This window comes from Gouania willdenowi, chromosome 17, assembly GCF_900634775.1.
Source record: "Gouania willdenowi chromosome 17, fGouWil2.1, whole genome shotgun sequence".
Classification (NCBI taxonomy): Eukaryota; Metazoa; Chordata; class Actinopteri; order Blenniiformes; family Gobiesocidae; genus Gouania; species Gouania willdenowi.
In genome coordinates, this window is record NC_041060.1 from 35,283,319 (window position 1) to 35,346,039 (window position 62,721).

General features: G+C 39.8%; 1 protein-coding gene and 1 pseudogene across 1 annotated transcript; both read right to left on the bottom strand.

The window, feature by feature from the left end:
- Positions 1-8,910: 8,910 nt before the first annotated feature.
- On the bottom strand, positions 8,911-42,433 carry LOC114478825 (zinc finger protein OZF-like; annotated as a pseudogene).
- A 537-nt stretch (positions 42,434-42,970) lies between these two features.
- Positions 42,971-59,410, bottom strand: LOC114479338 (zinc finger protein 501-like; the record flags this gene model as incomplete). Its single annotated transcript, XM_028472991.1, has 3 exons — positions 59,192-59,410; positions 43,939-44,347; positions 42,971-43,770 (listed from the first exon to the last, which is right to left on the bottom strand). Coding segments are annotated over exons 1-3 (1,278 nt in total), but the record flags the coding sequence as incomplete, so codon positions are not given.
- Positions 59,411-62,721: the final 3,311 nt, after the last annotated feature.

A 62,721-nucleotide genomic window follows, 5' to 3' on the forward strand; every position in this document is an offset into this window, starting at 1 on the left:
TAACTGTGAGCAGACGTGGCTCAGCGTGCTCTGATGGGACGTGGTCAGAGTCTCCTTCACCGTCTCCCATTCTGCTTCCGTCTGAGCCACAGAGTCCTTATTGTAGCGCTCCTTCAGCAACAGTTCACGCTCCATGTGCTGCCAGTCAGCGTTCATCTTATGGTACGCTTTCTTTAACGCCACCACATCCTCGTCGTTTCTCCTCCATCAGCCTCTGGTTCTCTTCCTCCAGGTTCTTCATCTTCTCAGACAATGCAGACTTTTGGTTTTCCTCCTCAGCCTTAAACATGTCTATGTATTGAAGGATTAAATCTCTCAAAGAGTTGATCCTGTTCTCAATGCTGTCGTAACTTCCCACAGACACAACATATAGGGTAACTAGCACAACACTGGTGGCAACACACTCAACCTCTCCCACAGCGGCAATAAGAGGCAATCAGAGCAGCAATTTCAACTTTTCACATCTTGTTTATTTCAAACGAATGGTTTTCAGTTTATTTGATAATAAAACTGTGGTTTCCAACAGCTTTGATTGTGTTTAAAGTGTTTTTAGTTCCACTTCCTGTGCTTGTGCTAGTGTCATTATAACGTTTCTACCTCCACACAATCATTTTCATTTACATTTCAATTCACTTCATCACTGTAAAGGCTGATGTTCCTTTGATGTTTGTCACCAGCCAATCAGGAGCCAGTAGAGGGAAATACTCACCTTTGATAAATGTAACCATCAGTTACTTAGTTATAGTTATTTAGCTACTTTGTTACAGTTTGTTAGATACAGTTACTTAATTATACAGAATAGTTATAGTTACCGCTATCTATTTACATAATTACTTAGTTGTATTTGCCCTGCGATGGACTGGCACCCTGCCACATTCTAACAGCTAACATTGTGTTTCATACTTTTATAGATAACAACATTGCTCGTGATTTGTTCTTTTTTCTTTGTCTTAGTTTTAGTTCTCTCTAGTTTGTGGAGCAGCTTCTTCTTAGAAATGAAACAGCTCAAAAACAAACAGAAAGAAAGAATCCATGGAAATGATCAGCTCCATCACTCCTGTTAAAAAAGACAATATCCTGATTAATAAAGGATTCCTGCACAGTTTCACTGTTTAAACTACTTCTAATAACACTGTTCATTACTCCCCATAAACTTTTAATATTAGTTTGATTATCCATTGTGTTCCTTTAATAATCTATCTTGCTTGTTCTTGTTGGGCTCTATTCTCCCATGTGCGTAAGTCAAAAAAGCTGCTCAGTGGCGCTGTTTGTGGCTGTGTGCTATTCTCCTCCTGTACTTAAGTCAGTCAGCCATCCCAGTCACGCAATGTGGGTGGAGCCTCCCTGAAATATGGGCGTTCCCATTCAAATCTGGCCTTCCACACATTCTCCCGTCTGCTTAAGTTATCTTCTTCTTATGTTCTTCTAACCCTGGAATAAGTGCAGCGCCCCCATAAGGGCAAACATTATATTACACTAGAAATATGGACTTAGTTACAGTTGAAGCCACAAAAACTCATCATGTTGCAGAAGAAACTCCCAGAAAGAATTGATCCACATGAACTCTGTCCAGAGGTGGTGTCTGTCTCCTCTGGATTATAACAGGATTATTTCCTCAAACCTGCAGATCATCACACATGGTCACGCTTTAGTGCAGGTACCGTATTGATGATGATGATGATGCTCTGATTATTTCTGAATGCAGGAATGGAAGATGTTAATGTTATGGCAATTATTATATTCATAATCATATCATCAAATGTGAGTTTATGTGTACAATTTGTCATGTATTAAGGCAAGGCAAGGCAAGGCAAGGCAAGGCAAGGCAAATTTATTTATATAGTGCATTTCATACTCAAGGCAACTCAATGTGCTTTACATGATAAAACATTCAATTGTTTAAAATCAATAAGAACATTTAAAATCATCAGTAAAATCAATTAAAATCATCATTACATCAACAACATGACAAAAAGTCTCTCTCTCAATCATATGCAGTAGAGAACTTCTTTGCAGCATAACAACTAAAAGCAGCATCACCATGTTTACTGTGAACTCTGGGCTCCACTATCTGATCTGTGTCCATAGATCTGAGAGACCTGCTGGGTTCATACCTGACTAACATGTCACTGATGTATTCTGGACCAAACCCATTCACAGATTTATACACCAGCAGCAGAACTTTAAAGTCTATTCTGAGGCTGACTGGGAGCCAATGTAAAGACTTTAAAACTGGAGTAATGTGCTCTGACCTCTTTGTTCTGGTTAAGATCCGAGCTGCAGCGTTCTGAACCAGCTGTAGCTGTTTGATGCTCTTTTGGGGGATTCCTGTCAGAAGACCATTACAATAGTCCAGTCTGCTGGAGATAAAAGCATGGACCAGTTTCTCCTGATCTTTCTGAGCCATTAAACCTTTCACTCTGGAGATGTTCTTTAGGTGGTAGAAGATGTTTTTGTGATAGATTTGATCTGACTGCTGAATGTAAGATCTGAGTCAATCAGAACACCAAGGTTTTTGACTTGGTCTTTATCTTTTAAAGATCGAGACTCAAGATAATTGCTGACAGCAGTCCTCTTTTCCTTGTTACCAAAGACAATCACCTCCGTCTTGTCATGGTTTAGTTGAAGGAAGTTTTCACTCATCCAGCAGTTTACTTTTTCTAAACAGTCACACAACACCTCAATGGGACCATAGTCATCTGGGTTCAGTGATAGATATAGTTGTGTGTCATCTGCATAGCTCTGATAATCAACCTTACAGTTCTGTAAAATTTGTCCTAAAGGAAGCATGTAAAGGCTAAACAGAAGGGGTCCAAGAACAGATCCCTGAGGAACCCCACAGGACATTGGTAATCTGTCAGATTCAAAGTTTCCAATGCTTACAAAATAGCTTCGCTCCTCCAAGTATGACTTAAACCATTGCATTACTTTTCCATTTAGTCCAACCCATGTTTGCAATCTGTGCAACAAATTGTATGATCTACAGTGTCAAATGCAGCACTTAGATCCAACAGAATGAGAACAGATACTTTTCCTGAATCAGTGTTCAACCTTATGTCATTGATCACTTTGATCAGATCAGTTTCAGTGCTGTGATGAGAACGAAAACCTGACTGAAATTTATCAAATATTTTGTTGAATGTTAAGAATTGACTCAGTTGGTTGAAGACCACCTTCTCAATGATCTTGGCCATGAATGGAAGGTTGCTGATTGGTCTATAGTTAGCCAGTATAGAGGCATCCAGTGTTCTCTTTTTTAACAGCGGTTTCACAGCAGCTACTTTCAGGGATTTTGGTACGGTGCCTGACTGGAATGAGCAGTTAATTATCTGACACAAATCAGTGACAATTGACTTTACAACAGTTTTAAAGAAGTTTGAGGGTATTGTGTCAAGGCAACACGTTGATGGATTCAGCTGCTGAACAGTCTCCTCTATTGTTTTTGGGTTCACTGTAATAAACTCTAACATTGTAGTTGACTCATCCCTCAGTGGTTGAAGCTGTTCAAGCTTTTTGTGATTTTGCTGGTTTGTTCTGATGTTTGACCTTATTGATTGTATTTTTTCATTGAAATATACAGCAAATTCATTGCATTTTCCAGCTGACAGTAATTCAGGGGCTATCTGATCTGGGGGGGTTGTGAGCTTTTCAATTACAGAAAACAACGTGCGAGATTAATACACAATGACTGCATTATATCATTGTGCTTTTGAACAGAGACATTGCTTCTTTGCTGAGTCATGTTAGATTAGCAGTACAGACAGATTGTATTGTATCCACAGTCTCTGCTGAAGGCCTCATACCAAAAACTCACATTCTTTCACATACACACAAAGCTACATCTGAACCGGCCAAGGCCAAACTCAAACTCACATGCAGATACACACTCACACACACTGTCAAGACAGATATCAGTGGCGCCAGCCTTCCTCAATACATCCACCTCTTCATCATTCTCCAACGTCTCCACTGACCCCCTCCTTTTCTTCACTTTGTCTCTATCTGTATAAAGCTTAAGCTGTGGAACTTTCCCGGGGAGTAGCTGGCTGCTTGCCCTCCCTACAGAATGCAAGCTTTTTTGTACTCTTTTTCATTTAGTTTATAATAAATCCTTTTTTATAAAATCATCATGCTTTGACTGGACATCATCATTCAACAAGAGCATAAATCATGTCTCCAAATGAGGTCAACTGCAAATTTGCCATGACATTAATAAAATCAGGCTTTCTACACAAACAAACGTTAATCTGAGGAAAAAAGGAGAGATTTTAACTGACTCAGACAGAAGAATCCTCTCACACTGCAATAATCTGATCAATAATCTGATCAAATCAACATGTTACATTGTAAATCAATGAAGGCGTGTCAAATTAAAAGTGAACTTTATCATTTTCACGGATTTTAATGACATTTCCAATCATTGGGAAAACTCCGTGTTCCGTGATTTCTAGACAGTCCTAAAATAATGACATCATCACCCAGTCCGCCTCCTTTGCTTCAGACCGCCTTCATTCACTGACTACACGCTTTTGAGCTACTTATGCGCGGTGGGCGTGTCAGGAACCTGGACCGGAGAATAGCAGGAGAGAAGAAGAACGTAACTGAAAGTCCAGATGTGAGAATAGACCCAATACTTACACAATGACTCAGTTTCCAGAGGAACCTTCACTTCCTGTTCTTAGATCCATCCAGTGGATATTCTTCTCATGGGAGCCATGTGTGTTTGATGGAGGATTATCCAATGAAAGTCTCTCCCTCTCTGACATGTTTCTCTGTTCAAAGAAATCCAACACAGACATTAACACGTCTTTATTTAAAGGAACAAAGCTTCACTGGACATTTGATATCATACATTTACATTGATTTAAACATTACATCAGAAGGAACCAAAGGAGATTTAAGAAGAACTTAGGATTTATCATGGTTACATAGAACTTGTAAGTTCTAAAGAAAGGCTGGACAGGCTAAAGAACAGATTAAAGAACATTTCAGAGTTAGAATAAATCTATGAGCTGTAATCACAGAGTTGATAGAAATGTAAATATGGTGATAAAATGGGAGTGTTTGGACACTTTGGGCTCCCTTCCCCTGATATTCATTCAGCACACTGCATGATCCATTCACAGGCTTTAGGCAGGGTTTCCCTGTCAGGAACATTTCATCACATTCACTTCACTGTAGAAAAACATACTTTATATAAAACACATCACATCTAAAATCAAGAAAATACTATTATGTGATGTTTTAGATACTCATTTAAAACTCATTACAAATATTATTTTCTTTACAAACACAGAGAAACGAAACAGAATCAAAGGGACATGATGAAGATGGTCTGCATTAACACAACGTTCTGATTATTACATCTATTGGAATGTTACTAGTTTTATAGACTGTGGAGAAGGTGAGTAATGATTATTATTGTAGGAGGATGAGCTTGGACAAGGAGTGATAAGATTTATAATATTAATTATTATTAATGTTACAGTAATCTGCCAAGAGGTGCCATCTGAAATCGAGTTAAAGTGTTTCAGATCACTTAATTCGTAATTAATACCTTGTCATCCAGGGTTGTGAACTCTTGTCAAGACTGTCTACTCTCCATATAACAAACCTTATGATTGTAATATTTTCATAAACCACAGACAACTTCTCAAAGTATAAACATTTATTAATCAAAACAAGTTAAAACCTACTAACACAATAAAGCTAAAAGAGCGCTACGCTCACTAAACTAAGGGTAAATGTATTTACACTTTTTTTTTTTTCCAGAACTTTATTTTTCTCTTTTTAATAGTAAACATGAGAAATGACGTTACAGAACGTTCCTCGACAGCAAGACAGAGTATGCACAACAATGTAAGAAAAAATTAAAAATTTGAATAGTACATTATAGTAAAATAAAATAAGGAAAAAACATGTTGGATCCCAGAAAACCGAACAAAGCTGACATGATACAAATACACAAATCAATTGATGGCAAATCAAAACATTACAAAAAAGTGTAGACCCCTCAGTTACCCAGGTATTTCTCTATGGGTAACCATCTCTATACACCTCTCTCACTCTTTGCTTCCATTGTACAACGGTTGGTGGCTGTGGATTCCTCCACTTTGTTACCATCTTCCTAGCAGTCATCAGGAGCACATGTAACAGGTGCCTTTGATCTTTTGTATACATGTTTTCAGGAGTCAAATCAAGAAGAAACTGGCTCGGTGTGTACAGTAAATCAACTTCTAGAATCTTATCTATCTCCATTTTTACACCCCTCCAGAAAGGAGTCAAGATTGGGCAGTCCCAGAATATATGAGAATGGTCACCAACCATTCCACATCATCTCCAACATTTTCTTGCATCTGGGTGGTCAACAAATTTAGAAACCACCAAAGGTGTGTTAAAGAACCTTATCTTTGTCTTCCAATCAAACTCCTTCCACATGTTAATATTAATTCCTTTATGGCAACCACTACAAATTGTTTCCTATTATCCATCCTCTATTATAATATTCAACTCCAGCTCCCATTTATTTTTAATATAGTGAATATTATCTGATATGTCCAGTAGGACATATCAGATAATATTTTTTTTTTTTTTACTTGTCTGCACATGCTGTCAAAGGTCAACACCACAGGAAGTGCAATCATTATGAGACAGCAATGCATATTTTGTTATTGCAATAAAATGCATTGATTTATTTTATTGCTTAATTGTGACCATCACCAGCCCTCCCTAAGGAAGGGTAAGAAATCTTTTATTATAGGGAGGATATAAAAAGGGAGAGCAGTGTTACACCTAAGTGGAGGGGAAAGAGAGCAGGGAGAAGAGACTCAAGGCAGGAAATAGAAAATGTGGGGAAGAATAGACTGTTTTGCAGTGAGGGTGAGATGTGAGGTTGTAGAATATATTGTGCTTATTATGTTGTGTAATCCAGCCACTATAGTGACAAGTGTGAAGCTTAGCTATAATGGTGGTGGCTGTGGACAGGGGGAATGAGTGAATGGTAGTACCTAAAGCAGGTATTTGGGATTAACGTGTCTAAGGTTAAGCCCAGTATGAGTTTTATCCCACATCCCAAGGCGTGCCAGTGCATTGTATACCAGAAAAAAAAAAAAACGCTACTGCAAGCCCAGGAACTGCCCTGGGCCCGCAGATGCAGCCAGGCCAGCAGAATTAGCGGAGGCCAGGGAGCCCCAGGCAACCCCCCAGATGCCCCCAAAATCCCAGGCCGAGAGGCAGCCACCGCCCCCCAAACACACATCCGAGGAAGCCCCAAGCAGCCGAGCACCCAGCGCATCCCCCCACCGACCCCAACCCCCAACCCCAAGGCCCCCCGCCAGCATCCAGCCCCCCCCACCCACCCACACCCAAGCACCCAACCCCCCGAGGGAAGGGCCCAGAGAGCCCCCCGCCCGAGACCCCAGCAGAGGAGCCAAGGCCCCCACCCAGCAGACGGCCAGAGCCGCGCAGAATGGGCAGCCGGCGGGCGCCCGCCGGTGGGCCCAGAGCCAGCAGGGTCCGGACCCCAGGCCAAAAGGACCCGGAACGGAAGCAGCACCGAGAGCAGCGCCCCCAGGGACGACAACCATGCCCATAGTTGCCGAGGGCACCAAGGGGATGCTGCAAGCCACCCTGCCGGCCCCCAGGCGCACCGACCAGGCACCCCAGAGCGCGCCAGATCGCCCCCCCCCCCCCCCCCCAGGGGCCCAGCCACACCGCAGAGCCCGGCTCACAGGGCGCCGCCCAAGCCGGGGCCACCCTGGTAGGGTGCGGCCCGTACCACCTGCCCCGGCAGACCCCCGCCAGGACCGGCCCAGCCAGCCGGCCAGACCCGCCGGACCCAAAGGGCACCACCGCAGGACAGGGAACCCCCAAGGGCGAGCCCCCGGGCCAGACCTCCGTGGGGAGCACCCCACCACCCCCCAGCCCAGGAACAGGCCACAACCCAGCAAGACCGCGCAGCCCCAGACGGCACAAAGACAGCCGCCCAGGTCCCGCCCCCCACCGGACAGCGCAGGCCACGGGCAATGCCCCCCCCGGCGCAAAGCGACGGCGGCCGCCACCACAGGAGAGAGGGACCCCAACGGCACACAACCGATGCGGAGCAGCAGACCCCAGCCAAAGGTGCAGAACCCACCCACCCGCCAGCCCAGATAGCAGGACAGACCTACCAAGTGGCCGATACCGACCTCAACCCCCGGAACAGCTAGAGCCGCCCCCCAGCAAAGAGCACCACCCCGGAGCGCCAAGCAACCCCGCCCCAACCCCGGCGCAGACGCCGGTACCCCCCCAGCGTGCCCACCCCCCACAGCGGCGCGGCACGCCGCCCCGGACCCACGCGCCCGAGGCACGCCCCCAAGGCAACCAGGAAACAAGACAAGCGCCAAGCCCCACCCGCAGGGAAGGGCACCCCCACGCCCCACCAGGCCAGCACCGCCCGGAGAGACCCCGCAAAGGGAGCCCCCAGCAACACCCCTCCACACCCCCCAGAGACCCACCGCCCCGCCACGCCCGACCGCACCCCCCGATCCCCACACGGAAGCCCAGCCATCAACGGACGGGCCGGGCCCCCACCCGACAGGCCCAGATGTGTGAATTTACCCACCACCCTGTTATGGTGCCTCTCCATTCCCCATGGAGCACTTCCCTATCCCCTGAGTGAGTGTATGTGCTTAGTGAATGCATGAAGTGCTATTAAAAAAGGGTGGATGGAGGGGAGCGGTGCATGAGACACCCCCGACGCCAGCACAGCCCGGAGGACAGCAGGCCCCAGCCAACAGCCCCACCCCGCCCAAGGCAGAAACATGTTTTTTGTTGGGTAGATGATGTTTTATTATATTAATCAGGTAAGTTTCAATATTTGATGGATTAGTTTTAACTGTATTCCAATTTTTATGGTTTGTGATATAGTGTCTAATCTGAAAGTAACGAAACATATCACTTTGAGGTAAAGAGAACTTGTCTTGAAGATATGAGAATGGCTGTAGCACGTCATCACAGAACAGCTGATCAATAACCTTTAGGCCTCTGCCTTCCCATCTCTTAAAGGTTGTGTCCACTGTGGAGGGGGGGAAATCTGGATTTCCGATAATCCGTATTGCCCGTGAAAGACCGGCTGTCCCTTTAATTCCCTTCTGGACCGTTGACCACATTTTTAAAGTGTGTTTTATCCAGATATTTTTTATTTCCAGTTTCTTCTGTGACTGCTTATCCAGAAACACTAGGGTGGACAGCGGTGAAGCAGTGAGTTTTGCTCAATCAGAAATTTGTGCCCGCTTTTGGAATATTTCATTGTTAATTCTTGGAGAACAGTATAGCACAAAGCAAAGATTCTGCCATGTCATCACAGCAGGGGAAGGACAAACAGTCGTAAATTCCTGTTCTCAGCTCTTTGTCTCTGTTTGTAAGGGGAAAGAGTGGGAAACTCTTCCTGACCAAATGGTCAAGAAGTGTGCTGTGGTATCTGTCAGACATGACCTCCTACATAATGTACAGTATACAAACACATGATGGACATCAGACTGTCTTCCATATAGAATACATGTCAAACTCAGGGCTCAGGTCCCAAATCCGACCATTTAGAGCATCAATTTCAGTCTGCAGGAGAAAGTCAAAATGCCAGAAAACATGAATTATTGTGTAAATTATAAACTAATTCAGTTGTAGATATCACAACCCCTCTAAAAACAAATCATTTTAATTAAACTTCACAATATTTGCAGAGCTCACAGTTTTGCCATGGTGACATCATATCATGGCAATCATTTTAAACTCAAATTTTGCAAGAACTCTCAACTTTTGAAAGTTATGCAATTTTTCCTGAATTATTCCACAACATTTTAGAAAATTAAAAAAAAGTTGCTGATAAACAAAGGCTGGTTTTTCTATTATCTGCAGCCCTTTGGACCCCAAACTGGTCCGTATTTGAACCCACAACTAAAATGAGTTTGTCAGGCGTATAGTCATTAGTGTATAATAATAATAATAATAATAATAATAATGTTATTCATTCTTCATATACATCATGTATGAATACAGAAGCTATAGAATGTATATCCTGTATAGAAGTGAACGAAGAAAAACTTCTTCCTGCTTCCTTTCCAACTGATCATTGTATTGATCTTTTCTTTCAGACCACACCTTCAAAGATCAACAACTTCCTGAACTGTTGGTGTTCATTTTCCAGCTGACAGCAGGTTTAAGTTGGAATCCTGTGCAGCCTGATCACTGGGTTCTTCAGTCTAACACTGGAACCAGAAGGTGTCGTCACCATCCGTGTGTCACTGGCATCTGAAGATGATTCCTGCTCCATGTCTCCATCCACACAGAGATGTGATTGGAGAACAGATGAAGTGCTGAAGGTCTTCCCACACTCGTCACATTTGAAAACATTCTTCTCATGAACACATTGGTGGAGACGAAAGCCTAATTTGCTCTTGAAAGATTTTCCACACGTGTCACATTTATGAGGTCTTTCTGATGAGTGGCTGGTTTGATGATGTTTTAACTGATGATATGTTGTAAAAACTTTGTCACACTGGTCACAGGGACACACTTCATGTCCAGTGTGAGATCTCAGGTGGATGATGAGGTAATGTTTCTGTTTATATATTTTCCCACAGTGGTCACAGCGATACAACTCTGATCTGGAGTGAGTCTGCATGTGACTCGTTAAATGTGATCTTGTGTAAAAGTCTTTCCACACTGTTCACATCTGTGAGCTTTGATTCCACGATGAATGAGGACATGTGCACTGAGGTGTCCAGATAGACTAAAACTCTTTCCACATTCCTCACATCTGTATGGTTTGTATTCTCTGTGGATATGTTGATGCACTAATAAGCTACTCTTCAGCCTAAAGGCATTCCCACATTCATCACATGTGTGTGGTTTTTCTCCACTGTGAACAAGCTGATGGGTTTTCAGGTTGTGCTTTAAAGCAAAAGCTTTTCCACACTCGTCACATTTAAACTTTCTAACTCCAGTATGAACAGCTTTGTGTGTCATTAAGTTAGAACTCTGGTTAAAAGCCTTTCCACACTGGTCACAGGTGAATGGTTTAGATCCAGAATGGATTCTTTGATGTGCGGTGAGGAGTGATTTACTGGTAAACGCCTTTTTACACTGGTCACAGCTGAATGGCTTAGCTCCAGAATGGATTTTTTGATGTACGGTGAGGAGTGATTTCCTGGTATACGCCTTTTCACACTGGTCACAGCTGAATGGCTTAGCTCCAGAATGGACTCGTTGATGTATAGTGAGTTGTGATTTACAGGTAAAGGCCTTCTCACACAGGTCACATTTCAACTTTTTTCTCCAGTATGAATGACTTTGTGACTTATTAAGTTACCCCTCTGGTTGAAAGCCCTTCCACACTGGTCACAGCTGAACGGTTTTACTCCAGAATGGATTCGTTGATGTACAGTGAGGGTTGATTTGCTGATAAAGGCCTTTTCACACTGGTCACAGCTGAATGGTTTTTCTCCAGAATGGATTCGTTGATGTACAGTGAGGCTTGATTTGCTGATAAAGACCTTTTCACACTGGTCACAGCTGAATGGTTTTTCTCCAGAATGGATTCGTTGATGTTCAGTGAGGTTTGATTTCTTGGTAAAGGCCTTTCCACACTGGTCACATGTATGTGCTTTGGCTTTCACTCTAGGCTGGAGCTGCTGTTTTTGTTTTGGCTGAGCTTTGATGTCCTGAGAGCGTTGAGGTGTCACTTTGTTCTGTCTTCCAGAGTCCTGTAGAACAGATAGAGATTAAACACAGAGAAGGAACCAAACAAACATTTGTTTCTAAATGTGTTCCTGGAAAGAACAGTGACTGATAAAGATGAATCTGACATTCACATGGACGTCAGGAACCAAAGTTTACCATCAGAACAATGACCAGTGTTTTTCAACCTTTTTTGAGCCACAGTACATTTTTTACATAGAAAAATCCAATGGCACACCACCAACCAAAAACATTATAAAATGACAGTTTTTAGCCTAATAATGACAATATGACTTGTAGGGGACATATAAAAAAATCCCCTTTTGCAGTGTTTTTGAACATAACTTGGGAGTCCACCGGCACACAAAATGTGAAATACACCCATCCAGTTCTTTGTTTGTGGTTTGTGTTAGTCTTGAAGCAAAACAACTTGATTGACACATTTGTGCAGAAAGCCGGCATACCTGTGACAATGCAAGCCTCAAAGACACAGACCAGTGTGATCAGCTGAGGGAAGAAAACATCAAAGGTCTTATCAGCATAGACAAGACCTTGCTTCCTGGCAAGTTGAAACTGTGGTGCCTGCAGTTTGGATTGCTCCCCTGCCTGATATGTCCCCTAACGGTCTACGAGATCCCCATGAACAAAGTTAAGAAGCTGGAGAGGACAGTCAGTTCATACATCAAGAAGTGGCTTGGCCTCCCATGTTGCCTTGTTTTATTATTCTATTGTGTTGCACTTGTACTTTTACCACAACTCTGTACAGCACTTTGTGATTTTATCTGCAAAAAGCGCTTTATAAATAAACTACTTACTTACTTACTTACTTGTATGGACTCAGTGTCCTGGAATTGCCTGTCTCTTGCCTCACAGAGGAGTTTAAATGCACCAAAGTGAGGCTGAACATGACCCTGACCGAGTCCCAAGATGACATGATCTGAGTGGCTGCTCTCAGAATGGTAACTGGGAGGAAATGGATCCCATCTGAGGCCATACAGCAAGCAAAATCTGCTCTCATGCAAGGAGACATTGTGGGATAGGTGCAGCATGGAAGAGGTGGGTTCGGACTTGGGACAAGTAGACCCACATGGAACAAGGCAACATCAACCCAGAGGAGAAAGATTCTTGAGAAAGTTGTGGCGGCTCAGCTCTGTGAATTTCTTCAAAACAACAGCCTTTTTCGAGGACTTCCAGTCAGGTTTTAGAGCTCAACACAGCACAGAGACTGCTTTAGTTAAAGTAACTAATGATCTACTCTGGGCTTCAGATGGACGACTCTCAGTGCTGGTTTTATTAGATCTTAGTGCAGCTTTTGACACTATAGATCACTATATTCTACTAGAGAGATTAGAGAAATTACTTGGAATCACAGGGACTGCCCTAAACTGGTTTAAGTCCTACCTACCAGTTTGTACACGTGAATAATAGGTCTTCTACAACTATGTTGTTTGTTCTTTGAACAAATGGAGATGGGTGAAAAATAGCATAATATGAGACCTTTATCTTAGTTACATTCACTCAGTGTGAAACATGGGCCTGTTGAGTTGAACACAAAGCTGATATCCTGGGAGGAATTGAAGACAGACACACACAAAACTTTTCCTCAACAGCTCTCAGTCTCTCTTCGTTTTTAGTTTTTATAACAGTCAGGGTTGAAACGCTCAACTCACACAGCGATGTCATGGAAAATGGGAGTCATTTTGAAATAGCTTTGTTTGACAGAATGGGGAACTCCTTTGCAGCTGTCAGCCAAAAACTGGTAGGTCAGTAAAGCTTAGCTTTAAACTATGATCTTATCTCAGTTCAGTTAGTTCCTCTTGCTCTTGTAAAGACATGTCCTTCCCAACAACTGATGCTGAGCTATATGGGTCCCTAATCTAGTCAAGGGACTCTGCGAAGACTGAAGAGAAATATAACGAAAGCTTTTCCTCAAGAGTTTTCAAATGTTTACCCATTATCTCACACAGAGCAACGGTGTTGACGTCTTTCCATGTCGTGGTGAGCAGAAAAATGTCAAGGTTGGCACACTCCACATGCTGTTGCCAGAGCTTCACTTTCGAACTGAATCCATTTATTTTATCTGTGCTTGTAAACAGGTTTTCATTTCGGCTTTGTATTTGTGTGTTCAGTTCATTCATGATGAAATGAATATTCCAGGTATGTCAGCTTCACAGACCACTCATCACTTGCAAGTACTTTGATTAATCAGTCCTCAAACACTTTAAATTCCTCACCCAGCTCATACACACTGGGTCGGTCAGACCACAACCTCATTCACCTCAGCCCCTGTTATCTGCCCCAGGTGAAACGCCAGCCAACGACCACAAGGACAGTGAGGAGATGGTCGGAGGAGATGTTTGAGGCACTGAGAAGATGTTTTGAGGCTACAAACTGGGATGCACGCTGTGAATCACATGGACAAGATATTGATAACCTCACAGAATGCATCACAAATGATATGAACTTCTGTGTGGACACCACTGTCTCAGCTAAGACTGTGAAATGCTACCCTAACAACAAGCCCTGGGCAACAAAGGACATCAAAGCCATCCTGCACAATAAGAAAAGGGCTTTCAGAGATGGTAATAGGGAGGAGGGGAGAAAAATACAGGGGGGGCTTAAAGGGACAATCAGAGAGGCTGAGGTGGAATATGGCAGAAAGCTGGAGAAGAAGCTCCAGCAAAACAACACCAGAGAGGTCTGGAAAGGGATGAGGACCATCACTGCTTTAAGTCAGCAACAGAGGGTTGGAAGGTAGTGAGGACCAGGTCAATGAACTAAATCTGTTTTTTAACAGATTTGATACTGTGGCTACTTGACCCCCTGCTGTCACCCCTAGTCACACCACTGCTGGCTGCACTGAAACACAATCATCCCCTCCTCCCCTTAACCTTTCACACCCATGCAGAGGGTCCCTGTGGTGTGGAAGTACATCCTGTCTGGTTCCTGTTCCAAAGACACCATGTCCCAGCAGCTCCTAGGATTACAGACCGGTTGCATTAACCTCCAACATCATGAAGACCCTGGAGATACTTATCCTGGTGTAGCTCCGACCATTTCTCAAACCACAACTGTACCCGCTACAGTTTACCTACCAGCCCAAGGTTGGAGTTGGACTCACCTGGATAAGTCGGCGAGCACTGAGTCATGTTCTTTGACTTTTCCTGTGCTTTTAACACCATCCGTTCAGCTCTACTGGGTGAGAAGCTGACAGAGATGCAGATTGACTCCTCCATTATTTCCTGAATTGTGGTCTACTGAGGGCCCCTCTAGGGACTGTACCCTCTCCCTTCCTCCACACCACCTACACCACGGACTTCATCTACTGCACTGAGACCTGTCATCTCTAGAAGTTCTCGGACGATTCAGCAGTGGTTGGATGTATCAGGGAGGGGGACGAGGTGAAGTACAGAGCTGCTGTAGACAGCTTTGTCACATGGAGTGAGCAGAACCATCTACAGCTCAATGTGACAAAGACTAAGGAGCTGATAGTGGACCTGAGGTCAGCCCTGTCTCCATCCAGGAGGTCAGTGTGGACATTGTGATCCTCTACGCTGTTGTTTGCTGGGGGAGCAGATTGAGGGTCGCAGACGCAAACAGACACAGACAGGAAATCATTCCTGTCTGTGGAGATCAAACTGTAGAATTCATCACTGTAACCTCACAGATTTTATTATTGTAAATATCTGTATCATATTGTATATTTGTGTTATATTAACATCTATCTTTTTTTTTACTATTGTAATGTGTGTGTATCTAATCCTTATTTTTACAGGCTTTACTTAATTATACACTTAACATATATTCTTTCTTGCTTTACGTTTATTCTTTTTATTTGTCATATTTTCTTGAGCGGCTGCAACAAAAGTAATTTCCCCCTCGGATAAATAAAGGAATTCTGATTCTGATTATATAATTAGTTTCATATTACAGAGATGTCCAGAAAAAAAAGTGCTCGGCTTTAAAAAAGCCTAGCACTCTTGCCGAGAGCTCAGCGATGTCGATGCCGCTCACACACGCAAAGTGAACCAGTCTAAGTTCCTCCGTCAGATCCATCCAAAGTTCCCACAAACACGGTGACTGTGCTCTATTAACTAAGCTAAGCTAACCCACCGACACATAAGACTGGGCTAAGTGCTAATGCTAACCACTTCATGAAACGACTAGTAAAAAGATCTTACTGTCATTAAAACACAAAGAGCCACAGATTTATTAATGGTCAGATTTAATACTTTGAAGGAAGGATAAAAGCTAAACATGTCACATGTTGTGTGAAATAAATTTTGGCATAAAACTATCGTCACTATTCATTCGTCCCAACTTGTGAAACACAATATTTTTAATTATATTTCACGTGTTCACAGATAAAGCTGGTCCCATTAGACAGTAATAAATATTGTGATTATTACACCAGAATTTCCCATTAGTAATACTCAGTATATTAATGATTACATCATCAGCTTGATCTGGTTTCATTATAGTAAATCAGAGAGATATTTATCAACCATAACTTTATGTAACTCATTATCAGATATTAATAAACTACATTCAGCAGCAATAAAAACACTATTGGAGTTATTTTTGTTTTTCACGTGCTTTTATTTTATTTTATTTTTTGAATGAATTGCATATAATAACACTAATGCAGTGACCCATAAAATATCAGCTCATTAACTCTATGAGTCAGCAGATATTGTAGCTTTTTTTAATGTGTTAATGTTATTACTGAAGCACATTCTAGTGTGATTTATTCAATTTAATTTGTGTTTGTAAGGAACCTGTTTACACTTTAATTTGGGAATTGTTTTATTTATTTATTTATTGTTTTTATTTGTTGTAATTTGCCCCAAGTTAAATTTTAAAGTTTGTAGCAACAAAAAGCAAATAAATAATTTGTCATCCGATTAGTCGGGTATTGTTTCAATAATCAATGACTAGTCGACTATTAAAATAGTAGTTATTTTCAGCCCTAGACGCTACACCATGGCACTAAGCAAAAGTAAAGTAACCAATAAATAATGTAAATACAGTACACTGACTAAAATGAAATATCTATTATAAAACTAATATCTTTCATGTTTTTCATGTTGTAGGCTGTCAATCACTGAAGCCTCTGCGTTCCCTAGTTTTACCCCTTGGCCATGTTTGCACTTTTTTATTTATGTTTATTTATTTTACTTTTAATGTGACCAGCAATGGCTTGTTTTAAGATTCACTAGGATTTAACTTAAGTGAAAACAATTGATATTATTTATTTTAATTGTATTTTTTGTGTGTTTGTTAAAACCGTATTTCAAGATTGTGACTTTTTGTAAGACTTTATATTTAAGTATCGTTAATAAATGGCTTATAATAACACATCATAGTCATCATTTCAAAATTCCTCTCAACTTATAACATGTTTTTTTTACAAAAACACGGTTGGCCGCTGGTGCGTGAGAAACCCTGCTATGTTTTCTCTAATGGCATCTCCGCCCACAAAACTTACATTGACTAAGAGTTGAGCGTGTTCGCTTATGTCGTGGACTCATCAGGTTAAAAAGCTAATTTTCTACTAATGCAAATCTTTTCCAAAACAACATTTTCAATGTCTGCAGACATGTCATCAATTTGTCTGGCAATTGTGTTATCTGAGAGACGGACTTTGGCTATTTCTTTACCGCCGCATCGGAGCCGAGCGTCTCCTTCACAATGGCTTTGCAGGGAGATAATATTAATGACTCTGCCACAGTGTGCAACTTTTTTGATTTAGCAACAAGTTCAGCAACGTGGTAGCTAGGTTTGAGGGCTCACTCATTCAACTTTGTGGTTCTTCTCATAAAAATGACCTGCTTTTCTGTGTTTTCATGCAGGTGAACAAAATAGTCCACGTGTTTGTTTTGAAGTGTCAGGTGTTTGGTTTGGAGATGGTATCTAAGCTTACTTAGGACCATAGCACTGTTGGACAGCTTTTCATCACCCACAGAGCACAATGGATCAGTGTCGTCACATCCCCAGTGAAAGTAAATCCAAATGAAAATATATTTTCTGTACGAACTCAAGTTCACTGTCATGCTTTATTTTGATTCCCTCCCATACGAGAGCTTTCATCAGGGTCTGAATTTTGTCCCAGGCTCTGCTCAGAGAGTTTTCAAAAACTTCTCCATCACTGTCTATCACGTGTTTCATGCATCACTAAAACTGCATCATGTCTCCAAGGCAAATAGCTCAGTGCTGCCCCCTACTGAAGCAGAGGAGAATTACTTTTAAAGCACAGTCACTTTACAATGGCATGATATTAACATTTTGGACAATTAAGGAAACTGGATAATTTTCCACGGCCCACGTTACAATATCTCACGGCACACTGGTGTGACGCAGCACACAGGTTGAAAAACACTGGACCAAAGCATCACTGCCTCCACAGCTCAGTAGCAGAGATGGACATTAGCATTAGCATTGTCTCTGATCAAATGAAGGCATTTGAAGCTTATTTACATCTTATTAAATAATGTAGAGAAAATATGAGGAGAAGCTCAGATTGGTTTATTGAAAAGGATCAAAATAACAAGTTGTGCTTTGAATGGTAACCTGTCTAACTGATGACCTCCTAATGATTGTGTTGCTATAGTTGCTGTTTGTAACTGTAGCTGTTCCTTTGATGTCTAAATAAACTCTGCACTATGAGCTCAGAAACAAGTCTTTTCACAATAAGAGTCAGACTAGTGTTGTGTATGAGATAAGCTCAGTTAAAGGCAGTAACAGAGGCTAACGCTGCTAAAAAGTCAGATCAGTGATGTCACACACAGTAGAACAAGTTGATCTGAACTGGTTCTAGAGCCACAAATGGAAACAATAAAGTCTAACAACAACATGTGATTCTTGGAGGATCTTCTTATTCACACACTGCATTATTAAAGATATGTGTAAAAGCTGACATTTCTTATCAGGGCTCATCATGTTATGGCTGATCTGTTGTTGTACTTCCTGTCTGTGTCATTGAGCAGTTGGAGGTCACATGTCCACCAGAAGTCCAGCTGATGTTCAGCTTTAAAGGTGTCCTTCACTGGTTCCACATTCACTGGTTTTGTTCCACGTTTGCTGAAAAACTTCAATCCACTCATTTCTCACCTTTTCTGAGGAGTCCATGTTTGCTATCACGGCTGAGTGGTTCCACAATCCTCCTTCAGACGCCTCCATTCACCTATAACATCAGCATGGAATCAGCTCCACCTGAAGGATGGAAGAGAGAGAATGAACGTGAAGGATCTAGAAATACTTTGCACTGTTATCACTTTGAAATGGACTAAAAGGATCAGTTTGTTCAGAGATCACATGATGTGGAGGAAATACTTTGATTTTGAGGCTGAAGAATTTAAATTCCCATGGATTAGTTCATCTTCATGGAAACACTTTGACTTTGTTCTGTAGGAACAATGAACCTGATTGGCTAATGACCTGATAGCTCCTCCCTCCTCTATTCTTTTTAAACTAGGGCTGTCCCAGTACAACTTTATCACTTCAGATATGATTCTGATATTCCAACCTTGGGTATTGGTCGATCTGATATCAGTGCAAATCATACATATATTTATGACTTGTTTTTTTATTTTATTTTTATTTATTCAGTTTATTTCCGACATGGTTACATTCACTTTTTTTTTTTTTTACATGCCGAAAAAGGAGACGAGAGAAGCAGTTTGCTTATCTGGGTCCCGTCCCCTGTTTTACCATCGCAAATTTACATGGGTTTACATGTCTCTCTGGTCAAACATTCTTGAGTTGTTCTGAACAGTCCTTTCTTGTGTATTTTCATCTGTAGTCAGTGTTGTCTTGTTTTTATTCCTCCTCCTCTCTATCGTTGTTCGTGTTGGCCTTGTTCCCTGCCAGACGTTGTTAGCATTCCTCCAGTTCAAGAATAGTTCCTCTTTCGAAGGTGTTTGGAAGGTTTTTCCCTTTTCATCCATAATGTCACCACTCGGGAATGTCTCTTTTGGACACACAAGTTTGCAGCTTGTTTTGTCTCTACTTCAAGGTTAATCCAGCTGTTGTTAGTTCTATTGGCAGTGTTGTATTTTCCACTGTTAGATTTAACTTGTATTTAACTTGTATAAACACATTATTATATCTTAGTTCATAAGCAAGGTAGTAATTTCATTGTATTATATCTTAGTTCATAAGCAAGGTAGTAATTTCATTGTACAGGAAAACGTGTTTCTAACTGCACATATGACAATAAACACTTTGAATTTAAATTTAATGTAATCCTTGATCACCCCACCACCTAGAAATTGAAATGAATAAATGACAGACCTTTTTTACTCTTGGTTTCCACATTTAATTCAGTCTCCGTAAAATAATCACAGTGAGTTTTGTTTCCAGTGTTTATATAGATCTGGGTCCATATCCATAATTACCATCAGTAATGTTGTTGTTTAGGTGGATCCTTCGTATTTTCCCAAGTCTTCCATCGTTTTGATGAGGATTGGTTTTCCGTTCTCTTCTCCCAGTGGTGTGATATAAATCCTGCAATTTCTTGTCCACGTCTTTAGAATCTTTCCTCCTTTTTTTATTTGGCGTGCCTTCCATGCGATGCTTGCATTTTGTTTCGTCAGGTTTTCATTGATGTACACCTTCGTTCCCTTCAGTTTATTTCCTTGCTTCAGTAGTTCTCCTTTGAATTTCATATTCGTGAAGGTTATTTTTACAGCTCTGTTATCATTTTTCTTTGGCAGGAGATGGCAGGAGTTGATGTTGTCAGGGTTCAGGACAATGTCCTTCGACTCCAGATAGTCAATGACCTGTTGTTCAATCGATTTTGTTTCTTCGTCACTCGCGTAACTCCTGGGTTTTATCTTTAGGCCTGTGATGATGACATCTTTCTCTCTTTCCTTTTGTTCCAGCTGTTCAACCCTGGCGTTCAACAATTTTATCTCTTCAGCATTTCTTTCATTCTTTTCTTTCAGTACCTTTGCTTCGCTTTGTAGGTTTTCCAGTGAGTTTTCCAGCGTCTTTTCCAACGACTTTATCTCGGCAGATAGGTTTCGTAGACCCTCGCGTATCATCTCCTTGGACCGCTTCCAAACCCGAATTGAGTTCCTGAAGGGCATCCCTGCGGTTTTTTCACCATTTTCCTCAGTCTTGGGGCCCCATTTTTCAGGCTGTTCAGCTGTAGCCAGCTGTAGCCAAGGTTCGTGTTATCGGAGCGAATGAAAACACGTCTGCCTCTCCAAAGACCAGAGACGAGACCAATACTGTATTGTGTAATTTGTATTGTAGAATGTTATAATATGACCTTAGCTGATAGTTAACAGAGAACAATAATCAGCAACAGAAGGGATGAGAAAAAATGACTTATTTATAGAAGAGCTGGAGCGGAGGTATGAATGGACTGATTGGATCAGAGTGGTTATAGCAACGATTTATATAATGTGATACTAGTTTTTTGCTGATATTGGACTGTTATAAGATATCCTATATCAGAATGAAACATCCCTACTTTAAACTATTGGTAGATGAAAGCTCAGTGGTTCTGTGCACCCTCTATCACTGTCTGGTTTGGATCTACAACCAAATTAACAGAACCAGACTGGAACAGATAATCAGGTCTACAGAAAAGATCATCGGTGTGGAACTGCCCCCCATCCAAGACTTATCCAGGGTCAGGAAACGGGAAGGTAACATCACTGCAGACACCCATTACACACACAGTCACAGCACGGAACCAAATACAACAGAAGCAGTACGTTGTCATGTGGGACAATGTGTCATTCCACCGTGCTGCTCTGGTCCAGACTGGTTCAAACGCTATCCACAGTTCACAGTCCTATATTTTTCACCATACTCTCCTTTTCTTAACCCAATCAAAGAGTTTTCTCTGCGTGGCGGTGGAAGGTTTACCATCTGCGGGCCCAGGCTCAGGTACCCCTCATTCAGCTCATGGATGACGCCTGTGACCAAGTCAGCGCCGTAGCTGTTCAAGGGTGGATTAGACATTCAAGGTGGTCTTCAAACGTTGTCTGGCCAATGAAGATATTGCCTGTGATGATGATGACATTCTCTGGCCAGATCCAGCTCCACAAAGAGACAATGTCTAGTATTTTTTGTTTTATTTATCAGATTGTTTTATTTTATTTATTATCTGTCATTTTTTACCACCAGGGGGCGCAATTTAACTTCTTGCCAAAAACAAACCACATATTCTGACTCAGGGGAATAAAACGCATTCGCTGGTGCCACATTTTCTATTAAATGAGCACTTTTTTGCACTGCGATTGTGTATTTTGGCCTCTAGTGGGCGCAGTTCTGACTCTACCCAGGAGAGATGCACATATTCAGACTCGGGCAGAGCAAATCTTTCCGCTGACACTTCGTTTTGCCCGATCCGAGAACTTTTAGAAAACCAATGGGAGAAGCACTATCGACGTTGGAGCCGTTTTCACACTGCTCTCTCCCATAGACACAGTACACGGAGCCGGCTCTAACTGACACGCCCCCAGGGTCTCAGAGCAGAAAGAAGTGCTTGTTTTTCTATGATTTTGAGACCTCATTTTATAATAATAACAATTTTCTTTAAAAGCACTTTTCAGGACACCCAAGGACACTTTACAGGAAATACAGGATAATAAAACAGAATAATAAAAACAGTGCAGTACATTAAAAACAGTATATTACAAAGAAGACAAAAGAAATGTAATGTAGGTGAAATAGGGATGAGAATTTACAGAGAGTGAGCTGATTGGAAGAGAGGTTTAGAGTCTGGATTTGAAGAGGAGTAAGCTGTTGATGTTTCTGATGTCCAGGGGGAGGAGTTCCAGAGTTTGGGAGCAGAGTGACTGAAAGCTCTGCTTCCCATGGTACTGGGGGGGGGGGGGGGGGGGGGGGGGGGGGGGGGAGGTCAGACAGGAAGTCAGGGGGGGGGGGGGGGTTGTGGATGGCCATGAAATGGAGTATTTTTAAATGTATTCTGAATTTGATGGGGAGCCAGTGGAGCTGCTGAAGGACAGGGGAGATGTGGTCAGAGGGGGTTACGGTGATGATATGGGCTGCAGAGTTCTGGACCAGTTGGAGCTTATGGAGGGATTTGTGATGAAGTGACGAGGCTGTGAACCAGGATGGCAGTGGAGTGAGGAGTGAGAGAGGGGCGGAGGGCGGTTGATGTTGCGTAGGTGGGAGTATGCAGGCCGGGTAATGTTATTGATGTGTGAGTTGAAATGATAGGGAGCTGTAGAGGATGACACCCAGACACTCCATCCTCAGATTGAAAAAGATCCATAAAAAAACCTATTTAAAATACGTAAACAAGTGACGCTTAGCCTGACGGGGGGCGATGGGGGCTCGTCAGGTCTATAAAGCACTGGAGGAAACTCATAACTTTTTATTTCTCTTTTACTTGGACTTTTTGAACTTTTTTTTTGCACCACTTTAAGTGAAGACAGTCAAGGATGTTCTTTAGTTCTAATAACTGCCATTGGTCAATAAGGGTGCAACGATTAGTCGACAAAAAACTAGAACAGAATTAGTTACCGACATATGTAAATGTTGGTTACGTCATGATATGGCAAAATTAATGTATCATTTTCATGATTAATATATCATATTAAAAATTAATGTTCCTACTTATAATAACGTGATTCTTCTTTTGTGTTTTTCCTTCTTCCACACACACACACACACACACACACACACACACACACACACACACACACACACACACACACACACACACACACACACACACACACACTTTAAGTTGGTAATTGTTTTATTCATTTATTTATTGTTTTATTTGTCATAATTTTTATCATAACTGTGATAAATACAGAAATGATCAGGATATATTTTAGTTTATATCGTCCATCCCTAGTCTGGGAACATTTCACCTTTGACACAATAAAAAACTTACCTGCCCCAAACCAAATTTAAAAGATTATAACAACATAGAGCAAATAATTGTACGATTTATCGTCCGATTAGTCAATTAATCGTTACAATAATCGATGACTAGACGACTATTAAAAGTCGTTAGTTGCAGACCTATTGGTCACTGACTTCATAGAACGTACATGAATGTTTATGGTTAATAAATACGTTTGAAATCAATTGTTGACTTTAGTTTTTATTCTTACATTAGAGTAAAATCATTTAATATTTTATTGGTATAATATATATTTATGTAATATTTGTACAGGTTACTGTACATTGTGAATATTTCACTGAAACTTGATTTGAAGAAAACGTGTGAATGAAATGAAAAGCACATTTAGATGTTTTCCTAAAATGGTTGATCCTTACTGTGGTCCATGGAGGTGAAACGCTGCTTTTTGAACCCAGATTAGATCCTCCAGAACGACCAGAATCATCAACTGTTCTGGTTACCAACTGTGTCACTACAGCCAGCCAATAAACACTGACTTAAATAATGAATTACATTAAATTCATTATTCGTACCACTAGATAGAGCCCACGTACCACTGAGAATCAGTGCAACTATTGAACCCTGAGGGACATTAATGCTGCTGTCATACATCTTCATATGACATACATTAAAAAGGAGCTATCACAATAATCCATGTCACTACAGATATATATATATATGTGTGTGTGTGTGTAGTGACATGGATTTTCTGAAGAAATTGATAATATTTCTAAAGAAATAAATGTATTTAGAAAACACAAAATCTAGAAAATAAAAAAAATAAAAGGATTTTTAAAAGGTCACTAACCGACCTGGAACTCCTTTGCTAAATTGCTTATACATAAATAAAAATAAAAAATAAAAAGTAACCTGATTTAAATGATATTCAGATTAGGGCTAGGATTTGAAATATGTAAATTGTTGTTTTTTTACAGGTAAATAATTGTATATTCTGAATTTTTTTCTAAAAAAAGTGATGAAATCATGATCTTACAAAATTAATTCCATTGATTTATAGTAACTGGAAATTAATTTATGCAAAAATAATTGTTAGAATTGTAAAGTTATAATGTATTTCTCTGACAATAATCGTAATAATAAAATGTGTAATGATGACATCACTGAACAAACTAAACCTAGTCCTTTTATCTTTGTCTGACTTTACACACAGATGTTTGAGATTTAATCATCTCATTTATTCTATGTATAAAATGTGTGATTTAACAGTGAGTGTGTGTTTCTGTGTTAACATACAACTAAACTAACAGCTGGTTTAACATTAGTCTAACTAAACACGCTAACGGGTGCTAACCAGTTAAACAGGGTCACTATTCAATCTATAACACTAGCTAGCTAGCGGGCTAAAGGCTAACCACGTGGCAGCTGTTTCTAACACATATTAAACAGTGAATAATAAGATGTGTATGATAAACTACAGGAACATTAGCAATGACGGTATCTTTATATTCACAGAGTGTAAACAATACATGATGAACACAGACAGGACGCTAACGTTAGCATCAGAAAAACATTGCTCTGAAACCTCCACATCAGCCTCAATGTGTCCTAAACCATCAGAACCTTCCAGTAAAACCATTAAAGGATGTTTTTATCTTCCAGTTCTAAAGGATGGTGAACTTTGACCATTAAACAAGGTGGGGGGGGGCGTGGTCCAGGACAGACCAGCCCACTTAATGAAGGTGGGGGGGAGGAGCCAGCCCACAACATAACTCATGTCCCTTTATGAAAAGAAGTGCAATTGACTGTTGCTTTGGACCAAAATTAATATATGAATCATTGAGTTGAACCTTAAGTAACTACAGTAATATAATTACAGCAGTAAAGTGATTTTACAGCATGTTAGTGATATTAATGTAAACAGGTCATTAATATAATAAATGACAGACACACTGAGCCACTTGTCAACCACTTACTAAATATATTTATGTGATTAGAATCTGATAGGCTGACCTTTGTTGACATTGAAATGCTGTGAACATTCCTGAACAATCTGTCTCACTGTCACCAGGAGGGAAGGCAACGATTTATCAAGTCATCATCTAGTATCCATAGAAACGCCTCGTAACTGATCAGCTTTATTGATCTATTTGTTAAGACAAATAAAGGTGTATTGGTGCATGTACGGAGTGTCTATTTCCCTGTTTATTATATTTAGCTGTAGTTTCTTCTTCTGCGTTTTTGGAGGTGGTTTGGTTGGTAAACAACTAAAAACATGTGTTTTATTAATAAGTTATATGATGTAGTTATATAACATATATGACTTATAAGTTACAGTTTTATATATATATATAAATATAAAAGTGTATTATGAAGTTTGCCTCATAACTGCTGGTTTCTAGCGGTATTACACAAGTTTTAAAAAGTTACAGATCGTATTCATCAAATGTGTTCCAAAAGTCACATGTACAGAGACAGCCAATAGAATGACCCGGTGTTTGATGATACACACATATGGATGTTAATACAGACACACAGAATGAATTACACACCACATAGTTTAGTTACAATAAAGGCCTCAGAAATACATTAACATAAAAACATTAAATATAAAACACTAAATATAAAAACATTAAATATAAAAACACTAAATATAAAAACACTAAATATAAAAACATTAAATATAAAAACACTAAATATAAAAACATTAAATATAAAAACATTAAATATAAAAACATAAATATAAAAACATTAAATATAAAAACATTAAATATAAAAAAACTAAACATAAAAACATTAAATTTCATTAAGAAGTAAAAAGTCCAAGTGATGTGCCAAAATAATATCATGAATTAACAGTGATTGTTAACAAGAGATCTAACGTTAAGAAGAGCTAACTTTAAGACTTTACTGGAGACACTTGTGGACTCTTTGGATGACGTGTTCTAGTAATCACATGATTATCTCTATGAAGCTTTAGTTTGTCTTTAATGTAACAATGTTACCTGCAGTAGCTGTGTCCACAGGGAACGGTCACCGGCTCCTTCAGGAGCTCCAGACACACGGAGCAGGAGAGGCTTTCTGTCTGAATCTGAGCCATTTCACTAGTCACACACACACACACACACACACACACACACAACACACACACACACACACACACACACACACACACCACACACACCTGTGGCCTAATTCCAAAGTCCACTCACACACTCACTGCCTACACTAAATACATTTTCATGTTAATGGATTAATTTAACATCTCATTCTTACAGGATTTTAAATTAGCTGGAATTTCCCAAACTGCATTTTAGTCAAAATGTAAAAAAACTAAAAATAGATCGACAGCAGCAGGAAACCATGTCTTTCCTCAACAAAGGAAAACCAGGAAAGAAGGAGAGAGAGAGAAGGTGAAATGAGGGAAATCAACTGCTTCCTCAATGTCTCACATCAATGACTGGGCTCAGTAAATCTACTCTGATACTCAACACTAACAAAACTGTGTGTATGATGTTCAGTAAAAAAATGATTAAAACATCACTATTTTAAAAGGAGAAGAGCTGCAGTTGGCCACAGAATTGAAATAACCTTTAGACCATCCCTGACTACTGGTACTGGTGCTGCTAGAATGTTCCTACAATGCTCTGATTTGATCTCATATTGATTATTGCTTCACAAACTGGTCAATCACAGGAGTAACTGCACTCAAACCCAGTGGTGGTTTTTGATATGGCAACATGAGCAGCCACCCAGGGTGGTAATCTCTAGGAGGTGCACCAGAAAAAAAACAACAAAAAAACTTTTATATAGCGCTGCTGAGCTGAGGCTGGGATGTGTCCATCCTCTTGAATGATGAGGATGTTGAGATGTGTTTGTGTGTGACATTCACTGCCACGTCACCTAAAGGTGTCCAAACACCTGGAGACGTCAGCGTGTACGGACAGACTGGACACCTTTGTTTACAGCCAGAGTTCCTTCAGAAAAGAGCAGATTTAAGGTTATTCGCTTACAACGTGCACCAGTGCACCGTGTGTGTGACTTAAAACGCTTCTCAGTGATCCTCCACTCCAAGTGAAGAAGTCGCCCCAATAGTGACTTTTATACATGTGCTTTCCTCTCAATTCTCTATTTCTTATACTTGCTTCACTCTATAAATATACAATTACCTTTTTATTTTAGACTTTAGGGTGTGTTTTTAGGTTGATTTCTAGTTGGTGTGTTGTTTTTTTGTTTATTGTTGTATTCTTACCCTTTAATAGTTTTATTCCCATAATAATGAGTTTACAAGCTTTAAATTGCACTACTTTGTAAAATACACACACACCTACACACACACACACACACACCACACACTACACACCACCACACACCTACACACCTACACCACACACACCTACACACACACACACACACCACCAACACACACACACACACACACAACAGTGAAGGGAGGAAGTGTACTTCTTTCACTGACACACTGTGGCCCATTCCAAAGTCCACACACACCACACACACAACACACACAACACCACCCACACACACACAACACACACACACACACACACACCTACACACACACGTATATACCTGGTTCTTTCCACCTTTGGACTTTCTCATTGTGCCATGGCACCAGACTGGGCTGCAGAAATAAATTAAAGGGAGGTCATTATGTTTTTTGGGGTCAAACCTTTCCACCTCATGATATTTGCTTCAGATTAAACAGGGTTGCAGACACTATTACGTGGTGAGAAATCATTCTTCCCTCCTTTAAAAAATAATGGTGTGTGTGTGGTGTGTGTGTGTGTGTGTGTGGTTGGTTTTTCTACCCTGGTGGGGTCCACCTCCAGAAATATCACTCACAGGTTTGAACTTTTTCAGTGAGTGTTAGATGTTTCAAGTGATTTGTGTGTTCCCTTAAATTTTTCATGATTTTAGAAGTTAAAATCAGATCTGTATGACCTTCAGAAAGGGTGGATCCCATAAGACACCATTCTGTCATTGGTCCCATAACGTACATAAATCATACTGAATTATAGAGCTGGGTATCACCAGGTACCTCACCATGCAATATATCGTAATATTTTTGTCCGTGATGATATTATCGCAATAATCAATATATTGCAGGAAAATGATTCCACGATACAAACACAATATCTGTGACTAATTTATTTACTGCAACTGAATCTATTTCACAGGAATTACAAAACATTATCAGTGGAATTTCACATGAAATGACAGTAAATCACAGTGTGTACTACACAGTGACTCACACACACTGACCACAACTAGTCACATGACCTTGTGTTATGTTTAAGTCTTTAAGAAACACTGATTCTATAAATAATGCTTCACCAAAATATTGTTCATGTTTGTGAAATATTAACTTTAAATCATTAAAAACAAAATGAATGCAGTAAATATTAATTTCAGTGTTAATATTATTAACTTCTCTGTAACATGGACACATATCAGTGCTGCTTAACAAACACAATTATTATATCATCTTCATTTTTGTGACATTCACAAAGTATCTTCATCATGTTTTCTTTGATAGACATTGATTTATAGACACAGAAGTGAATAGACAGTGAACCTCCTAGACAATAACTAAACACTGTTAATATTTACTGTAGTGGAGACTAACATCTACACAGATAAACAGCTTCTGTTTATGAAAATAAACAGGATTATTATCACATCATCAGCATTAAAGAACCATTCTGTAACATTGAACAAAGTGTAAGACTTGGAATTATGTGAGTGATAAAAGTGTCAAAGTTTTATTTCAATTATTACAGTGTAATATGTTTTATTTTAACAAAAATATGGCTTTAAATCAGTTGTTTTTACTGTAACAAACTGTAATCAGATGGTGAAAAGTGTCACTGACATGTTATTATTAGTAAGATTATTATTATTTTAACATTAATAAGTTAATGATGCCACACTGTGATATAACTAAGTATATAAACTTATTTTAAGGACATATGATGAATTTGTGTAAAACAAAAGAACCACATGGTTTATTTGTTATTATGATTTGTTTTTAAAACAGAATAAACAAAGAATGAAGGGTACACAGATTATAATACTACATATATGGTTTTGATACAATTCTTTCTTATTTAATATTAAATAAATGGTAAATGGACTTGATTTTATATAGAGCTTTATCACCACTGAAACAGTCTCAAAGCGCTTTACATATCAGCTCATTCACCCAATCACTCTCACATTCACACACCAGTGGGACAGGACTGACATGCAAGGCACTAGTCGACCACTGGGAGCAACTTAGGGTTCAGTGTCTTGCCCAAGGACACTTCGACACATAGTCAGGTACAGGGATCGAACCCCCAACCTCTCGATCAGAAGACGACCCACTGTCGCCCTAAAATCTCTATAATAAAGTCAACTTTCAGACATTTGTTATTCAGTAGATCTGTTTATTTACATGATCAAACACTGTTGTTGTGGTGAGTTTCATATAATATTAATAAATACATTTACAAACACAGACCACCTAAACTTCTTTAATCTAAACCAATCTACGATATCAAAAATCAATAATCGAGCAGTATTTCAGTGAGCTGTGCAGGTGACCATAGAAAGATTCTAGTCAATGTACAAACAATGACATCACATCTCATATTCATGTTTAGTCAGAATGTACATGTTATTCACTCCACAGTGACAGTTAACAGTTATTATTTTTTATACACTATGTAGGAGAATTTTATCACACTTTTATGACTCAAAACAGACCAAGGAAAAATGTCTTCAATCCCGACATTGTTGATCCTAGACTGTAGACCCCCTGCTGACACTCCATCATCCTCCCCAAAGAACAGACACATTCCACAGAGATACAGATGTAGCATGACAACCTACATCAGAGACATCTTTGTCAACATGAAGATTGGAAAGAAAGAATAAAAATAAAAGCTACAACACCATCCGATGCTTTAAAGGCAGAACTACGCGTCTTATCCATTTTAAGACATTGACCCAACTTTTAAACTTTCCAGGACAAACAACTCTTTATATGTGTCTTTATTTAATTCATCTGTTAATCACTAACTTAAGACTTTTCCAGTGAAGGTGTGTCTGAAAATTATTATTGATTGATCAAGTGCCTCCATGTCTTTTTGGGTCATGCTTAAAGCTAGAAATAATTCATATCAGTCATTTATGAGATAATCAATAGAAAATCATCTTTCAAGGGAAATGTTTTAGAAACTATTCAATATTCCTATGATTATTGATCAAGTGTTTCTGCTTTTGTCTTTTGAGTAAAGTTTAAAAATACATTTAGACAGATTAAGAGTAACATTAGGATAATTACTTTGAAAGGTGACTCAGCACAATATGACTCATTATAATAATGTTTTCATAATGTTTACAACAAGTTTTATTTAACAAGACGCTTAAGAAATTTTAGACCTAACATGAAAACACCCTGTATGATCTAGTTTTTATAAACTCTTGTTTAAAAGCACATGTGGGGATAGACCACCATCTGGTCTGTACGGGAAAGTTAAGAATCCCACTTACTTCTGCTACCCAATCCGAACTACACCTCAAATGTGTTTAAAACCAATCAGATCACAGCTTGATATGTTTATAAAAGGCCTCAATCCCTCCTATCTCTCTCCCTCCTATATCACTATCACTCCCCCTATCGCTCTCCCTCCTATCTCTCTCCCTCCTATATCACTCCTCTCTCTCTCTCCCCCCATCTCTCTCCCCTATCTCTCTCCCTCCTATCTCTCACCCCCATCTCTCTCCCCCCTATCCTCTCTCCCCCTATCTCTCTCCCTCATATCTCTCTCCCCCATCTCTCTCCCCCCTATCTCGCTCCCCTCCTATCTCTCCCCCCATCTCTCTCCCCCCCAACTCTCTCCCCCCTATCTCTCTCCCCCCTATCTCTCTCCCTCTATCTCTCTCCCCCTATCTCTCTCCCTCTATCTCTCTCCCCCTATCTCTCTCCCCCTAATCTCTCCCCTCCTATCTCTTTTACCGTAGAGTTAAAGTGAACATCACTTCCTTATGATGAAAACTAACAGAAAAATAGATCAAAACCAAAATAATGTCTGTGTTTTATTAAGAATTGTGGAGTTGTATCAAACCTGGTCTAAACCAGGTCAGTCATAGTCTGAATGTGCTGCTGCTGCTGGTTTTCACACTTTATTATTGAAATGTTTGTTCTTTGTTTGGCCCAAAAAAGTTGATTATAAGCTAAAGTGAAAATATTATTGATTTTTGATACATTTATTTGTGTTGTGTTGTTCACTTTTTGCAGCTTTGTTTTTATTATATTTTATTTATTGGATATGTTCAGTTTTATATATTACAGTAAGAGTTTAAATATTTTACTCACTGTTAATTTACCTGTTTGTTAAAAACAAGCAGGGGCGTGTCTAGACCCCCTGGGGGCCCGAGGCAAGAAGGACTATGAGGCCTCCCCAGACCCCAGAATGATGGTGACTGAAGTCCAGGACGACGGATCAGTAAAGAAATACTTCATTAAATAATTAACATAATAAATAACATAACTATCTAAACTAAATGCAGACTTTAAACACAATATATACAGTAAATGCCAGAAAAACAAACACAACTAAAATGTGCTAAATGTTAAATTGATAAAAATGCAACCAAGCAACAAAACAACAAAAAACAAGGAAATGAAGTAGAAAGTAAAAGTACACTAACCATAAACATTGTCATTTTGTCATTTTCTTTGGTGAATCTCTGAGGTGGGTTTTCTGAACATTGAGGAAGTCCATGTTTGTTATTTGGTTATTTCCTCACAATTTGACACAGATCATTGTCATTGATAGCTTTAGCCACAGCACAGGATCATCTGATATTATATGATTTATTATTATTTGAGGACCTTCTGTTCTGGTGATGTGGTGTCATGGGGGTGGTGAGGAGGTGGTGATGGAATGCTGTGCTGCCATGCTGCTGCTGCATGAAGGTACCATCATGTCCTACTCTTCTTCTTCAAGGACCCCCCTCATATGGAATCAGAACAGTATCATAATGAATGAACTCTTTGGACGAGAGTAGACGTGTTTTAATTCGCTCCGATAACACGACCTTGGCTACAGCTGAACAGCCTGAAAATTGGGCCCAAGACTGAAGGAAAATGGTGAAAAAACCGCAGGGAGGCCCTTCAGAACCCAATTCGGGTTTGGAAGAGGTCAAGGAGATGATACGCGAGGGTCTACGAAACTATCTGCCGAGATAAAGTCGTTGGAAAAGACGCTGGAAAACTCACTGGAAAACCTACAAAGCGAAGCAAAGGTACTGAAAGAAAAGAATGAAAGAAATGCTGAAGAGATAAAATTGTTGAACGCCAAGGGTTGAACAGCTGGAACAAAAGGAAAGAGAGAAAGATGTTCATCATCACAGGCCTAAAGATAAAACCCAGGAGTTACGCGAGTGACGAAGAAACAAAATCGATTGAACAACAGGTCATTGACTACCTGGAGTCGAAGGACATTGTCCTGAACCCTGACAACATCAACTCCTGCCATCTCCTGCCAAAGAAAAATGATAACAGAGCTGTAAAAATAACCTTCACTTATATGAATTCAAAGGACAACTACTGAAGCAAGGAAATAAACTCAAGGGAACGAAGGTGTACATCAATGAAAACCTGACGAAACAAAATGCAAGCATTGTATGGAAGGCACGCCAAACAAAAAAGGAGGAAAAATTGTGAAGACTTGGACAAGAAACTGCAGGATTTACATCATACCACTGGGCGAAGAAGACGGAAAATCAATCCTCATCAAACGATGGAAGGACTTGGGAAAATACGAAGGATCCACCTAAACAACAACATTACTGATGGTAATCATGGATATGGACCCAGATCTATATAAACACTGGAAACAAACTCACTGTGATTATTTTACGGGAGACTGAATTAATGTGGAAACCAAGAGTAAAAAAGGTCTGTCATTTATTCATTTAATTGCTAGGTGGTGGGGTGATTAAGGATTACATTAAATTTAAATTCAAAGTGTTTATTGTCATATGTGCAGTTAGAAACACGGTTTCTTGTACAATGAAATTACTACCTTGCTTATGAACTAAGATATAATACAATGAAATTACTACCTTGCTTATGAACTAAGAATATAATACAATGAATTACTACCTTGCTTATGAACTAAGATATAATACAATGAAATTACTACCTTGCTTATGAACTAAGATATAATAATGTGTTTATAAAGTTAAATCTAACAGTGGGAAAATACAACACTGCCAATAGAACTAACAACAGCTGGATTAACCTTCATGTAGAGACAAAACAAGCTGCAAACTTGTGGTGTCCAAAAGAGACATTCCTGAGTGGTGACATTATGGATGAAAAGGGAAAAAAAAAAAAACAACTTCCAAACAACTTTGAAAGAGGAACTATTCTTGAACTGGAGGAATGCTAACAACGTCTGGCAGGGAACAAGGCCAACACGAACAACGATAGAGAGGAGGAGGAATAAAAACAAGACAACACTGACTACAGATGAGAATACACAAGAAGGACTGTTCAGAACAACTCAAGAATGTTTGACCAGAGAGACATGTAAACCCATGTAAATTTGCGATGGTAAAACAAAAAAAAAAAAAAAAAGTGAATGTAACCATGTCGGAAATAAACTGAATAAATAAAAAATAAATAAAAATAAATAAACTCATGCAGAGTTTTTCACTAATGCACATGCTTTGTTTCTTAGTTGTATTCAGATTCACAAATGCACACAATCTGTTTCGCAAATATATATTTGATGTAAATTGAAATATAAATTCTGAAATGCACACGTTCTACTTCACAAATATTATTTTGAGACACACATGTAATATAATCCACAGATTATGCAAATTGCTGAATGTGCATTTACAAAACTGCTTCTGTGCAGTGAAACATCTGTGTATTTGTGAGAGAAATGTGTGTCACCAATGGCTGATAAAAGTGATTGACAGATTCATCCAACCAATCAGGTGTGTTTGCTTCTTACATTTTATCCACACTTTTAAACCAATTGCAGAGCTACTGATATGTGCGTGTGCACGCCCAGTGTTTAAACAAGAACAAGACACACTAGACTACAATGGTGAACAGAAGAGACAGCATGGAGAGACTTAAAGGCTGATTTAAGGTCTCTGTAAAATCCCCCTCCGTAGGCGCAGACCCCTCCCCCCATAACCTTACGTGCGCCTCTCAAGAATCCTGACTAGTCAGGATTGGGCTGTGATTGGTCAGCTCCAAACCTCAGCCCTGGTCTCTGCCTTTTCTAGTCACACCGCCATGTTTCAACTTTTAGCGTAGCGATACGAGACGAGAGTTGTTTCTACAGTGGATTGAGTCACAGAGAGAGTTTTGTTATTTCCTTTCATCAATCAATCAATCAATCTTTATTTGTATAGCGCCAAATCATAACCAATGGTATCTCAAGGCACTTTACAGTAGAGCAGTCTTAAGGACGGACTCTTCATTTTATGGATACACACATATGCATATATACGTATATACACATACATATGTATCCCACACCCAACATGAATTCATCATGGCGGCAAGGAAAGCCTTCTGTTAAGCAGCAGGAACCTTGTGTGGATCCCATTCCTATGATGAACAGCCATCCACGTTATGCTGTGTTGGGTGTGTGCAGAGGAGAGGGTGGAGACAGAGCCGCTGAGACTCTGTAACTTCACACTAAGGATCCCACGGACCTACAAGACAAAAGCCAGAAGGAGTACAGGAGCAAACACACAAGGGAAGAAGCAGACATAGAGGGAGTGCTTGAGAGAGGAATGGGACCCTCTCCGGTCCCTCTCTAACCTAAATGACCTCTCTCTTAACGCCCTCTCCAACCTCTCTCCAACCGAGCATGCCAGACCCCCCCCCCCCGGCAGTCTATGCCTATTGCATCCTAATTATGAGCTATGAGCTGGTTCCTAACTAAAAGCTTTACCAAAGAGGAATGTTTCGAGCCTAACCTTAAAGGTAGAGAGGGTGTCTGCCCCCTGAACCGTGGTTGGTAGATGGTTCCAGAGAAGTGGGGCCTGATAACTGAAAGCTCTTCCTCCTATACTACTTCTAGAGACAAATGGAACAACGAGTAGTCCAGCATTTTGAGAGCGTAGTGTTCTGGGGGATTGTATGGCACTACAAGCTCCTTGAGATAGACTGGTGCCTGTCCATTTAGGGCTTTATAAGTGAGAAGAAGAATCTTGAATTCTATTCTATATTTTATGGGAAGCCAATGCAGAAAGGCTAATACAGGAGTAATGTGATCTCTTCTCCTAGTTTTAGTCAGTACACGTGCTGCAGCATTTTGAACCAGCTGAAGTGTCTTAAGCGACTTGCTCGGGCAGCCTGCTAAAAGAGAATTACAATAATCCAGTCGAGAGGTAACAAAAGCATGGACTAGTTTTTCGGCGTCGCCCTGACACAGGATAGATCTGATTTTAGCAATGTTACGGAGATGAAAGAAGGCAGTTCTTGAAGTTTGTTTTATGTGAGAGTTGAAGGATAAGTCCTGATCAAATAGAACCCCAAGGTTTCTAACAGTTGTGCTTCGTGCCAGAGTAATGCCATCTAGGGCAGTTAGGCTCAGTCTTGTCTGAGTTGAGAAGAAGAAAATTTTGGTCCATCCAGGCCCTAATGTCCTTTAGACAGGCCTCAAGTTTAGATAGCTGATTTGTCTCACCTGGCTTCATTGATACATACAGTTGGGTATCATCAGCATAGCAATGAAAGTTAACAGAGTATTTTCTCATAACATTACCAAGGGGGAGCATATAGATACAGAATAGGATTGGACCTAGCACAGAGCCCTGAGGAACCCCGTAGCTTACTTTAGTGTACACAGAAGACTTATTATTCACGTGTACAAACTGGTACCTATCAGATAGGTAGGACTTAAACCAGTTTAGGGCAGTCCCTGTGATTCCAAGTAATTCCTCTAATCTCTCTAGTAGAATATAGTGATCTATAGTGTCAAAAGCTGCACTAAGATCTAATAAAACCAGCACTGAGAGTCGTCCTTCATCTGAAGCCCAGAGTAGATCATTAGTTACTTTAACTAAAGCAGTCTCTGTGCTGTGTTGAGCTCTAAAACCTGACTGGAAGTCCTCGAACAAGCTGTTGTTTTGAAGAAATTCACAGAGCTGAGCCGCCACAACTTTCTCAAGAATCTTTGAAATAAAAGGAAGATTAGATATAGGCCTGTAGTTTGCTAAAGTGCTGGAATCAAGAGTAGGTTTTTTGAGAAGGGGTTTGATTACAGCTACTTTAAAGGACTGTGGCACGTAGCCTATTGATAGGGATATATTTATTGTCTCCAACAAAGATGGGCAGACCAGGGGAACAACTTCTTTAAACAGCTTAGTTGGGATCGGATCTGAAAGGCAGGTCGATGGTTTGGAGGATGAAATAATAGAGTTAAGTTCCTGAAGTCCTATATGTGTGAAACAGTTTAGGTTAGGCCTATTTACATTTAATGGTACAGCAGGCCCAGGTGAAGGCAGGGAGTGGCTAGTTTTATCTCTAAACTTATGAATTTTATGGTTAAAAAATGTCATAAGTCCTCACAGCTGAGGGCTAGAGGAATCATGGGCTCAATAGAGCTCTGACTTTGTGTTAGCCTGGCTACAGTGCTGAAAAGGTACCTCGGATTTTTTTATTTTCTTCAATTAGTGAGGAGTAGTATGTAGATCGACTATGTCGTAAGGCTGTCATGTATTTACTATGGCTTTCTTGCCAGAGTATTCGTGACTCCTCTGTTTTATTGGAGCGCCACATTCTCTCTAATTTACGGGTTGTTTGTTTGAGTGTGTGAGTTTCAGAGCTAAACCACGGAGCTTTCATGGCTGCAGCACGTGAACCATCGCCAAACGGAGTCGATCACAGACAAAAGGTGTGTGTTTACTGTTATTATTACTACTAGTGCCTCTTCTCTGTACCTACAGTGTGTGTGTGTGTGTGTTTCATTAACAGTAAACAATGACCAACATGCTATGGAGGATGACAGAGGAGCAGACATGACGTTATGTTTAAAGACATCTTTACAGCGCTGTCCCGCTCCAAGTCCCCGCTTCCCAGCGCTGTGGACCAGGTGACCTCGCTGCTCTCTCTCCGCTCTACGGTGGAGTTGGGGTCTCCTCACCCCCGGCATGACTGTTGACCGGAGCAGTTGACAGTCTGCTCGATACACTTTTATACTTTGTTTACGAGTTAGCTATGTTTATATTCAGTAATAAAGTTCATGTTTTGAAACAGTAGTTTTAATGTTTGTGTCCAACAAAACACACATGGTTAGGTACAATAAGTCAGTAATAATCCAGAAATAAATTACATTTTAAGATGCTTAAAAAACATTTTTCTGTGACCGGAAGATAAACAAGGGTTTTTTAATGCTCATTTGTAACAGGACACAGCCACACCCCCTAGCAGCAGAGCAGCCAATCGCATAGCGAGGTGTTCCCTCCACACTGAAGTAAAAGGGCCAACCTCTGCGTTATGTTGACGACATGCCCCCGGCGTAGATCCTGACGCTGAACCTTAAGCCTGGTTTAAAGTTCAGCGTCAGGACTTACGCCGGGGGCGTAACGTGATGCAAGTCTCTCCATGCTGTCTCTTCTGTCCACCATTGTAGTCTAGCACGTCTTGTTCTTGTTTGAACACTGTGCATGTGCACATATCAGTAGCTCAGTAGTGTGGAGAAAATGTAAGAAGCCATATGATTGGCTGAAAGCAAACACACCTGATTGGCTGATGAATCTGTCAATCAGTTTTATTGACCCGCAACAGCACAGAAGCAGTTTGTAAATGCACATTCAGCAATTTGCATTATCTGTGGATTTATATTACATGTGTGTCTCAAATTAATATTTATGAAGTAGAACGTGTGCATTTCAGAATTTATATTACAAGTTTACCTAAAATATATATTTGTGAAACAGATTGTGTGCATTTGTGAATCTGAAATACAACTAAGAAACAAAGCATGTGCATTAGTGAAAAACCCTGCATGAGTTCATTCATTATGATACTGTTCTGATTCCATAAAAAACAATCAGACAATCAAACACAGCATAGACACTGTATAAGAGCTATAAAGGCCTCAGCATGTTGGAGCAGAGTTGAAGGTGATAGAGTTCAGCATTCATCCCTACAAAGTAGTGAGTGAATGGAAGCTACACTAGTTTCTCTGCTTCTGTGAGACACACTGATCTAATCTAATCTGAGAAGAATCCATGGAAATGATCAGCTCCATCTCTCCTGTTAAAAAAGACAATATTACTCCCTATATTCCTTTAATATTAGTTTGAATTTTATTTAATATCTTCCTCTAATAATCTGTTTTGCTTGTTCTTGTTGAGCTCTATTCTTCCATAAATCAAAAAAGTCGTGCAGCGGCGCTCTTTTAGGCTGTGTGCTATTCTCCTCCTATACGTAACTGTCAACCATCCCAGTAACGCCCTGTGGGTGGAGCCTCCCTGAATATGGGCGTTCCCATTCAAATCTGGCCTTCCGCTCATGCTCTCATCTTCTAACCATGGAATAAGTGCAGCGCCCCCATAAGGTAAAACATTATATTACACTAGAAATATGGACTTAGTTACAGTTGAAGCCACACAAACTCATCATGTTGCAGAAGAAACTCCCAGAAAGAATTGATCCACATGAACTCTGTCCAGAGGTGGTGTCTGTCTCCTCTGGATTATAACAGGATTATTTCCTCAAACCTGCAGATCATCACACATGGTCACGCTTTAGTGCAGGTACCGTATTGATGATGATGATGATGCTCTGATTATTTCTGAATGCAGGAATGGAAGATGTTAATAAAATCAGGCTTTCTACACAAACAAACGTTAATCTGAGGGAAAAAAGGAGAGATTTTAATGAGGACTCAGACAGAAGAATCCTCTCACACTGCAATAATCTGATCAATAATCTGATCAAATCAACATGTTACATTGTAAATCAATGAAGGCGTTTCAAATTAAAAGTGAACTTTATCATTTTCATGGATTTTAATGACATTTACAATCGTTGGGAAAAACTCCGTGTTCCGTGATTTCTAGACAGTCCTAAAATAATGACATCATCACCCAGTCCGCCTCCTTTGCTTCAGACCGCCTTCATTCACTGACTACACGCTTTTGAGCTACTTATGCGCGGTGGGCGTGTCAGGAACCTGGACCGGAGAATACGAGCAGGAGAGAAGAAGAACGTAACTGAAAGTCCAGATGTGAGAATAGACCCAATACTTACACAATGACTCAGTTTCCAGAGGAACCTTCACTTCCTGTTCTTAGATCCATCCAGTGGATATTCTTCTCATGGGAACCATGTATGTTTGATGGAGGATTATCCAATGAAAGTCTCTCCCTCTCTCTGACATGTTTCTCTGTTCAAAGAAATCCAACACAGACATTAACACGTCTTTATTTAAAGGAACAAAGCTTCACTGGACATTTGATATCATTACATTTACATTGATTTAAACATTACATCAGAAGGAACCAAAGGAGATTTAAGAAGAACTTTAGGATTTATCATGGTTACATAGAACATTGTAAGTTCTAAAGAAAGGCTGGACAGGCTAAAGAACAGATTAAAGAACATTTCAGAGTTAGAATAAATCTATGAGCTGTAATCACAGAGTTGATAGAAATGTAAATATGGTGATAAAATGGGAGTGTTTGGACACTTTGGGCTCCCCTTCCCCTGATATTCATTCAGCACACTGCATGATCCATTCACAGGCTTTAGGCAGGGTTTCCCTGTCAGGAACCATTTCATCACATTCACTTCAACTGTAGAAAAACATACTTTATATAAAACACATCACATCTAAAATCAAGAAAATACTATTATGTGATGTTTTAGATACTCATTTAAAACTCATTACAAATATTATTTTCTTTACAAACACAGAGAAACGAAACAGAATCAAAGGTACATGATGAAGATGGTCTGCATTAACACAACGTTCTGATTATTACATCTATTGGAATGTTACTAGTTTTATAGACTGTAGAGAAGGTGAGTAATGTACAGTATTATGTAAAGTATACAAACACATGATAGACATCAGACTGTCTTTCATATAGAACATGTCAAACTCAGGGCTCAGGTCCCTAATCCGGCCCTTTAGATCATCTATTTCAGTCTGCAGGAGAAAGTGAATTATTGTGTAAATTATAAATGAATTCAGTTGTAGATATCACAACTCCTCTAAAAACTAATCATTTGAATTAAACTTCACAATATTTACAGAGCTCACAGTTTTCTCATGGTGACATCACATCATGTGAATCATTTTAAACTCAAATTTTGCAAGAACTCTCAACTTTTGAAAGTTATGCATTTTTTCCTAAATTATTCCACAACATTTCAGAAAATTAAAGCAAAGTTGCTCATAAACAAAGGCTGGTTTTCCTATAATCTGCAGTCCTTTGGACCCCAAACTGGTCCGTATTTGAACCATCAACTAAAATGAGTGTGACAGCCATATAGTTAACATTAGTGTATAACTAGTACAGTGCCCGTCGGAAGTATGCATTCATGTGGGAGCCTAAGTACAGTTGTCAAATATGGCCAAATGAGAATATGTTTGAAGGTTGGATGTACAAAGAGGTGTACATACTCTGTACTCTGTGGTGTTAAAAAGGGGTTTATTTGCGGGTGCAAAGTAAAATAGTGTTGCGATTTCCATGGTTGATTTTATGGGACATGTGCATGATAATTGTTTGTTGTTTTTTATACTCATTTTTATCATATCTTGTTTGATATATTTTTTTTGAATGTTTTTGGAGTCATTGTGTATCTTTCTGTTGTCTTTTCGTGCATTTTTTATATATTTATTCTCTTTTTTTGTCATTGTAGTGATTCTGGAATCTTTTTTTTTGTAGTTTTGTGCATTTCTGTTGTCATTTTAGTGTATTATGAGTCATTTTCATGTTTTTGTTGTCATTTGGTGTATTTTTCTGTAATGGAGTAATTGTGTGTGTTTTTGGAGCCTTTTTGTATATTTTTGGGCATTTCTGTTGTTATTTTGTGTACTTTATGTATAAATATTGTTTAGTTTTTTTTTTTATTTTTCTCTTTTTGTATATTTTTATTATAAATACTGTGTGTGTGTGTGTGTGTGTGTGTGTGTGTGTGTGTGTGTGTGTGTGTGTGTGTGTGTTTCTTACACAGGCATCATGCACATAATGTGTGTGTCTACCTCTATCTCCTCCGTGCGTTAGCTCCCTCACACGTGCGCGCGCGTCATGCCCCTAATCGTCAGGTTGTTGAGAGATTAAAAAAAAAAAAAAAGAGAGAGAGACCCGAAAGTACCACGAAAAATAAACATTTGTTGCAACTCTCTCTAAACGGCTCTGTGTGCGTTCACCATGTACATCCTGGTGTAGTGCACGCGTGCATCAGCCGTGTGTGAGTGTGTGTTTACATTGTAGCTGCTAGCATCTTTCTTAACACATAGAATAATAGAAGAAACATCACCCTTACACAGAACAAAAAATAATCATAGTAGAGCTGTGTTGTGGACCCATCCACTCACTAAAACGATACATTCCTCTGTTTGGAGAACCAGAATGTTTGTGATATCGTCGGCTAATGACCGTCAGCACAGCCACCGCCCACAGTCATGAGACGAAGGAGGAAGTGAAGTCAGCGACCGGAGATTTAAAGGAAATTTGCAATCACGGGAATAATATTAAATAACCAGGAAATGTTAATTAAATGACTTTTAGCGGTACAAAAACATTTTTAATATTGACTTTTTTTTTTTTTTAACCCAAACAAACTGCGACACGGTGACGTCATGAACCCGGAACCGGAAGTAGCGAGCTCAATACCGCGCTCTTACCGAGGGAGCCGTAATATTAAAATTAACGTTTTGACCGTTTTGCTTCACCAAATTACTCCAAAATAACAGATGCACACACTTGGGGTATTTGGAACCCACTGACTAAGTTTCAGGTCGAACTCATACCGCGTCGGGGAGATATTTGCTCCTCACACACACGCGCACACAGACCTTTCTGTCATTATAGCATAGATAAAAATAATAATGTGAATCATTCTTCATATACATCATGTATGAATACAGAAGCTATAGAATGTATATACTGTATAGAAAGTGAACAAAGGGAAACTTCTTCCTGCTTCCTTTTCAACTGATCATTGTATTGATCTTTTCTTTCAGACCACACCTTCAAAGATTAACAACTTCCTGAACTGTTGGTGTTCATTTTCCAGCTGACAGCAGGTTTATGTTGGAATCCTGTGCAGCCTGATCACTGGGTTCTCAGTCTAACACTGGAACCAGAAGGTGTCGTCACCATCCGTGTGTCACTGGCATCTGAAGATGATTCCTGCTCCATGTCTCCATCCACACAGAGATGTGATTGGAGAACAGATGAAGTGCTGAAGGTCTTCCCACACTCGTCACATTTGAAAACATTCTTCTCATGAACACATTGGTGGAGACAAAAGCCTAATTTGCTCTTGAAAGATTTTCCACACGTGTCACATTTATGAGGTCTTTCTGATGAGTGGCTGGTTTGATGATGTTTTAACTGATGATATGTTGTAAAAACTTTGTCACACTGGTCACAGGGACACACTTCATGTCCAGTGTGAGATCTCAGGTGGATGATGAGGGAATGTTTCTGTTTATATATGTTCCCACAGTGGTCACAGTGATACAACTCTGATCTGGAGTGAGTCTTCATGTGCTTCGTTAAATCTGATCTGTGTGTAAAAGTCTTTCCACACTGTTCACATCTGTGAGCTTTGATTCCACGGTGAATGAGGACATGTGCACTGAGGTGTCCAGATCGACTAAAACGCTTTCCACATTCCTCACATCTGTATGGTTTATATTCTCTGTGGACATTCTGATGTTGTAGTAAGTCACCCTTCTTCGTAAAAGTCTTCCCACATTCATCACACGTGTGTGGTTTCTCTCCACTGTGAACAAGCTGATGGTCTTTCAGGTACTGCTTAAGAGCAAAAGCTTTTTCACATTCGTTACATTTAAACTCTTTATCTCCAGTGTGAACGACCCTGTGTTTTATTAAGTTAGAACTGTTGGTAAAAGCCTTTTCACACTGGTCACAGCTGAACGGTTTTTCTCCAGAATGGATCCTTTGATGTACAATGAGGTGTGATTTTAAGGTAAATGCCTTTTTACACTGGTCACAGCTGAATGGCTTAGCTCCAGAATGGATTTTTTGATGTACGGTGAGGTGTGATTTACTGGTAAATGCCTTTTCACACTGGTCACAGCTGAATGGCTTAGCTCCAGAATGGACTCGTTGATGTATAGTGAGTTGTGATTTACAGGTAAAGGCCTTCTCACACAGGTCACATTTCAACTTTTTATCTCCAGTATGAATGACTTTGTGACTTATTAAGTGAGCCCTCTGGTTGAAAGCCCTTCCACACTGGTCACAGATGAACGGTTTTACTCCAGAATGGATTCGTTGATGTACAGTGAGGGTTGATTTGCTGATAAAGGCCTTTGCACACTGGTCACAGCTGAATGGTTTTTCTCCAGAATGGATTCTTTGATGTTCAGTGAGGCTTGATTTCTTGGTAAAGGCCTTTCCACATTGGTCACATGTATGTGCTTTGGCTTTCACTCTAGGCTGGAGCTGCTGTTTTTGTTTTGGCTGAGCTTTGTTGTCCTGAGAGCGTTGAGGTGTCACTTTGTTCTGTCTTCCAGAGTCCTGTAGAACAGATAGAGATTAAACACAGAGAAGGAACCAAACAAACATTTGTTTCTAAATGTGTTCCCTAGAAAGAACAGTGACTGATAAAGATGGATCAGACCTAGCATTAGGCTTCAGTAGAAGCTCAACTTCAATAGAACATCCACTTGGACGTCAGGAACCAAAGCTTACCATCAGAACATTGACCAGTGTTTTTCAACCTTTTTTGAGCCACAGTGCATTTTTTACATAGAAAAATCCTATGGCACACCACCAACCAAAAACATTATAAAATGACAGTTTTTAGCCTAATAATGACAATTTGACTTAAAGGGACTTATGAAAAATCTCCTTTTGCAGTGTTTTTGAACACATATGAGGTAACTTTGGTGTCCACCGGCACAAAAAATGTGAAATAAACCCATCCAGTCCTTTGTGTGGTCTCTGTAAGTCTGATAACACAGAGAAAAGTGCTTTGTTTCAAAATTTCTCAGTTTCTGACTTCTCAAAAGTTCATTCAGATGATAAAATATATATTCCAGGTATGCCAGCTTCACAGACTCATCACTTGCAAGTACTTTGTGTAATTGGTCTTATCATTTGTTAGAAACACTTTCAGTTCCTCAAGCAGCTCCCACACGGGTCAGCACCGTGTCAAGCGACAACCATCGGACCTCCGTATGGAGCAATAAGGTTTTATGATCCGCTCCCATTTCTTCACACAAAGATGAAAATGTGTGACTTTTCATAGGCCGTGTCTTTACAAAGTTTACCATCTCAAAAAATGAGAATATCATGAAAATGTTCAATATTTTTTTTTCACTCATTTCAAAAAGTCAACCCCATATATGGTATAGGCTCATGACACAGTGAAACATTTCTAGCCTTGAGTTCCTGAAATTTTGATTATTATGGCTTAGAAATAATGAAAACCCAGAATTCAGTGTCTCAGACAATTTGAATATTATGAAAAAGTTCAGTTTTGGAAAGTCATGGTGTCACACCTTAATCAGCTAATTAACTCCTGAGCCTTTAAATACTCAGTCTGGGTCAGTAGGCTACACAATTACGGGGAGGACTGCTGACTTGACAGATGTCTAGAAGCCAGTCATTAACACCCTGCACAAGGGGGGTAAGCCACAAAAGGTCATTGCTAAAGAAGCTGGTGGCTCACAGAGTGCTGTATCCAAGCATATTCATAGAAAGTTAAGTGGAAGGAAAAAGTCTGGTAGGAAAAGTTGCACCAGTAAAAGGGATGACCACAGCCTTGAGAAGATTGTCAAGCAAAATGCATTCAAGAATATGGGGGAGGGACTATACTATCTCCTTTCCTCTTCACCACCTACACTACGGACTTCAGCTACTGCACTGAGACCTGTCATCTCCAGAAGTTCTCTGATGACTCAGCAGTGGTTGGATGTATCAGGGAGGTTGAGGGGGGGTGGAGTACAGGGCTGCTGTAGACAGCTTTGTCACATGGAGTGAGCTGAACATCCACAGCTCAATGTGACAAAGACTAAGGAGCTAATTGTGGACCTGAGGTCAGACCTGTCTCCATCCAGGGGGTCAGTGTGGACATTGTGGAGGAGAACAAATACCTGGGAGTGGTGACTGACAATAAACTGGACTGGGGGAGGAACACTGACTCCCTCTACAGGAAGGACCAAAGCCTCCTCTATTTTCTGAGATGACTGAGGTCCTTTAACATCTGCAGAAAAATGCTGAGGATGGTTTATGAGTCTGTGGTGGCGAGTGCAATCCTCTCCGCCAGTGTTTCCCAACCAGGGGTACGCGCACCCCTAGGGGTACGTGAGCACATTGCAGGGGGTACGTGGAAAAATTAGGAATTTATTTATTTATTTATTTATTTTAAAAAGCATTTATTTCCAAGATAAATAAATGCTAAAAAATATCATGTCATTTAATAAGTCCGTCAATAAAATGATACGTGTGTGCTATGACTTGTTTCCCTGAGGCTTTTGGTGCATTATATTAGTGTAATTGTGGCATTTTTTCTCTATTCTTTTTTTAGCATGATGTAATTTCTCACCTTGTTTTTGTTTGCATGATGCATTTACAAGTTGAAATCTGGTATCCATGGTAATGATGACAAATAATTGAGCATCATTATCAGTTTACATCATTCCAGTGTAAAATGTACCAACTTTATAGTATAGCAGTAGTATAGGTGCTTGGTCTGTTAGTAGTCCTCTGTAGAATGATGTCTGGTACTGGAACATATCTGTATGATTTACATCATTTACGTGTGGTTGATTGTAGTTGGTTTTGGTAATATACTTTGGTAAATATTCAATTACATAGATAAGAATTAAAAACACCTTCAAAATCTAGTTTTTTTCAAATTTGGTCTGTGAATTATTTGTACCAGTGACTCTTTTCTTTGTTTAATCTTCTTAAAGATAATGTTTATTTAATTCAGATGAATTCAGTAATGTTGTGAATTTTAAAATGTATTATATTATTGGGAAAATGTTTAGAGAGAATGATTGTTTTCCTTCAGTTGCAGCCGCCAGATATTAGTTTGGACCAGCAGAGGGCGCTGGTAACCCAGTGTTCGGTTGGGATGCAGTTATTTTGCGCAGTGAGGGAGAGATGCTATGCTACCAGACAGAGCTAATAGAAAAACCTGACTTTTAAAGATATTCACGCAGAGCTGCCAAGCATCACCCTTTGAGTGTGACAGTCATCAATTTCACCCATTCTCACACCACACGCCACACTTGACATTTCTCATGCTTTTATTTCCCCATTCAATACTCTGTTTATTTTTTCATGATAATGAACTTTGGTCCTCGCGGTACTCATGGTAATACCCATTGACATAATCAACCTAATACTACACAAAAATACTTGAGAGAAATTAGGCTTCCTATGTACATTTCTCAAAGGTGACTGGTATGAGCAGATTTGGCAGACTGTCTCGTATTGCCAAGTTGGTCAAATAAACAAATAAATGTATTTTGTCAAAATTCTTGTTACAGTTTTCATTTCTAATTTCTGGTTGATTAAAATTAGCATTAGGAGGCCACAGTGCAGGGAGAGCCCCTGGCATGGAGGTGAGAACATCAGTCCTATTGTAGAAATCAACGGAAAAACAAGCCAAAGCCATGTTAAAAAAGGACACTTTTTTTTCGCCGGAACGCATCAGGTCACTAAAGTCTCACTCCTGTCATTTTCTGAAACTTGGCCACCCCTTCACGTAACATAACAGACATTCACATAACATTACAGATATTCTTTCCATGTGAAAAGAGTAAAGAAGCATTCATGAACATGTTTAAGAGTAAAAAAGGCGGCCAGAAAGAGAGTAATAGGTGATTCCGCCCACTGCCTAAGCTTCTGGAAATTCCTGTATTAATAGAAGATGATTACTTTTTCTGGATTTCTTTAAAGCTTTTGATAAACTTGAACACCAATTTCCTCGGGAAAACTGTTGCTGGAACCCATGCAGACCTTGTAGAGAAGGTACAAAAGACTGCACACAAAGCAGGCTCTCACTTTGCTCTGTCATGTATGAAGAGCTAATTGAAGCAGAGACCAAGAGCACTGTTGCTGGTAGAGAGTTCCTGGAGTGGTGGCAATGGGACAGCATTGGTGCACCATGTGAACCAAAATACGGAAAGTGTCGATGTGGGAAATGTCAGGCTGGAGGCAAAGAAATGACACTGGTGGAAGAGAGAGAGCCGGAAATCATAATGCAAGGTCTCGCTTATGTAAATGCAGACGCACACTGTGATACTCCTCATTGGGATACAAAATTGAAGATCCAGCCTGTCTTCCCATCAACAAAACAGCAGTGAAATATACATTTCTGAGGACAGAAAGGCAGCTGAGAAGGGACCCAGAATGGCAAAAAGCATATAAGGAACAAGTGCATGAGATGCTAAAGAGGGATGCAGCGAGAAAACTCTAAAAGAAGACACTGCTTGAATGGACAGGACCAGTGTGGTATGTGAGCCACTTGGTTGCACCAAACCCCCACTCTATGACAACACCCATTTGTCTGGTGTGGAATAGCAGCCAAAAGGACAAAGGTTTCAGCATGAACTATCTACTACTGAAGGGATCTGATGTTCTAAATCCAATCAGAGCAGTTCTGATCAGGTTCAGAAGAGGAGTGTACCTAGTGGAGGGGGACAGACTTCATGTGATGACTGCAATCAATTTCTCAAAAAGGAGGAAAAAGATGAGAGAATGAAAATCTTTTGAAAGAAAAAGTAAGAAGGAGGACAACTGATCCCTTAACAAGAAGATAATTATTAAGTCAAGCGGCTAGCCTCTACAACCTTATTGACCTTGTCTCACCAGTGAAACAAAGAGGAGCCATACTTGTTCAGAAGGCATTCCAGGAAACGGGTACTAGAAACTTGACTTGGGATACTTGGGACACACCACTCTCACCAAACCTAAGAGAAGAAGCAATCAGGGTGTTTGAAGAACATGTACAACTAAATCAAATCACCTTTCACAGAAGCCTCACACCAGCAACTGGCTTGGAAAGCCTTGTGGGGTAACAGTCTCAGATGGAAGTGATAAAGAGTTTTGGTGCTGTGGTGTACTTCAGGTGAGAAACAACAACAGTTGTGCAAGTCAGACTTATTAAATCAAAATCAAAGCTTACATCACTTGAGCAAAAGGGAGAAGCAGTTAGAGTGGAAATTTGTGGTGCAGTTTTTGCAGCAAGGTTAAGAAGATACGTTGAAAAGCACAGCCGGATGGAGATTGGCAAATGGTTCCACCTACTCGACAGTCAAACTGTGTTAGGAGCAATTCAGAACAACAGTTACGGCTATCAGACCTTCTTTGCAAACAGAGTTGGAGAAATACAAGAGTCTGGGTCTGTTGGAGACTGGTGGTGGATACCAGGCCAATTAAACATTGCTGACATTCTGACCAGGGGAGCATCTCCAGAAGATCTCAAGGAAGGGTCTGACTGGGAAGAAGGACCTTCATTTCTCAAGAAGCCCATAGGAGCTTGGCCAAAAAAGTCAGCAAAAGAAATGTGCTGCTTCAGCCAGAGAAAGTATTGAGAAACTGGAGCGAAAGACTTTCTCAGCAGTAATGACCAGAAATCATGGGGAAGCTAAGTTGGAGGATTCAGGTGACTCGGTGATAAATCTACTGCTTGTGCGAAAATTCAGCAGTCTAAGTAAACTTGTCAGAATTATCGCCTGGGTGGCAAGGGCCGCCATGAAGGAATAACTTCAAAGTATCAGACTTGACCCCAAGGAAAGCTGAGTGGGAGGCAGCTCCTTCAAGAGAAGAAACTAATGAAATAGCAAAAAACGCTATACTCTCTGTTATAAAATGTGATTATGCACAGAGGAGTCTCTTCCTTGCAACCCAGAATGAAGGTACCTTTGATGGCACTACAATCAGTAGGCTGACTGTGTACAGGGACCCAGAGTCAGGGCTGCTAGTCTGTGGAGGAAGAATCTAACTTTTAAATGAAGACAAAGTTGCTGCCTCTGCTACCATTTACAGCTTGGATATCCACCCTCATCGCCAGAGAATCTCACCAAGCAAATCATGAAGAAATAGCTGGAACGCTCTTGAGAATGAGAATGAAAGCTTGGATCATCAAAGGTTGAATACTGGCTAAAAAAGTTGTGAATAGGTGTGTGCTGTGCAGAAAGGCCAGGGCGAAAAGATGTAAACAGATCATGAGTGAACTCCCTCAAGAACGCTCCTCCCCATCAAGACCATTTGAATTTACCACAATTGACCCATTTGGACACTATGAAGTAAAAGATGATGTGAGGAAAAGTCAAGTTCAAGGTTTGGGGTATCATTTTCTGCTGCATGGCACCCAGGCAATACACACAGATGTGGTTGGTGACCGATCATCTGAAGGATTTCTCATGGCGTACCAAGGGTTTACTGCGTTGAGGGTCCACTCAAGTAAAATGTGGTCAGATCCTGGAAATAATTTAATTGGAGCAAAGCCTGCCCTCAAAGAGCTTTACACATTTCTGAATAGTTTGGGCATTTCAACAAGTAGGAATGAGGCTACAAAACGAGGAACAGAGTGGAACTGGAAGATCCATCCTGCTGAGTCGCCACACAAAAATGGAGCCGCTGAAGCTGGTGTCAGTATTTTGAAAAGAGCCCTATGCAACTTTAGAGGAAATGGTATCTTCACCTGGGGGGAATTTCAAATGTACCTTTTTATGGCAGCAAACCTTGCCAATGAAAGGCCCATTGATGCGAGAACACAGAGCAGGGAAGATTGTATTGAGTACATGAGCACTAACTCACTGCTTCTCGGCAGAGCTGCCTCAAAAGGAGACCCAGGAAATTTTGAGTTTGAAGGTTATCCTACAAAAGATTAAGGGTCATCCACTCTGAACTGGATACATTTTGGAGGAAGTGGAGTCAGCTGGCCAGACCAAATGTGTTTGTAAGGAACAAGTGGCACACAAGGGAGAGAAACGTGGCTGTTAAAACTTAAATAAACCAGTTTAATACTGAATCATTTTTTTAATCTAAGTAGATCAACTAGTGACTTGTATTTCTTTGAAATAATGTAATGTGAAAATCTAGAAGCACATATCCTAAGTTTGTATTAGCAAATTATCAATAAGTAAATGATCAATTATAAATGTTAAAATTATTACATAATGATAAAATTAGGCTTCAGTGTTAGTTTAACATATTTAGTTTGCTATATTTGGGCCGAGAATGGTTTGAGTAAATAGGCTGTATGATGTATTATACTGAATATTAATGATGCTTATTTTGTTTAGGTTTTAAACCTGTTCAGCAGCTCGTCTGTTTATTCTACTCAATTCTCTGAAAATGAAGAAATAAATGAAAAGAAAGAAAATTGAAAGAGAGCAAAGAACTGAGTTGTCCTGTTTCCTCATTTGTCGTCTCTGCCCCTTCAAGTCTGGTCAATCCTGCATATAATCCAGAGTGACTTGACAACCACTATTAGTAAAAGTATATAGCACCATATTTGTCCGCCGTGTTTGCACTGAAAGCACTCCACATTGTGCTGCTATTGTGAGAATATTAGGGTTTAAGTAAACATTGAAATGTAATAAATATTGATTTCAGCACGTTTGGATCGATTATTATAAATAATGAAATCGATCCAAAATCAATTAAATCAATATTTTTACTCAGCTATAAGGTCCAGTGTAAAGTTTCCACAGTCTGTGATGATTAAGGCTTCCATGTCATCTGCTTTACGGAGATGTTGATTTCATTTTCCAGCAGGACTTGGCACCTGCCCACACTGCCAAAGGTACCAAAAGCTGGTTCACGGACCATGGTGTTACTGTGCTTGATTGACCTGAACCTCACAGAGAATATGACTATTGTCCAGAGGAAGGTGAGAAACATCAGAGCCAACAATGCAGATGACCTGAAGGCTGCTATCAAAGCAAGCTGGGCTTCCATTATGCCTAAGCAGTGCCACAGGTTGATCACCTCCATGCCACGCCCCATTGATGAAGTAATTCATGCTAACTGAGGCCCAACCAAGTATTGAGTGCATAGGAATGAATATACTTTTCAGAAGCCTTACATTTTTGTTTAAAATATAATTTTTTTTATTGATACAAATTTCCCATGACACTGGATTTTGGGTTTTTATTATCTCTAAGCCATAATTACATTACATCCTAAACAGTTTTGGAAGCAAATAAACAAATTATCAGGTAAATCTAACTCTGGAACTCATAATATGCTTATTAATGATGTAATTACTAATGACTCTGGTGCGATTTCTTCTGCCTTTAGCCAACATTTTTCACAACTTCCACAGGTCCATTCTCCTCCCCATGCTTCACTTTCTTCCTCTGATGCTCCATCTTGCAGCAGTTTCTCATTCAGTACAATAAGCCCAGCTGTAGTAGAACAGATCATAAATCAACTTTCTCATAGCAGTGCTGGTCCAGACGGCATTGAGACCAAGTTTATCAAGCTTGCCTCTCATGTTCTATGTTTTCCTTTAGCCGATCTGTTTAACTTATCATTTAGTACATGTGAAGTTCCCTCTGCCCTGGAAATGTGCAAAGGTCATCCCCCTGCATAAAGGGGGTGACACTAGTAATGTAAATAACTACAGACCAATCTCTATGATTAACAGTATTGTTAAAGTCTATGACAAAATAGTCTTTAATCAACTATCAGAACACCTCTCAACCAATAACCTCTTATCTCCATTTCAATCTGGCTTTAGAAAACACTTCTCTACAACATCTGCTTTATTAAATTTACCAATGATATTTTTTCTGGCTTTGACAATAATCTGCTTACTGGTGCTTTATTTATAGATCTCACCAAAGCGTTTGATATGGTCGATCACTATTTGCTTTTAGACAAGCTTCATTCTATAGGCCTGGATAGGTCTTCACTCCTCTGGTTCAATTCTTACCTTCATCATATGCAGCAGCGTGTGTTTTACAATGGCAGCTACTCTGAATTTTCATTTATTGAGAAAGGTGTTCCACAGGGTTCTGCTTTTGGCCCACTTTTATTTTCAATATTTATTAATGATCTCCCTCTTCAATGCAATGACTGTAACATCCAACTTTATGCTGATGACACCGTGATTTATTCTGCAAAATCCAATATCTCTGACATTAATCACTTTATTCAGCATGACTTTAATGCAGTTCAATCCTGGCTACAATCTAATAAACTATTACTCAATAACTCTAAATCAAATTTCATGTTGTTCCAGAAGCGGGTTCGCCCAGTTTCAGCTAATGAGATTAAACTCACTTTTTCTGATTTGTCACCAGTGCCAGTTGTTGATCAGTTCAACTATCTTGGTCTATGGCTAGACTCCTCACCAGTGACGTGCCCTGACCACTAGGATTGGGTAGGCACAAATCAAGACCACAAATGACTGTCTTTTCTTTTTTTCCTGTCTTTTTTCCCCCCTTGTCTGCACATGCTGTCAAAGGTCAACACTACAAGAAGTGCCATCATTATGAGACTCGGACAGCGGAGCTGTCTGCGGTGCTGTAACCACGTCTGCACCCAAATTAACGTAACACCCAAAACCTTTACAACAATAAGTTTATGCACTTATTCAAAATGTGCAGCACCACTTCCTCTTACGTCATGCTATTTACGTTGTTATTTTTCATAAACACCATATTTTACCATATTCACACACCATTCAGCTCGCACAATGACCACCGCTGTAATCACAGAGAGAGAGAGAGAGAGAGAGGAGAGAGAGAGGAGGAGAGAGAGGAGAGAGAGAGAGATATTAAACATTAGACTTACTTTATTTGAAGATGAAGTCCATGCGCCTGTCTTTCTGGACAAAGATGTCGATCACAGCAGTGTAAAAGTCCGCTGTTTTGGCCTTCAGCTTTATGAGTCTCTCTTTCTCAATGGATATGAGAGCCAGTGATGAAAGTCTTGCTTGCTCTGTTCTGTTGCGGATGTAAGTTTTGATGCGTTTTAAAGCAGAAAATGACCTCTCCACTGATGCTGTGGTTGCTGGAATGGTCAACACCAACTTCAGCAGACCAGATCTTGTCGGTGATGCCACGGCCCCCAAACAGCAAACACGGGAAGCAGAACAGCCGGTTCCGTGAGGCGCAGCCACAAAGCCATTCTTTCCGTCTGTACCATTCACTTTGGAAAGTCCGCACACTTTTCTGAGATTTCTTTGCTGAAGGTCTGGTAGCTCAGGTGTTGGTCTCCCATCTTTTAAAAGCTGTCGCTTTTCTTCAAAAGAAAGTTGTGAAAATTTATTTATCCTCTCCATCGCTGTCATCCAACCTGTAGTGTAATCCCGCCCGGGCGGTATCCTGCCCACTAGATGTGGCACGTGATATTTGTTTTGTATTCACTATGCACTGTGCGTACGTATTGGATTAACATAGCACGGTTACGTCCTAAAGGCAGGGTAGCAATTTGCCTTTTTGCGTAAATGGTTTTCATAGTGGGTCCGTGGGGAACTGACTGCGCATGCGCAAACATCCGTTCACGTGTATGGAGCTAAACTTTAGCCGCTAAAGGCAGAGCAGCAGTGTGCCTTCGGGAGAGGTGTGTCCTCCTCCTCGTAATACAGGAGTATGCAGCATCTCTGCCGTTCCAGGAAAGAGGTGCATAGCGATGTTTAGTCACTCATTTGGGCTATGAAAAGCACAAAAATGCTGACACTTTCAAAACTTATAGGTACTGTAGGCTATCGGAAATTAAAAAAAAAAAAATAAATTACGTTTTTTTTTTTTTTTTTAATGAATATGTCATTCATTTAAATTCACCCTGGGTAGGCACTGACTACCTTGCCTACCCTAACTGCCGTGGCATCACCGACAAGGTCTGGTGAAGTTGGTGTTGACCATTCCAGCCACCACAGCATCGGTGGAGAGGTCATTTTCTGCTTTAAAACGCATCAAAACTTACAGCCGCAACAGAACAGAGCAAGGAAGACTTTCATCACTGGCTCTCATATCCATTGAGAAAGAGAGACTCATAAAGCTCAAGGCCAAGACAGCGGACTTTTACACTGCTGTGATCGACATCTTTGCCCAGAAAGACAGGCGCATGGACTTCATCTTCAAATAAAGTAAGTATAAAGTTTAATATCTCTCTCTCTCTCTCTCTCTCTCTCTCTCTCTCGTCATTACAGCGGTGGTCATTGTGCGAGCTGAATGGTGTGTGTATATGGTTAAAATATGGTGTTTATGAAATAACAATGTAAATAGCATGACGTAAGAAGAAGAGGTGCTGCACATTTTTATAATACGTGCATAAACTTATGGTTGTAAAAGGTTTTGGGTGTTACGTGAATTTGGGGTGCAGACGTGGTTCAGCACCACAGACAGCTCCGCTGTCCGAGTCGTTGTCATTTTTCCGTGTGTTCCAACACAACAACGGATGCGCTGCTGTGGACATGAGATATATCTTGTTGGGAGAGGAGGCTATATTTAAAATTGTCATTGCTGTCTCATAATGATTGCACTTCTTGTAGTGTTGACCTTTGACAGTATGTGTAGACAAGGGGGGAAAAAAAGACAGGAAAAAAAAAAGAAAGTCATTTGTGGTCTTGATTTGCAACGCCGTGCCTACCCAACCCTAGTGGTCACGGCACGTCACTGCTTACAATAGTCTGTGTAGATTTATCCTCCACTGTCCCTTTAGAACTCACCACTGCCAAATGTATGAACATGTGTCATGGTTCTCTCTGGCATCTAGACGACAGCTTCACTGGCTATTATTTATATTTAAATGTATTAATTTAAGTTTTCCTGATCATTTAAAACAATATATAATTCCTTTAAGATCTTCATACAGTTTGCGTCATGCTGATCAACCATATTTTGTAGTCCCTAGAGTCAAAAAAGAAGTCGGTAAATTTTCATTCAAATATAAAGCTCCATTTGACTGGAACATTCTCCCATTATTGATCCACTCTCTAACCTCTGTCTCTGTTTAAAATGCTCTTGTCCTCCATCTCCAGAATATCTGTCAGTGTTTTTGATCATAGGCTATGTAACCTAAACCTTTTTATTTATTTAATCTAATGAAAAGTCTTACTATCATTAGATAGATACTATTAATGATATCACTTTTATTACTTAATTATTTTTGTATAAAATATTTACTGTTTTGAACAACTGTCAAATGTATACTGTGTGTGTGTGTTGTGTGTATGTGTGTGTGTCTATCTATACTTTGTTGTATTTATTATTTTTGAAATACTGAATTCCTGTATTGTCTGCTCTGCTGTATCTGAATTGAATGTCTTTATGTACCATGAGATTAAAAACAGCCAACTCAGTAGCAGTGCAAGAATCAAATAAACAACAAATAATAAAAAATAGGACATAAATAAATAAATAGATAGTACAGGAAATGAGGTAAAGTGAACAGTATGTACATTTTGTATTTAAAAAGTGGCTGAGCAGAGTCCGTGGGTATGAATATGAGATCAACGCATATATCTGTCATCTTATGTAAGTTGAGGACCCCCTCGAAAACGAGATGTTCCATCTCAAGGGGCTTATCCTCCAATAAATAAATAAATTAAATAAATAAATAATCATCAAAATGTCAAGAAATAAAGGCTTGACATATTTCACTCTATGTGTCATGAGTCTATATCATTTATGAAATTAATGACCAAAAATATTCAACTTTTTTCATGATATTGTAATTTTTTTAGATGTACCTGTAGGTCAACCATGGCTGTGGCTCCAGCGCAAACACGTGCAGTTTTTCCCATGTAAGTCCTCATTGGTGGAGATATTCCGATGCAGGGTTTTATAGGGTTTTATAGGCCTGGAGGGCCACCAGGCTTTCTCGCCCCACCCGCCAGGCTAAGCGTCACTTGTTTATTTAGTTTAAATAGGTTTTTTTATCGTTCAATAGTCTTCTTCAAGCTGTGGACGGAAGCTGAACATAGTTTTTTCATAAGGAGTGGCTCATCTACCTTCTATATATCTGTGCTCAGAGCTGAATGCATGTTACAGACGTGATTAGAGGGAGATGTATCATCATCAACATTCCCATTGGTAAGAATATGTCCATGTTTACTGGGAGCTCAGCGATGTCGATGCCGCTCACACACGCAAAGTGAACCAGTCTAAGTTACTCCGTCAGATCCACCCAAAGTTCCCACAAACACGGTGACTGTGGTCTATTAACTAAGCTAAGCTAACCCACCGACACATAAGACTGGGCTAAGTGCTAATGCTAACCACTCATGAAAGGAAGAGACTAGTAAAAAGATCTTACTGTCATTAAAACACAAAGAGCCACAGATTTATTAATGGTCAGTTTTAACACTTTTATGAAAGATAAAACTATCGTCACTATTCCTTCGTCCCAACTTGTGAAACACAATATTTTTAATTATATTTCACGTGTTCACAGATAAAGCTGGTCCCTTTAGACAGTAATGTAAATATTGTGATTATTTACACCAGAATATCCCATTAGTAACTCTCAGTAATTAATGATCTGGTTTATTTATAGTAAATCAGAGATATTTATCAACCATTACTTTATGTAACTCATTATCAGATATTTAATAAACTACATTCAGCAGCAATAAAAACACTATTGGAGTTATTTTTTGCTTTTCATGTGCTTTTTATTTATTTATTTATTGTTTTAGAAAATAATGTTTTTATAAATTAGGAAATAAATAAATTATATACAATAACACTAATGCAGTGACCCATAAAATATCAGCTCATTAACTCTATGAGTCAGCAGATATTGTAGCGTTTTTAATGTGTTAATGTTATTACTGAAGCACATTCTAGTGTTGATTTATTCAATTTAATTTGTGTTTGTAAGGAACCTGTTTACACTTTAATTTGGGATTTTTTATATTTATTTTTTATTATTTTATTTGTGGTAAATTGACCCAGGCCAAATTTAAAAGATTGTAGCAACATAGAGCAAATAATTGTAAGATTGGTCATCCGATTAGTTGATTAATCACTTTAATAATCAATGACTAGTCGACTATTAAAATAGTTTTTTTTAACAAGTTCAGCAACGTGGTAGCTAGGTTGAGGGCTCACTCATTCAACTTTGTGGTTCTTCTCATAAAAATGACCTGCTTTTCTGTGTTTTCATGCAGGTGAACAAAATAGTCCACGTGTTTGTTTTGAAGTGGTCAGGTGTTTGGTTTGGAGATGGTATCTAAGCTTACTTAGGACCATAGCACTGTTGGACAGCTTTTCATCACACACAGAGTACAATGGATCAGTGTCGTCACATCCCCAGTGAAAGTAAATCCAAATGAAAAATATCTTTTCTGTACGAACTCAAGTTCACTGTCATTGCTTTATTTTTGATTCCCTCCCATACGAGAGCTTTCATCAGGGTCTGAATTTTGTCCCAGGCTCTGCTCAGAGAGTTTTCAAAAACTTCTCCATCACTGTCTATCACGTGTTTCATGCATCACTAAAACTGCATCATGTCTCCAAGACAAATAGCTCAGTGCTGCCCCCTACTGAAGCAGAGGACAATTACTTTTAAAGCACAGTCACTTTACAATGGCATGATATTAACATTTTGGACAATTAAGGAAACTGGATAATTTTCCACGGCCCACGTTACAATATCTCACGGCACACTGGTGTGACGCAGCACACAGGTTGAAAAACACTGGACCAAAGCATCACTGCCTCCACAGCTCAGTAGCAGAGATGGACATTAGCATTAGCATTGTCTCTGATCAAATGAAGGCATTTGAAGCTTATTTACATCTTATTAAATAATGTAGAGAAAATATGAAGAGAAGCTCAGATTGGTTTATTGAAAAGGATCAAAATAACAAGTTGTGCTTTGAATGGTAACCTGTCTAACTGATGACCTCCTAATGATTGTGTTGCTATAGTTGCTGTTTGTAACTGTAAGCTGTTCCTTTGATGTCTAAATAAACTCTGCACTATGAGCTCAGAAACAAGTCTTTTCACAATAAGAGTCAGACTAGTGTTGTGTATGAGATAAGCTCAGTTAAAGGCAGTAACAGAGGCTAACGCTGCTAAAAAGTCAGATCAGTGATGTCACACACAGTGAGAACAAGTTGATCTGAACTGGTTCTAGAGCCACAAATGGAAACAATAAAAGTCTAACAACAACATGTGATTCTTGGAGGATCTTCTTATTCACACACTGCATTATTAAAGAATATGTGTAAAAAGCTGACATTTCTTATCAGGGCTCATCATGTTATGGCTGATCTGTTGTTGTACTTCCTGTCTGTGTCATTGAGCAGTTTGGAGGTCACATGTTCCACCAGAAGTCCAGCTGATGTTCAGCTTTAAAGGTGTCCTTCACTGGTTACACATTCACTGGTTTTCTTCCACGTTTGCTTGAAAAACTTCAATCCACTCTATTTCTCACCTTTTCTGAGGAGTCCATGTTTGCTGTCACGGCTGAGTGGTTCCACAATCCTCCTTCAGACGCCTCCATTCACCATCAGCATGGAATCAGCTCCACTGAAGGATGGAAGAGACAGAATGACATGAAGGATCTAGAAATATTCATCCATACATCCTTTGCACTGTTATCACTTTGAAATGGACTAAAAAGATCAGTTTGTTCAGAGATCACATGATGTGGAGGAAATACTTTGATTTTGAGGCTGAAGAATTTAAATTCCCATGGATTAGTTCATCTTCATGGAAACACTTTGACTTTGTTCTGCAGGAACAATGAACCTGATTGGCTAATGACCTGATAGCTCCTCCCCTCCTCTATTCTTTTTAAACTAGGGCTGTCCCAGTACAACTTATCACTTCAGATATGATTCTGATATTCCAACCTTGGGTATTGGTCGATCTGATATCAGTGCAAATCATACATATATTTATGACTTATTTTGTATTGTAGAATGTTAAATATTGACTTAGTGATAGTTAAACAGAGAACAATAATCAGCAACAGCAGGGATGAGAAAAACTGACTTATTTATTAGAAGAGCTGGAGCGGAGTATGGAATGGACTGATTGGATCAGTTTTTCATGCCAGTTTAAAGTCATTGTTTCAATATTGACACTGTGAACCCTTTTAAACACTTTTTCTGTCCATTTTTGCAACTTTTACCAATTTCTGTATTTTATAAAAATACTCTTTCATCACCTTTTCCACCATTATTGGTCAGTTTTAACCAGGGTTGGTGTCAATTACATTTTCAGTTACAGTTACGTTTTCAATTACAATTCAATTACAGTTACCAGCATTTTTTCACATTACAATTAAATTGCAATTATTTTTCATCCCCAGAAACTTAATTATAATTAAAGCTTCAAGCAGCGATGAACGTGTCCTCACAACCACACACATGTCATAAGTGGTGCACGTTGAGGTGTGTTACATGTCAGGGTGTGGCAGAAATGTTAAAGTGTTGAGACGTACATGATCATTTTCAAGGATTATTTCACAAACTTTCTTACAATGTTCCGTGTAAATATAATGTCTATGATTTCCTTTTACCAATAGGTGGCGCTATGACTATGAATGACGGTGGGTTAAACCATAACTCATTTTATGGCATACAAATGAAATCTTTAGAGTTAATTAGCATCTATTAGCTCTACAAACTCTTAATAACGTCCATAAGCGTCGCACATCATCCTAGTGAACAGGATGCTAAGAGGAATATTTACATCTATTAAAATTACCTTTTATTGTTATGATTGGTTTTATAACAAAACTTATTTACTTATTTTATCTAACGTTTGGATTTATTGGGAATTGTTTGTATTTTATTTAACGTAACGTGTAAAGCAAATTCAGACATTTTCTTCTAAACACATTAAATAGATCATAAATGTTTTCCTTAAAACATGTAAAAAGTCATTCACCAACATTAATAATGTAATTATGGAGCTAGGGATTCACAAACTGTTTCACATTTCTGTGTTCAGGATTTAATGGGCGGGTCACAAATCATAGCCACGTTATGTAATAGAGCAATCATTAGCATAAACCCGCCCCTGCTGATGAAGCACACCAAACGTCTGTGGCCACCAGGGGGCGCAGTTTAACCTCTAGCCAAAAACAAACCACATATTCTGACTCAGGGAATAAAACGCATTCGCTGGTGCCACATTTTCTATTAAATGAGCACTTTTTTTGCCACTGCGATTGTGTATTTTGCCTCTAGTGGGCGCAGTTCTGACTCTACCCCAGGAGAGATGCACATATTCAGACTCGGGCAGAGCAGATATTTCCGCTGACACTTCGTTTTGGCCCGATCCGAGAACTTTTAGAAAACCAATGGGAGAAGCACTATCGACGTTGGAGCCGTTTTCACACTGCTCTCTCCCATAGACACAGTACACGGAGCCGGCTCTAACTGACACGCCCCCAGGGTCTCAGAGCAGAGAGAAGTGCTTGTTTTTCTATGATTTTGAGGACCCTCATTTATAATAATAACAATTTTCTTTAAACGCACCTTTCAGGACACCCAAGGACACTTTACAGTAAATACAGAATAATAAAAACAGTGCAATACATTAAAAACAGTATATTACAAAGAAGACAAAAGAAACGTAATGTAGGTGAAATAGGATGAGAATTTACAGAGAGTGAGCTGATTGGAAGAGAGGTTTAGAGTCTGGATTTGAAGAGGAGTAAGCTGTTGATGTTCTGATGTCCAGGGGGAGGAGTTCCAGAGTTTGGGAGCAGAGTGACTGAAAGCTCTGCTTCCCATGGTACTGAAGGGGGGGGGAGGGGGAGGTCAGACAGGAAGGCGGGGGTGGGTGGTGGGGGGGGGGGTTGTGGATGGCCATGAAATGGAGTATTTTTAAATGTATTCTGAATTTGATGGGGAGCCAGTGGAGCTGCTGAAGGACAGGGGAGATGTGGTCAGAGTAGGGGGTTACGGTGATGATATGGGCTGCAGAGTTCTGTACCAGTTGGAGCTTATGGAGGGGATTTGTGATGAAGTGACGAGGCTGTGAACCAGGATGGCAGTGGAGTGAGGAGTGAGAGAGGGGCGGAGGGCGGTTGATGTTGCGTAGGTGGGAGTATGCAGGCCGGGTAATGTTATTGATGTGTGAGTGAAATGATAGGGAGCTGTAGAGGATGACACCCAGACACTCCATCCTCAGATTGAAAAAGATCCATAAAAAAACCTATTTAAAATACGTAAACAAGTGACGCTTAGCCTGACGGGGGGGCGATGGGGGCTCGTCAGGTCTATAAAGCACTGGAGGAAACTCATAACTCTTTTATTTCTCTTTTACTTGGACTTTTTGAACTTTTTATTTGCACCACTTAAGTGAGACAGTCAAGATGTTCTTTAGGTTCTAATACTGCCATTGGTCAATAAGGGTGCAAACGATTAGTCGACAAAAAACTATAACAGAATTAGTTACTGACATATGTAAATGTTGGTTACGTCATGATATGGCAAAATTAATGTATCATTTTCATGATTAATATATCATATTAAAAATTAATGTTCCTACTTATAATAACGTGATTCTTCTTTTGTGTTTTTCCTTCTTCCACACACACACACACACACACACACACACACACACACACACACCACACACACACAACACACACACACACACCACACACACACACACACACACACACACACACACACACACACACACACACTTTAAGTTGGTAATTGTTTTTATTCATTTATTTATTGTTTTATTTGTCATAATTTTTATCATAACTGTGATAAATACAGAAATGATCAGGATATATTTTAGTTTATATCGTCCATCCCTAGTCTGGGAACATTTCACCTTTGACACAATAAAAAACTTACCTGCCCCAAACCAAATTTAAAAGATTATAACAACATAGAGCAAATAATTGTACGATTTATCGTCCGATTAGTCAATTAATCGTGACAATAATTGATGACTAGACGACTATTAAAAGTCGTTAGTTGCAGACCTATT